This window comes from Mirounga leonina, unplaced genomic scaffold (assembly GCF_011800145.1).
Source record: "Mirounga leonina isolate KUSES-001 unplaced genomic scaffold, KU_Mleo_1.0 Mir_150, whole genome shotgun sequence".
Lineage (NCBI taxonomy): Eukaryota > Metazoa > Chordata > Mammalia > Carnivora > Phocidae > Mirounga > Mirounga leonina.
In genome coordinates this window covers 23,103,084-23,173,515 of record NW_023270374.1, presented here as the reverse complement: position 1 = coordinate 23,173,515, position 70,432 = coordinate 23,103,084, and the positions used below count along the sequence as shown (strand labels likewise).

The 70,432-nt window shown below is 47.4% G+C and overlaps 2 protein-coding genes and 1 pseudogene across 4 annotated transcripts; 1 reads left to right on the top strand and 2 right to left on the bottom strand.

The window, feature by feature from the left end:
• Window positions 1–11,915: 11,915 nt before the first annotated feature.
• Window positions 11,916–14,564, bottom strand: LOC118011036 (annotated as a pseudogene).
• A 2,041-nt stretch (window positions 14,565–16,605) lies between these two features.
• Window positions 16,606–30,562, bottom strand: PLAGL2 (PLAG1 like zinc finger 2). 2 transcript variants are annotated; one of them, XM_035006049.1, is made up of 3 exons: window positions 30,464–30,562; window positions 24,703–25,076; window positions 16,606–21,747 (listed from the first exon to the last, which is right to left on the bottom strand). In XM_035006049.1, the coding sequence occupies exons 2-3, from the start codon at window positions 24,960–24,962 to the stop codon at window positions 20,517–20,519; spliced, it is 1,491 nt and encodes a 496-aa protein (XP_034861940.1). In that variant the 5' UTR covers window positions 24,963–25,076; window positions 30,464–30,562; the 3' UTR covers window positions 16,606–20,516. The 2 variants fall into 2 exon arrangements, with proteins under 2 accessions (XP_034861940.1, XP_034861941.1); XM_035006050.1 differs by lacking the exon at window positions 24,703–25,076.
• A 112-nt stretch (window positions 30,563–30,674) lies between these two features.
• On the top strand, window positions 30,675–55,525 carry POFUT1 (protein O-fucosyltransferase 1). Of its 2 annotated transcripts, XM_035006042.1 has the most exons (7): window positions 30,675–30,894; window positions 32,551–32,672; window positions 37,318–37,500; window positions 38,824–38,936; window positions 48,563–48,755; window positions 50,525–50,767; window positions 53,619–55,525. In XM_035006042.1, exons 1-7 carry the CDS (start codon window positions 30,762–30,764, stop codon window positions 53,805–53,807), a joined length of 1,176 nt encoding a protein of 391 aa, XP_034861933.1. In that variant the 5' UTR covers window positions 30,675–30,761; the 3' UTR covers window positions 53,808–55,525. The 2 variants fall into 2 exon arrangements, with proteins under 2 accessions (XP_034861933.1, XP_034861934.1); XM_035006043.1 differs by lacking the exons at window positions 48,563–48,755; window positions 50,525–50,767; window positions 53,619–55,525 and adding an exon at window positions 39,229–40,316.
• The last annotated feature ends 14,907 nt before the right edge of the window (window positions 55,526–70,432 follow it).

Below are 70,432 nucleotides of genomic sequence, written 5' to 3'. Positions count from 1 at the left end.
AGCAGGGAGCCCGATGCGGGACTCGATCCCGGGACTCCAGGATCATGACCTGAGCCGAAGGCAGTTGCTTAACCAACTGAGCCACCCAGGCGCCCCTGCCTTTCTTTTTAATTGAGTTGCTTGGGTTGTGGGGTTTTTTTAAGTTTTGAGAGTTCTTTATATATTCTGCATACAAGTCCTTTATCAGTATATGCTTTGCAAAGATTTTCTCCCAGTCTGTGGCTTGGGTTTTCATTCTTTTAACAGTGTCTTTTGAAGAACAAAATTTTAATTTTGAATAAGTCAAATTTATCAATTTTTTCTTTTATGGATTTGGTTTTCGGTGTCATATCTAAGACATCTTTGTCTAACCCAAGGTCACAATCATTTTCTCCTATTTTTTTTTTAAAGATTTTATTTATTTGACAGAGAGAGACAGAGAGAGAGAGAGAACACAAGCAGGGGGGAGTGGGAGAGGAAGAAGCAGGCTTCCCATGGAGCAGGGAGCCTGACGCAGGGAGCCAATCCCAGGACCCTGGAATCATGACCTGAGCCGAAGGCAGACGCTTAATTGAGCCACCCAGGCGCCCCTTTCCTATTTTTTTTTTTTTTTTTTAGAACTTTCATAGTTCTAAGAATAGTTTTAGGTTTTATGTTTAGGTCTTGATCCATTATCAGGTAATTTTTGTATATGATGCAAAGTATGGGTCCAAGTTCAATTTTCCTACCATTTATTGAAAAGGTTATCTTTTCTCTTTTGTTTTTGTGCCTTTGACAAAAATCAGTTGCCCATATATTTGTGGATTTATTTCTGGAATTTCTATTCTGTTCCATTGATCTATTTTTTATGGCAATACCACACTTTTTGTTACTGTAGCTTTATAATTCTTAGGATCAGGTGTTTTTAGCCCTCCCAATTTTGTTCTTTCTCAGGGTTTCTAGGCCCTTTGATTCCCATATGAATTTTCAAATTATCTTGTTGATTTCTACAAAAACACCTGCTGGAATTTCAGTCAGGATTCTGTTAAATTTATAGATCAATTTGGGAAGAATTGATCCATGAGCAATATGTACCTCTCCATTTATTTACCTTCAATTTTCTCTCAGCTGTATTTTGTAGTCTTCAGTGTTTTGGTCTTTCACATCTTTTTGTTGGATTTTTCCTAAGTATTTCATATTTTTGATGCCATTATAAATGGTATTTTTTATTTCTGATTTTTCATTATACCGTTGAATACAATCAAGGTTTTATATATTGATCCTATAGCCTGAAAACCTTGCTAATAAATTCACTTACTAGTTCTAGTAGCTTTTTTTGTAGATTCCATCAGATTTTTACATAAATGATCATGTCTGAGTAAAGACAGTTTTACTTCTTCCTTTTCAATCTGAATGCCTTCTGTTTCTTTTTCTTGCTTTATTGCACTGGCTACAACTTCTAATACAGAGCTGAATGGTGAGAGTGGACATCTCTCTTTAAGTTGCTCTATTCTAGTTTCCTAAGGTAGTAGCTGAGGTCATTTATTTAAAGCCTTTTTTCCCCCCTCTAATACAGGTGTTCAGTGTTATAAATTTCTTCCTAAGTACTGCTTTAGTGACATCCCAGAAATTCTGATATGTTATGTTTTCATTGTCATTCAGCTCAAGAGACTTCTAAATTTCTGTTTGGTTTCTTTTTTTTTTTTTTTTTTCATTATTTAGAAGTGTATTATTTCGTTTATAAATATTATATTGGGGAATTTTTTTCAAGGATTTTTGTTACTGATTTCTAACTTAATTCTCTTGTGGGCAGAAACCATAATGGGCAGAGACTTTATATGACTTGAATCTTTTGAATTTATTGAGACTTGTTTTATGGCCCAAAATATGGTCTATCTGGTCTACATACACTTGAAAAGAATGAGTATTCTGCTGTTCTTGGTGGAGCGTCCTATAAATGTCAATCAGGGCAAGTTGATTGGTAGTGCTGTGGGCAAGTTGGTTGGTAGTGTTGTTCAAGTCTATGATATCCTTGTTGATTTTCTGCCTGCTTGTTTTATCAGTGATTGTGAGAGGGGTATTGCAATTTTTTACTACAATTTAGATTTGCATATTTCTCCTTGCAGTTCTGTTCTTGCTGTATGTATTTTGAAACTCTATTAGATGCATATTGTCCTCTGGATAAATTTATTCCTAATAGTAGTATTTGCTCTGAAATGGGACTCCAGGTCCCTGGGACTCCAGGATCATGACCTGAGCCAAAGGCAGACACATAACCGACTGAGCCACCCAGGGCCCCAATTTGTTTTGTTTCTTAAATTACACATACGAGTGAAATCATATGGTATTTGTCTTTCTCTGATTGCCCTATTTCGCTTAGCATTATACTCTGTAGATCTATCCATGTTATTGTAAATGGTAAGATTTCATTCTTTTTGATGGCTGAATAATAATAATTATATACATACCACATCTTTATCCATTCATCCATTGAAGGACTCTTAGGTTGCTTCCATAATTTGGCTATCGTAAGTAATGTTGTAATAAACATAGGTGTGCTTATATCCCTTTGAATTGGCATTTTTATATTCTTTAGGTAAATACCCAGTAGTGGGATTACTGGATCATAGGGTAGTTCTAGTCTTAATTTTTTGAAGAACCTCCATACGGTTTTCCACAGTGGCTGCACCAGTTTGTATTCCTATCAACAGTACACAAGGGTTCCTACTTCTCCACATCCTCACCAACACTTGTTGTTTCTTGTGTTTTTGATTTTAGCCATTCCATCAGGTATAAGGTGATATCTCACTGTGGTTTTGATTTGCATTTCCCTGGTGATGAGTGATGTTGAGCATCTTTTCATGTGTATGTTGGTCCATCCTTTTACTTTTAACCTATTTGCATTTTATATTTAAAGTGGTTTTCTGGGGGCACCTGGGTGGCTCAGTCGTTAAGCATCTGCCTTCAGCTCAAGTCATGATCCCAGGCTCCTGGGATCAAGCCCCACATTGGGCTCCCTGCTCGGCAGGGAGCCTGCTTCTTCCTCTTCCACTCCCCCTGCTGGTGTTCCCTCCCTCGCTGTGTCTCTCTCTCTCAAATAAATAAATAAAATCTTTTTAAAAAAATAATAAAAATAAAATAATAAAATAAAGGGTTTCTTTATAGGCAGCATATAGTTTTGGTCTTGCTTTTCTACCCAACCTTGTAATCTTTGCTTTTTAAATGGAATACTTAGATTATTTACATTTCATGTGATTGTTGATTTGGCTAGGTTTAAGTCTCTAATCTTGCCAGTTGTTTCCTATTTGTCCCATCTGTTGTTTCCTTTTTCTTCTTTTTCTGCCTTCCTTTGGACAGTCACGTACTGTGGTCCCCCCTTATTTGTGACTTCACTTTCCACAGTTTCAGCTACCTGCAATCAACCATGGTCTGGAAGCAGATGATCCTCCTTCTGACATATCATTAGAAGGTCAATGGTAGCCTAATGCTACACCACAATGCCTACGTTATTCACCTCACTTCATCTTGACATGTAGACATTTTATCATTTCACATTATCACAAGAAGAAAGGTGAGTACAGGACAATAAGGTATTTTGAGAGGAAGTGAGGTTGCAATCACATAAATTTATTACTGTATATTGTTATAATTGTTCTATTATTAGTTTTTATTATTAATCTCTTACTGTGTCTAATTTTAAGTTAAATTTTATCATGGGTATGTATGTGTAAGGAAAAAACATAGTATATATAGTGTTCAGTACTCTCTTGGGTTTCAGGTATCCAATGGGGGTCTTGGAATGTATCCCCCACAGATAAAGGGGGAATACTATTTGTTTGTTTTTTTAAGTAAGCTTTACGCCCATCATGGGGCTTGAACTCACGATCCCAAGATCAAGAGTCACATGTTCTACCAACTGAGCCAGCCAGGCAACCCTACTGTATTTTAATCTCCTTCATTGGCTTACTGGCTATACCCTCTTGTTTTGATATTTTAATGATTTCTTTAGGGCTTGTATATATATCTTTAACTTACCACAGTCTACCTTCAAGTAATATTAAACCACTTTACATATAGTATAAGAACTTTAAAATAGTATACTTACATTTCTCCCTTCCTAGCCTTCATGTTATGGTTATCATTCCTTTTTACTTTATAAATCCCACAGTATACTGTTGCTATTTTTATTTAAGCAGTTGTCTTTAAAGAATTTGAATAATAATAAATCTTAGGTAAGTACCCAGGTAGGTACCATTTCCAGTGGTCTTCATTCTGTTGTATAGGTCCAGATTTTCATCTGGTATCATTTTCCATCTGCCTGAAAGACATCCTTCAACAATTCTCATAGTGAAGATTTGCTGATGATTAATTATTTTAGCTTTTATATGTCTAAAACATCTCAATTTTACCTTTGTTATTGAAAGATATTTTTGCGGGGTATAGAATTCTAGGTTGACAAATTTTTTCCCCCTTTCCTAGTACTTTAAAGATGTTACTCCACTGTCTTTTATTGCTTGCCTTGCTTCCAACAACAGATCTGATGTCCTTATCTTTGTCCCCTCTGTATGTAACAAGTCTCTTTTCTCTGACTGCTTTTTCTATGTCACTGGTTTTGAGCTATTCAATTACGGATGCATTGGTGAGTCTTCATATTTCTTATGCTTAGGGTACATTGAGCTTCTTAGAACTGTGTGTTTATTTTCAGTAAGTTCAGAAAATTTTATACCATTATATCTTTGAATATTTTTTCTGTCCCCTTTGTCTCTCCTTCAGCAATTCTAATTGCCCATATGTTAGGCTGCTTGAAGTTGTCTCACCACTAATACCTGCCCATTGAGCCTCTTTTCTTTTCTTTTCTTTTTTAATTCTTTTTTCTGTGTTTCATTTTAGATAGTTTCTTTTGCTGTGCCTTTAAATTCACTAATCTTCTGTCATGTCTGCTCTGCCATTAATCCCGTCCAGTATGGTCTTCATCTCAGACATTGCCTTTTTAATCTTTAGAAACTTGATTTAAGTGGGTTTTTTTTTTTTTTATATCTTCCATATGTCTACTTAACTTTTTGTGTAAAATATGTGTAACATACAATAATTTACCATTTTAACCATTTTAAAGTGTACAATTCAGTGGCATTAAGTACATTCATAATATTGTGCAACCATCACCACTAGCCATCTCCAGAACTTCCTCATCTTCCCAAACTGAAACTCTGTACTCATTAAACACTGACTCTTCATTCTCTTCCCACTGCAGCCCCTGGTGACCACTATTCTACTTTCTATCTCTGAATTTGACTACTTTAGTGGAATCATACAATATCTGTCCCTTTGTGTCTGGCTTATTTTACTTAGCATGTCTTCAGGGTTCATATACATTGTAGCATGTATCAGAATTTCACTCCATTTTAAGGCTTAGTAATATTCCATTGTATGTATATACCACACTTTGTTTATCAATTTGTCCACCAGTGGACATTTGGGTTCTTCCATCTTTAGGCTATTGTGGATAATGGTGCTATGAACATTGGTATACAAATATCTGTTCAAATCCCCGCTTTCCAATTCTTTGGAGATATATACCTAGGAGTAGAATTGCTGGATGATGTGGTAATTCTATGTTAAATTTTTTGAGGAACCACCATACTGTTTTCTACAGTGGCCACACCATTTTACATTCTCATTATGAAAATTCCAATTTCTCCATATCCTCGCCAACACTTATTTTTCTGTTTTTTTATAATACCCATCCTTGTGGGTGTGAAGTGATGTCTCGTGTTTTTGATTTGTATTTATCTAATGATAAGTGATATTGCCCATCTTTTCATGTGCTTATTGGCCATTTGTATGTCTTTGGAGAAATGTCTATTCATGTCCTTTGCCCATTTTTTTAGTTTAGTTAAAGAAGTTCTTTAAATATTCTGGATATTAATCCCTTGTTAGATATGTGATTTTCAAAATATTTTCTCCCATACTCTGGGTTCTCTGTCCCTTCTGTTGATAATGTCCTTTGTTGCACAAAAGTTCAATTTTAATGAAGCCCATTTTATCTATTTGTTTTGTTGCCTGTGCTTCTGTTGTGACATCTGAGAAATCATTTCCAAATCCAATGTCATGAAGATTTTCCCCTATGTTTCCTTCTAAGAGCTTCATAGTTTTAGGTCTTACAGTTGAGTCTGTGAACTATTTTGAGTTTAATTTCTGTATGTGGTATAAGGTAGGGGTCCAACTTTATTCTTTTGCATGTAGATACCCACTTTTCCCAACACCATTTGTTGAAAATACTGTCCCTCCCCAGTTGAATGGTTGGCACCTTTGTCAAAAAATCCTTTGACCATAGGGGCCCCTGGGCAGCTCAGTTGGTTAAGCGTCCAACTCTTGATCTCAGCTCAGGTCTTGATCTCAGGGTCATTTGTGTGTGTGAGAATATATTTAACTTTTTTATTTTTTTTTAAAGATTTTATTTATTTATTTATTTATTTATTTTGAAAGGTTTTATTTATTTATTTGACAGAGAAAGACACAGCGATAGAGGGAACACAAGCAGGGGGAAGTGGGAGAGGGAGAAGCAGGCCTCCCGCTGAGCAGGGAGCCTGATGCGGGGCTCGATCCCAGGACCCTGGGATCAGGACCTGAGCCGAAGGCAGACGCTTAACCAACTGAGCCACCCAGGCGCCCCTATTTAACTTTTTTAATGTATGAAATACAGCTATAACTTAATGTCCTTAATCTGCTCATTTTGACATCTGTTTCTGTTGTGGATTGGTTTTGATTGCTTGTTTTCCTCCATATGGATCATGTTGCCTGCCACTTCATAGGCCTGCTAATCTTTTTTTTTTTTTAAGATTTTTATTTATTTATTTGACAGAGAGAGACACAGCGAGAGAGGGAACACCAGCAGGGGGAGTGGGAGAGGGAGAAGCAGGCTTCCCGTGGAGCAGGGAGCCCGATGTGGGGCTCGATCCCAGGACCCTGGAACCATGACCTGAGCCGAAGGCAGACGCTTAACGACTGAGCCACCCAGGAGCCCCGGCCTGCTAATCTTTGATTGGATGCCAGACATTGTGATTTTTACCTTGTTAGGTGCTGGATATTTTTGTAATCCTACAAATACTCTTGAGCTTTGTTCTGTGACAGTTAAGTTACTGGACATTGTGGGCAGATATCCATTTCACCCCTGATGCTTGTTCCAAGCAAGTCATGGCTTTGTGTTCCCCCTTGCCGATAACGCATTCAAGAGTGGACATGTTACCCAGTTCTGGCCAATTAGATAAAGGATCTAGAAAGTCTACAGTAGTTACTGTGAAAGGTTTTTTCCATTTTAAGGAAGCCATGGGAAGACACAATCAGCCTTCTTTGGAGTTGCCACTTCCTAAAGTGACTCTTGGAGCTAGTGCCACCATCTTGGCAACAAGCTGAGGATGGAACCAACAGGAAGGACGGCAGATCAGAGAAGGAGGTCTAAGTCCTTAAAGCTGCTGACTCAAACAGCCCCAAAGCCCATCTCACCTGTGGATGTTCACGTAAGGAAAAAAAGAGAGTTTAAGTCAATTAAAGTTAGAGTTTCTTTTAGATGCAACCAGAAGCATTGTTGCTGAGCCAGCCACCTGGCAGGCTGGAGGTGTAAATGGAGGTAGGGCACCTTGCAGGGAATTTCTCCCTCTGCTAAGGAATTCCCAGTTCTCCTTTAGACGAGAAACAGGCTGAGAACTGCAGAAAGCCATGCCCAAGGCCACACAGTGGGGAATCAAGAACACGCAGGCCTACCAGCCTTCCAGTTGGTGCCTGCTCCACCACAGCCCCATGGCCTTGAGATCCTGAGTCAGCATTGATGGCGGGGGCAATGGGGTGGGGGCCTCAAAGTTCACCGACCCAAGTCAGTGTTCAGTTCTGCTGAGCGAGGGCAAACAGATACCAGAGACTTCCTTGAATTTCTGTGCTGAAATCATGTCCTTGGAGGAAAAAAATCAAAGTCCCCCAAAGTGTAATCAGGGCAGTTACAGGTAACAACTAATTACTATAGTTTCGGGACAGATTTTTCTGATTGTAAAAATTGTCCAAAGTTCCTTCCCAGGCCAACAGAACAGGGCGGACTCCTGAGAGCAGAGGTGAGCAAAGCCCTGGGGTCAGAGGCTCGTGTTGCTCTCCACCCCAGAGCAGGAAACCCCTCCTCCCCTCTTAGAGCAGGTGTAAGGCAGGCAGCCATCTCTCTGGAGGAGGGACCAGGAATGGGCACAGACACTCCCTGGAAAAAGGCTACACTGGCCGCACAGGGTTCCTATTCCTAGAGATAATCTTCCCCTTGCCCACCCGGAAGACCCTCCTAAACCTTGAGTGTGTAAAGTACTCACTGATTCCACAAAGAGTTTCTGAACCCCCACATGTGCCAGGGGCTATCTAGGTGAGGAGTATTCAGCAGTGAATAAAACAAAGACCCCACAAGGGGAGAAAAAAAAGCAGGTATGTAAGTGAATAAATGAATATAATGTCAGGTGGTTGTGAGTGCTCTAACAAAATTCAAACCACAGAAAGGGAGGGAGAGCGACAGGGCAATTTATTTATTTTAGAAAGAGAAAGAGCGAACATGAGGGGAGGGGCAGAGGGAGAAGGAGAGAGAGAGAGAGACTCTCCAGCAGACTCCCCATTCTGAGTGCGGAGCCTGTCACAGGGCTCTATCTTATGTTCCTGAGGTCACGACCCTGAGCCGAAATCACGAGTCAGACACTTAACCGACGGAGTTACCCCAGGCATCCCAACAGGGCAGTTTTGAGAAGGGGTCATCAGGGAGGGCTTCCCGAAGAGATGAAATTGTAACAGATGAGCTGAGAAACCTTAAGGAATAGAAGAGCCAGCCTTGCATACTTGTATCTGGAAAAGAAGGTTCCAGGCACAGGGCAGAGCAAGCAAGTTTCTGAGCCAGGTTTGAAGACTAGCAGGAGGTGGTGTCGCAGAAAAGTGATCTGGAGGAAGTGAGCCAGAGGAGATGAAGTTAGAGAGGTGACAGGAGGTCAGATCATGAGGCTTCTGCAGGTCGTGAGGAGCACGTTGGTTTTTCCTCTTGCATGTGATTGGAGCCTTTGGAGGGTTTGGAGCAGAGGAAGGACATGGCCTGACTCGGGTCTAGAAAGCCACTCTGGCTGCTGCGTCCATGGAAGCCCCTGGCACGTAGTAGGTGCTGACTAAACGTCAGTGGTTAGTATCACTGCTTTCGGCCTCACCATTGGGCTCTTGAGGTCACTGAGGGCAGAGATCAGAATAGTCCTCTTGTGCCCCAGGGCCCATTATGGAGTGGTTGCTAAAAGATGTGGATAAACAAATGAGTGACTCAGGATGTGAATGAGGGAGCAAGCACAAGTGGGTTCTGAGGACAAGACTCCTGGCCCAGATGGGTGGCTGGGACACACGGCTGGCATGGCCCCTTGCTGAGATCAGTCACAGAGTGAAAGAAGCGTGCCACTGGCCATGCAGCAGAAAGATCAGGTAAATGCCCGTTTTGGTAAGCACCATTGTCTAGGGCCTAAGGATGTGCAGCATGCGACTGGGCCCAAATGTGGCCTCTAAGAGCCAAAGTGCACCTGCCAACCACCAGGTGCAGGGCAGGCAAATGACTTGGGGCACCAGTTTCCAGGATCACCAGAATGCGTAGAGGCTCACTCTGATACCCTTGGGAGCATCACAAACAGGTGTCCGACACAAAAGAGAAACCCAGAGGAGGTAGCCCAGCCAGGCAGTAGTATCCAAAGTTTGGGTTCAAGGCTGCCACTTGGGAGGTGGCAGAGATTGTTGCAGGCAAGGGCAATCTTGGAGGGCTTCCTGGAAGAGCTGCAGCCTAGGGTCAAACTGAAGATACTAGAGAGCTGGAGTTGCAGACACTCCCCTCCCCTTGCCTCCAGCTGCCCTGTGAGCTCTCCTCCTCTGAACCACCTCTGATACCCCTCCCCACTATCCATGGGCTAACGCCTTGGCTTTGCATTCAGAGTTTGAGTTTCCAGAAAATGGCCTTACCCTACCCATCCAGCGTTGTCTCTTCCAAGCAGCCGCACCCAGGGTACCCGCTGTGGTACCTGAACACATCGGGCATCTCCTATCCCCGTGCCTTTGGTCATGCCGTTGGCTCCCTCAGGAATTCCCTATCCAGCCCCACCTTACCTAAACTGCTGCCTTTGCCTCAAGGCCCAGCTCCCGTGTCCCAACATCAGGGGAGTCTCCATCCTCCGATCCCCCATCACACACATTTGGGGTAAGCTGTATGCCAAGCTGGACTTTATCCAGATGTGTCAGAGTATTGTCCCGGGCCCCGGCCGAGCAAAGAACAAGGCATTGTTCCTGCCCGAAGATTTTCAGCTGGGCAGTGACGGCCCAGCTCCTGTGTCCGTCAGGGGAGGCTCCTGTCTCTCTGTCTCTTTGGGGTGACGGTCCTGTACCAGTCAGGCTTCTTGTCCCGGAGTCGTTCTTAGTAGTGGCCCTTTCACTCCCAGATATGCTCCAGCTGCACAACACATCACATGGCAACCCGTCAGTGTCGCTGTTCTCCTGACCCATCAGAGGAGGAAGGAGAAGAGAAGAAAACAGGACCATTTCAGAGAGTTACAGTGATGTGGAGAAAATCACTAAGGGGCGGGAAGAAGGGATGGAAGGAGGTAGAGAATGACTTCAGACAGGCAAGGCCGGGACGGCCTCCGGAGAAGTGGCGTTTGACTGAGGCCTGAAAGAATGGAGGGAGCCAGAGAGGACAATATCTGTAGGAAGAAAATTCCGGAGAGAGAAAGACAAGTGCAGTAAACCCCTGAGGCCGGAATGTGCTCCGTAAGAAGCAGCAGAGAGGCGAGTGCAGGGGTGAGTGAAGAGGAGATCAATGGGAGATGTCGGCAGGAGCCAGACAGTGCTGGGCTTTGTCAGCCCTGTTAAGGAATTAGGACTTTTTTTTTTTTCTGCCAATGGAGGATTCTGGAGGGGGGAGTAACATGATCTGAGTTATTTTTTCCCCAGACTGAAAGGTTTTTATTTTTTAACCATGCAGATAGAAGACAAAAGTGCCATGAATCCTGTTCTGATTGGACAAAGCCATCCCATGAACATTTCTCTGTTTAGAGGCAGAGACACCAGTTACAGCAATGCCCATTACATCATGGTGACCAGGGCACACAGTCATCAGGACCTTACAGATTTCTTTCTGGACAGAAACATGTTAACAGTTCCCAGTTTTAAGTCCTACAGAACCACCTTATTCATACTACTTCTGAGTACTGGGCTGTATTAACAGGCCACAACAACGTGATCACCACCACGAATAGCCACCTAAGTCTCCAAACTGCATGGCATGGAGAAATTACATGGACATTCTTGTAAATGTTCTCAACTAAAAGCAATAAGCAGTCCTAGACAGCTCAATGTCTCCACTGGGCAGAAACGGGGAAGGAGATGCATAGGGTCTTACTTAAAAGCAGTGAAATGAAAAATAGCATTCACTTTCCATATTCACAGGTCACACCTGGACCAAGAGAACCTCTCAAGTTTCAGTGGTCGGTTAATAATTCTCATTTAAAAAACATTTTGGTGAATCAGAAAAGTTTAGAAGAACCAGGAGACTCTGCTCCCTGCACCCCATGGTCTCTCAGCCACCCGAACCTTCCCAGCTGCCTCTGCTTCCATTGCATTCCCCTGCGGAGAGCATCTGCCATCGTGTTTTGTGTCAAGGCCTCCCCAGGTCCTGGGAAGCAAAAGACAAGGCCTTCTACCGGAGGGAGGACTTCGGGAGGCAGCTAAACTCTTCCACCTACACAATCCCACAGTGGGGGTTGGACCTGGTGGAAGGAGAAGAAAGGAGTTGGTCTAAAAGAACACAGCACAGAACAAAACAAAGAACTAGCCCCGCCGGCGGGGGGGGGCGGTGCTTGCTAAAGGGGCGGGGCACGGGAAAGAGGCTGCGAAGACCCAGCGGCGCAGTCTACGGCACGACCCTCCTTCTCTAGAGCCGGTCAAAGAGGGGCAAATTCAATAAGAAAGACGGCCTCCTTAGCTGTTTTAAAACTTTGCTTCTTCAATTATTTGTTTCTGAGCTGTCATTCTAAAGAAAATGAAAAGAAAGATGTGCGATCTGGGCAGGCCCCATGACTAGAAACACCCCTCCTGTACCTGCAGCCTGGCAGCCTAAAAACAGGCAGAGACTGGGGGTGGCGGTGGGGGGCTGGATTCCGTGTGAGCGCAGTGACTGGGGCTCAGGAAGGTAGGCTCCTGGGAGGGCCCCCCATCATGGCCCCTGCCTGAAGCACATGCCCAGTTATGCCAGCGTGCCAGAGTTCCTAAGAAGTTGGGGGCTTTCTTGTGCCTTGGCAGGTGGTTGTTGAGGTCCTTACAGACCTGGGAGCAGGCAACAATGTTGGTGGCAGCCCCCGCAGAACTCAGACACTGGCACCGTACCACAGATCTTGAGAAGCAGATAGCAGGCTGTGCAGTAGTACCAACACGGGTAAGAAGAGCAGTGTGATTATAAAGAATGCCTGGGGGCACCTTGTGGCTCAGTTGGTTAAGCGACTGCCTTCGGTTCGGGTCATGATCCTGGAGTCCCGGGATCGAGTCCCGCATCGGGCTCCCTGCTCAGCGTGGAGCCTGCTTCTCCCTCTGACTCTCCTCCCTCTCATGCTGTCTCTCATTCTCTCTCTCTCAAATAAATAAATAAAATCTTTAAAAAAAAAAATGCCTTGCCCACTGCTTCCGGCCCTTGACCTCAGCCATGCCCAGTAGTTGTCTACTGGCTGTGTAACCATTCTACCAGCTGCCCAGGAGCCAGGAGCCTGGGGAAGCTGGGCCTGTGGTCCTGCAGTCCTGAGGCCCTGAGGATGGAGTGTCCAAGGCCAACTGACAGTCAGCACCAAACGCACCTACTTCTTCTTGGGTGATGAGACTCAGTTTGCCACAACCAATATTCCGCACTCATAAATATGGAGCCCAACATGTTGTGGCCTTGAAGTTGTAGGCCTCAAAGAGGCACTGGTCCTTCTAGCAATGACTTGCTGGTCCCCATGTCAAAAATGGGTGGGAAGGGGGTGTCTGGCTGGCTCAGTCGGTAGAGTTTGAGACTCTCGATCTCAGAATCATGAGTTCAAGCCCCACGATAGGCATAGAGCTTACTTAAAAAAAAAAAAAGGGTGGGAAGGAAGGCCAGGATCAGAGGTAGGCCCGGACCACGAAACTGATGGCAGTACCCATCCATAGCACTGGGTGCTTGGTAGACACTGTGGCATGTGATGCATGAAGGCCACATGGAAACCGAAGAGCTTGGCCATGGAGGCCACAATCTTGGATCAGAGTCCACTGAATGTTCAGAGGGGCCAGGATGCATGAAAGTGCAAGCAGACAGAGGGTTATGTCATTGGCCTAAGCACAGGTAGAAGGGAGTCTTATGTAGGGGCCAGGTCCTAGCGAGGGACTTAGCCAAACTGGAACTTGTAGAGCCTAGGAGGGGCCTCTGTGGGCCACCTTGCCAGGCCTCTCCTGGCTCTGTGGGGCCTATCCTCCAGCAGGTGGTACTGCAGGGGTTTGGGCCACAGGTCCTCCTTAATATCTGGGCAACCTTGTCAGCCTCTGGGAGGCTGTGCTGCCGAGAACCAGGTGAAGAAGCTGCAGACAGTGTCCCGGTGTACCAGAACGGGGCGTTCCTGGCCCGGGTCCCTCGGATTCGAGTTCCAACTGACACCACCGGTCCTAAGGATCTGCACTCATACTCCTTCATGAGCACCTTGTTCCGGAAGTAGGGGTTGTTCCAAAAGCGGAACTTGAACTTGCATTGGGCCCTGGCGTTCCTGAGCTCCCTCACCTCCAAGTGTATCAGGTGGCAGAGCATGTCTTCATCACGAGTTATGATCATGGCTAACAGCTGCGGGTGGTTCAGAAAGGCGGTGACCCAGAAGCCAGGAATATTCTGGACCACGAAACTCCTAGGGGCCAGGTGCAGACGGCGGATGCGCCCAAACCTGCGCTGCAGCCGCAGGTAGGCCCTGTCTGCCTGGGCACTCCCAGCCTCCAGCTCCCACTAGATGGCCTCCAGCGGGTCCACCGCTGGCCCATCCAGGTTTAGGGGCCCCGGGCCCTGCTGCGCCGCCGCTCCCACCTCCAGCTCTTCCTCCTCCCACACACCCCCCAGCTCCCTCCCTCCAACTCCTCCCCGAGCTGCGGCTTCTCCACCCCTCCGCCTCTTCCATGAAGATGGCGCCCTGCCCAGTCGTCACTTCCTCGGCCTTCGCGCCACCTCCCGCCCGCGCCCCCCGCCCCCTGGCGCCCCCCGCCCCCTGGCGCCGCAGGTCTCTGGGGCCCCGGCCCGGGCCAGGCCGCTGCCCGGCGCCCCGGAACTGGCGGGGCGGTCTCGGGGTGGGGGGGGCGCCCGCGTGCCGCGCCTTCGCGGACCCCAGCGGCGAGGTCTGGTGGCGGGCGCGTGGCGGCTCCAGGCACACCCCCCCCCCGCCGCCCCCTCGGCCGCCATCACCTGCGGGAGCCTCTGGCCTGGAGGGGCTCAGGGTGCATGGGCGACACTGCGGGTCCCGCCAGAGGGGCGGCGCGGCGCGAGGTGGAGAGGCGCGGTCTCCTAGGGGCGCGCTTCGCCCCTTGCGCCCCATTTCGGCGTGTGATTCGCAGGGGTGCCCAGGCTGCGGGGGACAAGGGGCCTGCCAGCCTGGCGGAGTGGCAAGGGGCTGCCTGGTGGGAATGCGACCGCGAGCGCCAGACAGAACTGGCCCCAGATTAGGAGGGCGCTGGAGGTGGAAGTGGGGTGAAGTGCAGGGGTGTACCAAGCAAGGAGCAGCTCAGAGCGGGCACGAAGGATCAGGCGTAACTCCGGTCACGGACAGATAGAACTTTCCAAGAACTTTCCAACACAGCCACCACACCAAGCGATTACTCTTCCCCCCCCCATCTGCAGTGGGCAGTGGGGGCCGCCGGGCGCCCGCACTCGACTGTGGTTTGGGGCGGGGGGGGGGGGGGGGCTGTCGGAAACTAGTAGCTTTGCACAGGATAAACTACTCCAGCATATGCAGAACAGGCTAACCAGACTCAAACTGGGAGCTGCAGATGATCGTAGTTGATTGGCACATGGAGGTGCTGGAAGTATTTATACAGAGAAAGGAAGAAACAAACTTGGGAGTGTAAGGATCTTGGACAAGGGAATGTCTCAAATGCTGTGAACCTGGAGCAAACTGCCACGGGTATGTAGGAACTGTATCCTCCTGGGCTTGTAGACAGAAAGGTGGACACTTCCTCCTTGTCCTAGGCCCAGGCTGCCTTTGCTCTATACCAGACATTTCACCAATGTGAACTCCAGTCTGAATTACAGGGAATGTGCTTGGATAGGATGAGCCTGGATGAACCAGCCATGCAGCCCTGCAAATGCATCTGTGCTCCTGTGGTCTTGGCTCCCAAACTTGTGGCCTATGGAGGTCAGCACACCTAATACCCCCTCTGCCTGGAAGTCCCGGCCACCTCCTCCAGAGAGCCTTCAGCTTACTCCTGCCCAATGAACAAGATCGCTCTGAGCTCTTGGACCCACTGTGAGGTGGGTTCCCTTGGGGCCCCGGCCAGGGATCTGAACGCACTGGGGTCAACACTGAACATTTATGAAGTAGATGGAAGGCCAAAGAGATGGAAGGGCCAGCACACTGCCTTTGTACACAAAACACCTGTTATACACACATTAACACTTGTTACTATCCCACGGACTCCTGGACTGGACTCAGGAGTGACTTACCCTGCGTGGCTATGGACACTGGCTCTAGACCACAGAAAAGCAAACTCAGTCTTAGCCCTGGGCGGGAGGATCTCAGGAAGAGCTACAGGGCCCAGGATGGTGATGACTACCTTTGTTAGAGACTGGCCAAGTGGCAAAGTCAGAAGCTAGGTCAGTCTCCCAACAGTTTGTTTGAACCCAGTGGGTAGGCCCAAGTGTGAGCAAGGTGAGGTCCTAGCTGTCACTTCCCAGCTGTGTCCCCTGGGCAATGGATGGCATGGCTTTTCTTGGACAACCAGCATTCGTTCCCCACCCTAACTGTAGCCCGTTTCCTTTGAGAAACCACTCCTTCTGTTTCACTCAGCCTTGTCATCGCTGGCTGGTTTGGGGGAGGGCACAGAGCCCTATCAAGGCCAGTGAGACAGGAGATGCCTCGTGGGGCTTTGTGAATACAAGAACTCTCTCCTTTCTCTTCCTGGTCAGCACTGTGTGAGGATGACAGGGATGGAATCATGGCAGCAATCTACTTCTACACAAAGGGACGAGCCACTTTTTGGGCCTGAGGATAAGTCACAGCTACAGAAGATAGGGCCAAGACACACAGGAATGCTAAGGCCAACCATGTCTGAGTGGCTGAACCAATTCTAAAAACTGTGCTACATCTGGCATTTTTAGTTGTGTGAAATTTCATTAAGCCAATTTGATCTTTCTGACCCTTGCATCCAAGTTTAAGTGATAGTATGATGCCGCTTACCTCAAAGACATCCCATTAAGATCTTTAATTTTAAAGTACAAAGTTTGTAGGTGCTAATGTGAAGGGTTGTTACTGTCTACCCTACACTCACCATCCCCTTGGAGGCTAGAGATGTCTGGAGTTTCTGGTTCCCCAGGCTCTCTCCAACCCTTTCCCAATCAGACAGGTTCACAACTTCCAAACACATCATTCAGAAGTTTTTAATAAACAACTTCATTATAAAAACTTTTTTTGAAAATGTAATTCTGTAAAACATTGAAAAATCTACTTTAACAAAGATACGCCCTGTGCATTTTCTAATGGCACTTATACTTTACAATTAAAAACCTTGTTTTATATAAAGCCAAAAATACTCCAAGAGGTTATTCACTGTGTTTACAAAGTGCTAGAAGGCTTTTGTCTTGTATTTTTCTCTCTTTAAATAATCTGGCATTATGAAAGAGTGGCCCCAAAGCCTTGATCACTGGGAGGGAGGGAGGCGAATGAGAAGTGGGGTTTCAGGAGTTCTGGTGCCAAGTAGTCAGAGGTGGAGGGGGCACCTACGGAAGTGAGCGTGCATCTGAAGAAACTGGGCTGGGATACTTCTTCCAAACCCCTCCACAGAGGCACTACATCATCATGGTGAATCCTTCTCCTGTTAGAACCAGAACACCCCTTCCCTTGCTGCAGACCCTACTCCAGTGGTGAAGGTCATAGCCAATTCCTTCCACAGCAGGTTCAGAGCTCCAGGAGAGGCCAGGGTGGGGTCCCAGAGGAATCTGGACTTTTCTGGCCAACACCTGCCTAAGGCAAAGTTTCTTATTACATAAATATCCTTGTTAAAAAGCAAAATATTGATCCTGTACAATATAAACTGTTAAAAAAAAAAATCGTGCTTAAAAACAGCTCCTAGATAAGAGGGGAGGTAGAGGGAATGGGGAAAACAACTACCAAAAAGAAGGTGGGGCAGGGATTCAGACTACTAGGGGAAGTTTAGGGCAGTGGAAGAATCTCAACTTAGGACAATATCTACGAGCAAAAAAGTAATCACACCTGCTTCCCGGATTTCCATTAAATGCCATTTGTAAAAGGTTGGGGGGTAAACTCATTGGTGCTCCTTTTCCCACCTCTTCCCTCTTTAAGATGTGCACAGATCCTTGGAGCTGACACAGCTGGGTAGATCATCCCCTGGCCCCCAGGACTGCACTCAGCCTTGACCAGCTATATGCAGGATGGGAGGTGCCTGCCCCGTTGTTCAGGGCGGCTCATCACTGAAGCTGGAGGAGGTGGTTGGGAAAGGGGGCATCACCCCTTTTTCCTGGTCCCTGTTTGGTCTCTGCCACATGCCATGGCTCCTGTCCTGGGCAGACACCCCTCAGGCTCTCATGGCCTCAGTAAAGGTACTGAAGTGGGTTTGGTACTGAGTGCAGGATAAAGCTATTCTTATCCTTCAAACAACCAGGCCAATAAGGCTTTTTTTTTTTTTTCCTTTAAATTTGGGGAAGGGAAGATTAAGAAACGGCTGGGTGGCTATGGTCCAAGAAAAGGTGAAGGCAGATGTTCCTATGTACCAGCAAAGTTCACAGTGATAGAGAAATTCCTTGTGTGGTGAGGGCACTGAAGGAAGAGGAAAGGAGGGTGGCAGGATGGAGGGGGAGGGAGGGGCAAGGCCCCAGTTACAAGGCTTTAAATAGTTGCTCTGCCTGTTCTAGGAGTTTCCCAACATCACTAATGGGGGAGAGAATTCAAGGAAGGGACAGGAAAGGACAGGCAGGAAAGAGTGGACTCCTCTAAGCCCGAGATTTTCTATTCCGTGGCCAGAGGCCAACCTGCCCCTATAAATGAGGGGTGCAGGGAAGGTGGCAGAGAGCAGGTGAAGGGCTGCTGGGTCTAGTGATGAAGACCAGAGACGATAAGAAGAATGGCAGCACCGAGTCCTGCTTGGACCCTCACGCACCATTTCCTGTAATACGAGTCCCAGTAACATGCACAGCATGCAGGAGGTGGCTGCGTACCATGGGGGGACGCTTTTAAAAATAAACCTTAATTAGTCCCTGGGACTCACCGAAACTAGTTTTCAGAAGCAAATCACCTAGTCTGATTCTAACCTTGCCAGACATTTTTATATCTAGTTTTGTGTTTTTTTTTTTAAAGGTATCCCAAGCTACCCTGCCTAAATCAAAACATGCTTATTCACTCCACATTGCTTCCAATCAAGGGCCAGGGAGATACATTTTAAGGCTTTCACCTCAAAGAGTACTGGCCTGGGCTGAAGCAGAAGCCTGGGTTTTGGACCTGCTCAGTTCCTGATGATAAAGCAAAGTGATTTCTAGAAGGAAGGGGGAACAGGAGGACTGGGACGAGGCTGAGGCAGTTCCTTGGTAGTTTGTCCTGAAACCCTAGTGGAGAAGCCAGCACGAGGCCCTGCGGAGAGGTGCCCACACACGACTGACCACATCTGTAGGAGTTAACAGTAAAGAGGTAGAAGTGTGTTTCTGAATCAGAGTGGAGGTGTCTCATGAGGGTCCCACACTGGTGGTCCCTGAGCTGCCTCCCTCCCATGAGTGGGAAGAGCGAAGCCCATGCAGAACTGAGAAATGAAGCAGGGATGGGGTTCGGCTGGGCAAGGGCTGTGTGGTCTGTGGCAGGGAGCCCCACAAGCCAGAAGAGAACCAATCATTTGTTGCAAGAAACCCTATTAAGTATTGGGGGCAAACTGCGGGGTGGGGGGAGCACAAGCATAAGGTGGAATTCCTTTGATGGAGAGCAGAGAGGCCTAGGCACAGTGGCCCTGAGTCCATGGTAACTGTAAAGAGGTGGAGAGAGAGGGGACACTGTGGAGAAGAGAAAAGGTTAGTATGGGAGCCAATGACGTACCCACAGGTTAGGACTCAACTGTCTGCCCAGCCCTAACTTCCTGAAAACTCTTCTTCCAACAATTCTACAACTTCCTGGAAAAGGGACAAGTAGGAGAGAGATGAATCAGGGTTTCACACCCTCCCCTTTGCTATCCACACCAGCTTAGAACCCGAGTGCCTCCTACTGAGACTAATGATAACAGTTCATGATGTCTGGGGTAGGGGTTGGGGAGTGGGGGCGATGGAAGCGGGCATGCCTTTCATGTCTTCCCCTCTCCAGTTCAAGAGCGGGGGGGTCATGATGTACTTGGAGAAGAACAGAATTGCAGACCTGGGAGAAAACGGCTCCAGTCTTCTTGCCTGTCTCGCGGACACTGCCGAGGAAGGCAGGAACAGACACAGTCATGGAAGATGGCAGAGACTGAAGCAGTCCAAAGTCAGTTTATTTCCCCACAGGGGAAAAATGTGACCTCAAGTGAAGAGAAGTCAGCAAGACCCGACTCCGCCTTGTAAACAGGGCTCCAGTTAACACCAGGTACCAAATGGTTCCGGCTGGTGCCAACTGGAATGGACTGGTGGGAATGGATTCACGGCGTGTAAACAATGTTCACTGCAATCACTCTAAGGCTAACAGCTTGGCAAGGGAGGTGAATGGGGTGTCTGAGACGACTGTGTAAACGGTACCGCTGCTGGACAACACTGACTGGAAATGGAGGTGTCGGTATAGGAGGGACGGGGGTGGTGGGAAGAAGAGGCCCTCTCTCCTGCCCACTGGCTGGAAGCAGGCGATGGAGCCAAATGACCCTCTCTCTGCAGCAGGGCCTGACCAACTGCTGTGGGGTCTGCAGGTTGGGACCAGGAGGCAGGCTTCTTGGGCTATTTCTCTCAAGGTCATCCAAAGTGAAACCCCTCTGTCTCTCCAAGAGACCGCCTCCTTCTCCAAAGAGAAGGAGGTTCTGACGCTTTGGAGGGGGAGAGGTTAGCTAAGTGTGGCTCCCGATTCAGATCAAAAAAGTAAAAGTAAAAATACCTGAAGTTCTATGGTATGAGATCTTTTCATGAGGCTGGGGCTCAGGACTTCTCCTGGAACTGATCCTGGAGCCTGAACCCCCAAACCAAGTGCTCCATACAGATACTGGAATTTTTTCTTTTTGAACCCAGCTCTGAAAGCTCAGCTGCCTTCATGGGGGATGCAGATAGGGTGGGTACAGAGGCTCCCTGACAGAGCCTAAGACTGGACTGAGGGCCTCCTTGGGGGCTACTGGAATGCCTGGTGGAAACGAGGCAGGGTGGTGGTGCTCAGGCCAGAGGTGAAGACAGGAGGCAAGGAGTGCAGAGGTCCAAAGTTCAGTGGTCCCCCAGCTCCTGGGGAATCTTGAGGCTGAGCTTGCAAAGTGGTGAGCAAGGGCTGCGCCTCGGCCTGGGAGTAGCCCATGACCAGGCCTCCTGTGGCCCCAGGCGGGTTACACGGGGGGAGGTTGAGTGGAAGAAAGCCCAGTAAGTGGGAGAAGTCCACATTAGCAGCGCAGAGGGCCTCGGAGAGGTTGGCGGGGCTCTTGGTGAGCAGTGCTTCATCTAGGAGGGCCGCAGCTGCCGCCGGCTGAGGTGAGGCGGGCTGGGGTTCAGCGGACGAGAGAGACAGGCTTCCAGGAAGCTCCGCCAGAAAACTATCCACCTCCACTTTGGGCAATTTGTCAGGCAAGTATGAGGTAGATCCAAGCTGGTATTTTGGAGGAAGCTGAGCTGGGGAAGAGATAGGGGAGGATTCCAGAGGGTAGCTCATACCCATGGGCAGCGTGTTGTGCACCAGGGAGTGTGGCATGCCCGTGCTGGGCATGGTAGGGATGTGGGCGCCATACATGCCCATGGGCAACATGCCAGGGAAGGCCTTGGCCCCCATCACGTCCCGAGAGGCCATGCACAGCACAGGGCTCAGCTCTTCCTTCACACTGACGGTGGAGCTGCAGCTGAGTAGGCCTAACATGTCCACTGGCTCTGTCTTGATTTTGAGCAGCTCCTGCGAGTGGCTCTTCTTGACATGACGCGTCAGGTGGTCCTTGCGGCCAAACCGCTGGGCACAGTACTGGCATAGGAAGTCCTTCCGGCCTGTGTGCACCACGAGGTGCCGCCGCACATCCTTGCGAGTGTAGAACCGCCGGTCGCAGTGGTCACAGGGGTGCTTCTTCTCCTTGGCACCACCTGCTACTCGGCGTGAGTGGGCCTTCAGGTGCTCTAGCAGGGCCTGGGTACTCTCAAAGGTCTGCAGGCACACCTTACAGCTGAGGTCACCGCTGCTGGCGGCATGCATAGCCAGGTGGCGCCGGTAGCCTAGCTTCGTATTGTAATTCTTACCGCACTCAGAACAGTGAAGGGCCTCTTTGTTGGGGTCATGGGTCTGCAGGTGGTTCCGCAGATGGTCCTTGCGGTGAAACATCTTATCACAGTACATACACTGGTGGGGTTTCTGGGCTGAGTGGGTGGCCATGTGCCTGGGGGTAGGGATGGAGGATAGAGGAGAAAGAAAGAAGGGAGATCACAAGGGCTGGCCAGACAACAAAGCTGTCCACTGACGGAACTAGATACAAAAATTATGGTCAAGCCACGTGATGGAATGCAATGGGATACTGTGCCAGTCAGTGTCTAAACTCTATAGATATCCTCGCCCACCTGCAAAATCACATACATACTCCTAGTCTTTGTAGCACTGTTTGTAGTAGTAAAAAGTCAGGAACAATCTAAATGTCCATCAGTAGGGGGGGCGCCTGGGTGGCGTCTGCCTTTGGCTCAGGTCATGATCCCAGGGTCCTGGGATCGAGCCCCGCATCGGGCTCCCTGCTCCACGGGAAGCCTGCTTCTCCCTCTCCCACTCCCCCTGCTTGTATTCCCTCTCTCACTGTGTCTCTGTCAAACAAATAAATAAAATCTTAAAAAACAATTTTTTTTTTAAATGTCCATCAATAGGGAACTGATGAAATAAATTATGGTTACTTCATGAAGACTCAACTTTTAAAAAAAAAAACAAGGCAGCTTTATATGTACCCTCAGGGAACAAGCTCTTAGGATATATGAAGTGGTAAAAAGCAATGGGACAGAACAGTGCAGGCAGAATGGTACTATGCATAGGAAAAAGAGGGAAAATGATGTATGTTTGCTTGTATGCACTCAAAAAATATCTCTGGAAGGATATACAAGAAACTAACAACACTGGTTGCCCATGGGGAGAAGAGATAGGAAGCTTATGGGTGTGATGGAGAATTTCCATCGTATACCTTTTGGTACCTTGTGAATTTTGTTTTATGTGCATGTATTTCCTTTTCAAAAAATTGTATTTAAGGGGCACCTGGGTGGTCAGTCATTAAGCGTCTGCCTTCCGGCTCAGGTCATGGTCTCAGGGTCCTGGGATCGAGCCCCACATCGGGCTCCCTGCTCCGAGGGAAGCCTCTTCTCCCTCTCCCACTCCCCCTGCTTGTGTTCCCTCTCTCGCTGTGTTTCTCTCTGTCAAATAAGTAAAATCTTAAGAAAAAAAATTTTTTTTAAATGACACAATAAAGGGAGGAAATATATCTAAACTTCCCGATCTAGAACAATCCCAAAATGTAAGGGGTTAAGTCAAAAAAGGAAGTTCAGTATAGTGTGTGTAATACAATCCCTTGTGAAAATAAAAAGGGAAGGGAGTACATGTTTCAATGTCTTAGCAAGGATACACAAGAAACTGGCCCCACTGGACACCTCTGGGGAGGAAAATGGTAGCTTTCAGCATGAGGACAATTCATTTTTCACTGAGTGCCCATTTGTACCATTTAAAGTGTTTGCCATATAAGCCAGCAACACTTAAAAAAGCGTTCCCATGGTTTACCTGCTCCCTTCTGGAGGGACAGCAGCTCAGAGTCCAGGAGTTACAATCCAGAGCTCCACAGGACATTCAGAATCAACTCAGTAAGACTTCAGGAACCCATATTTACCAGGCCCTGCATGAGCTGTCATTAAGCTTGTTCTCCACAAGAGGCAAAAGCACAGGACAGCTCCACCCACCAGTTAGTAAGTGGCAGAGGCTGAATTTGAACACAGTCCTTCCCGAAACCTGATTTCCCTTAGGTATGCTACCACTGCCTTCACTATAGCACCCAGTGATCCTTCCAACCTGGAAGGTATCAAACATAGCCATTACACTCATGCTACGTGAGTGCCCACGCCTGAGGGTTACTGCGAGCCTCCTGGGACATAACAGACAGGATAACAAATGATAGGGAGGTGTGATGAGTGAGCCCCAGCCCATTTCCTTCATTTTACAAGTGAGGAACCTGAGGCCCTAAGCAGTTTGGTACCTCGCCTAAGCTCACACAGTGACTACAGCTGGAGTCAGGGCTCGTGCCCCCCAGAACAGGATCCTTCCTGCAGCCTCCCATGGACACCCAGATCGTACTAAGAAAGTCTAAGAGGATGACCCAACTGGAGTCCACCTAAGACACAGGAGCACACAGAATCAAAGCATTCCTGAGAACTACAGAACTGTCATGAGGACAATCCTGGTCACCCACTACCCTGTTACCTGTTTTAGTTCCTATCAACTGTTTTCCAGACAAAGAACTAAGGCGTTCTGTGGTCATCTTGTTCATGAATTTACTTGTTTGCTGTCTGTCCCCACTGTTAAGATAGTGAACTCAAGGAGGGCCAGCAGCCCCATCCGTCTGGCTCACTACTGCGTCCCTGGCACTGAACACTGTGCCTAGTATGTAGCAGGAGCTCAATAAATCATAGCTGGCTAGATGAATGGATGAAGGGGTGTGCATCGGGTAGTCTATCTCATTTGTAAAGGGCATGTTCCTGTTCCTCTGATGGAAAGGCAAGGATAAAATCTGAGCAGTGCCCCCCCCACCCCCACCTTCCAAGCTGCTCTGCCGTATCTACGTTATACCAGGACTTTCACATTCCATTTCACTTTATGTAGGGCTCCTGGGCTTACAAGTTGCAGAACAGCCGCTGACCCAGAGGACACCAGGGATTCTACAGAGACAGAAGTAATCATGTGAGTAGCAGGCTGGTTCAGAAGAAGAGGCACTGCCACTCTGAGCCTCTACTTTAAAAATTTACAGATTGGACCAGAGGGTCTCCTTTTCCTTCTAAAGTTCTAAGACTAATTCATAATTTCTGGCTAAGAGTCTCACCATTACCTGACAAAGGTGGGGAAGGTAGTAATGACAAAATTGTTCAATCTGGTTTGTTTATGACTGTCTGATACTTCCCCATCAGAGTCTAGTGTCTGCATACAAATACCAGTATTAGCTTTTACTGAGTAAGTTCAAATGGTTGGCATCCAGGGTACACTTATGGGCCAATTAACCTCTACTCTTCTATCACAGATAAAGCCTCATACTCAGTGAAGTCCCTCTGGCTTTGACCTCTGGGACCCCCAGGGCAGGAAGAGGTATGGGAGTGTCACCTACCTATATAGCTTGTACTTGGAGGCAAAAGCCTTGCCACAGTGCAGCTGAGGGCAGCTATACGGTCTCTGCTCTGGATGGGGGAGGCTGTGAGGCCTCAGCTTCTCCCCATTTGAGAAGGGCGTCCCCGAGATTTCACATTGGCACTTCACTTGACTCTCCGCCTCCCGGCCCCGAGGCCTGGGAACTAGTTTCCAGCCCACTTCCTCCTCCTGCTTTGCATCTTGAATCCAGGGGGGGACGCTGGTGAAAAATGTGGTCATGGCAAGACTAATGGCGAAGGGCCATGTTATTCAGAAAGCCTCCCCATCAGCTCCACACGGGCTCTCTGCTCTGTCACGGCCTCCAACGCAGCCTTCAGAAAACAATCTCTTCACCTGAAACATCAGAACACCTGGTGTTAGGGAGCCCAATGCCATGAAAACATGGGCTCTGGAGGCAGACAGATCCCGTTCCAATCCCAGCCCTTCCACTTAAAAGCCATGTGAATTTCAGCCACTGACTTACTTCCCTGAGCTATCTCCTTATTTACAAAATGGGCTTAATAATCTCCTAAATCATAAGAATAGTTTGAGGATTGAATGAGATGAACAGAGAGTATTCAGCAGAAGGTGGGCACCTAGTAAGCGCTTAATGGTAACTATTATTGTAAGTACTACCTAGGCTAATAGTAAGCAAGATAATCTGAGGAAGTAAAACCCCTAAACTCCAACTATTCTCTTCCAACTCCACTTTTATATTCTTTCCACTAAATTTAGAGCTAGCAGCTTCTCCTCCTCTTTATCCTACCTCCCCCTCACCCACTACTTTCCACAATTCTCCTCCTCATGGAGGTGCTAAAGAGCAATAAAATGCCCAAAAGGCAACAGGGAAGGAAGAAGACTTTGCTTAGGAATTTACACCCTGGAAAGTCAGCCCTGGAGCCAGATGTGTTTCTCAGCAGAGCATCAATAAGAGGTTCTGCCTAAGGAGGCAACAGCAGATTCAGCATTTCCCCTAAACCAGTACTGGTCCCATCCTACCCGCCACCACCTCTCTGTGTGTCCCAGGCCATGCTTCTTTAGCAAAGCCTGTCCAACACCCCAGGTGCTGAGTGCCACCCCCCCTCCCCCAGCAGACCCTCATAGCACATATGCATTTCTCCATTATGAGCGGGTAGCATACTTGCATTAGAACTCCTCACCAAACTATTTGAAGGGTCGTATCACAGTTCTTTCATTTCCACACGTTTAGCATCTAGAAAAGGACTCTCAACTTTCTTTTAGATGGGTAAATTAGTCATTGAATGCAAGTTAATGCAAGGCTAACTTATGCTCAGAAAGTTCTAATTTAAACTGGCGTCACAGCCCTTCCAAAGTGGGGAGCCAATATCTTGAAGTCTGATCCTTTCTCTTGTTGAGGCAGGGGGAGGGTGTGAGAAGGGGGAAAACTGCAGCAAAGACGACAGAGCTTTTTTCCTGACATCAACTCAAAGGGAGAGGATGGGAGTTATTGTACGGACTCTCAAAAGGGGGACCACAGACCCCTATCACTCACAAACTCCTCACAGATTACCAACTGCAAAGCAACTTGCTACAACAGGGGGATTCCTTTTGAAGAGGTCATGCCAAAATCTGGTCATGAGGCTTTTCCATGTGAAGGGAGCAAAGGGGGTATCTGGGGATTGTCCACGAGAATCTGGGGATGGCTCCAACCGCACAAACAGCTGTGGGCCACAGAATGCTTGCTCAGCTCGTTAGCACCTGCTGCTTACAGTGACCATTCATCCAACAGACTGGCCGTGAACGAGATGATGGGATCAGCGGGTTCATGCCCCAGAGAGCTTTGCTCATCATTAACATGAGCTAAGTCCTGTTCAGGAACCATTCCTCTTGTTGAAGAAACATTGCAGTGTAATATGATAAACATTTCCCCATCACGAGTGGAGATCTGCCTAGAAAGATCGGCACAAAGGTGGCTGCATTTTGCATGAGTCATGTGCTGGGAAGGGGTAGGCACCACTAAAAACTAGTCCCACTTGAGCCTTCAAGTCATCGTGGGGTATTTGCCTGCTTCACTATAAATCTCAAAGGCCTCTGACGTCTGCCTTTCATGGTTTAAGTCCTTCCTTCTTCTCAAGGGTGGGATTACCTGTTTATAATGCCAGTGATTACTACGCACCTTGGAATTGGGTAGAGAGCAAGCACGAGTTTAAACATCTAGTTTGGAGGGAATTTCCCCTACCCTCAAAGTTAAATTCTGTTCCCCCCTGCTACCCAAAATCATGCACCTCAGCCCCTGGAAAGTTGGGAATGGCAGCCAGAAGAAGGCAAGTCGCATCACTTTGGCCGATGTGAGAGGGGAGCCTAGCCCTGGAAATTCCACAAAAACTCAGAAAGAGAACAGTACGTCCCCCACCTCCCACACGTCCACCTCTTCTGTTCTCCTGAACAAGCACAAACAAGACAGAGCAGTTTAGTACGCTGCTTCTGAAAGCGTGAGTAATGGGCTTCTAGGAAAGAGGCCAGTGGTGGCTAAGGAGAGCTCACGAGGTTGTACTGACAGAACCAAAGGATGGAGGCAGCCATGTGCTTGCCTTGATCTGCGTTTAATGGGGCTACAACTTTAAAAGGAAACAGCCAGCACCCTGATCCTATTCTCCCCTTTTAAAAAGGCACAGTGGAAGTCCTTACCTATACTCACCAACAGCCTGCTGGATAACCAAAGCTGCCAGTGTTACCTTAGGAACCCTTTTGGGAATCTACTCTCTCTCCCTCTGTCCTTTGTCTGCAAACTCCTCTCCTCCAGGAAAATTCCTGGGCCTCTCTCCTTCAGACTTCTTCCTCGGCAAAACTGAAAGAATTCTGCTTCTCTTTCAAAGCTGCTCTTCTGGTCTCACACTCTAACCTTAACAACTGTAGAGTAGCTCACGGAACCTGTTCCCATAAAACAAACACAATCAATCCCTCCCAGTTACTGGTATAACTCGGTATATTTTCATCCAAAGATTCCTTCTGGCGCCTGATCTGAAGAGGGAGGCAGCATGGAAAGAACCTTGGACTTGCTATCAGGAGAGCTGCCACTTACTGGCTGTGAAACCATGGGCAGGTTACTTTGTTTCTCTGAACCTCCTTTTCTCAATTTCTAAACTAAAGATTTATTCTCCTTACCGATAATAGTCTCATGGAGGATGAAGTATCTGATATAAAGTGTGTGAGTACATGCAGTGCCGTCTCCGAGGTCTACACTGTGTCTGCCTCTTTTCCGCACAGGGCCTGAGTAGTACTTCTTTTTTTTCCCCCTTTAATGTTACTTCTCAGGCCTCTGAGTGAGTTTCCTTCCCTTCACAACATCTCCCCAGAATGCAGCCTTCCCCTTTTCCCTCACAGTCAACCCACAGCACATCCCCTCTAACCAGTAGCCCCTGCACTCCCCTCCTCCACCACCACATCCTGGGCCACCGTTCTCTCACCTCAGGAATCTCTTCTATTACTAAGGCTCTGTACCCCAAACACAAATGCTTTCTAAAAACTCTCGAAGGCCCTCTCTGGAAGCTGAAAGGAGACAAACTGCTCCCTAGTCTGTCCTGCTGTGTGCCATGATGCCTGCTGCCCTCTGACGAAACCATAGTTTGTATGGTGTTACATCATCTCTATAGAAACTGCGTTCTTTCTCCATTATTAGCCTGTTTCCTCATCTGTAAAGCTAAAAATACTTACCTCACAGACTTGTTGTGAGGATTATTTTAGTCAGGTATGCAAAGGGCACAGCACAGGGCTTGGCTTGCTCTAAGTACCCAACAAAAGGCAGCTATTATCTTTGTCTTTGTATTCAGTTGCACGTTTCTATCCCACCTTCTGCTGTGGCAGGAAATTCTCCCAACCCTCCCAAAACTGTGGAGAAGGAGCCCCCGCCAGCACCCCCGCCCCTCCCCGGCCGCCGCAGCAAGGAAAGGGTTAATCTCTAAGTGTTCTTAACTGGAGAGACCCATAGAGGATTAACAGCTCTTCAGGGACTACCCTAAAATAGCTTTTATCCCTCCAGCCCAAGAGCTACTTGGGGATCTGAAGAACTCAATTCAACACCTGCCGAGGAGGAAACACACCCGGGAACACACCCTGGAACGTTCCTTAGGGTGGACAGAATCTTCCCTTAAGCAGAACCCAAAATAGTAACTGGGAAATTATAAATAGACTGAGAGAAAAAAGAAAAACAAAAAACACAAAAAAACCCAGGTCTTGACCTGAGCACCAGAAACAAATCCAAATGACACACTGACTGGCTGGAAAACAGTGAGAAGGAAAGGGGGGAATGAGAAGAGCCGCCCCCCTCCCTCCCTCCCTCACACACACTCCAGAGTGGTGGGAGAATTAAATTACAGGGAGGCCAGAGAGTTTCAATGACTTGCATCATTCCAAGAGACATCAAACAGGATTAACAGGGGTTGGATTTACTCTCGGGCTGCTAGTTCTTCTGTCACTGTAGATGGGCCCTCTTTGCAGTCCCTTTGATTCACTCTTTCCTCCCATTCCCGCTGCCTCTCACTCCTGAGGAGGCCTTGAGCAAATGGCTGCAACTCACTACAGCCCCATTTTCATTACGAGGAAACCTGGCTAGACACTCCCAAGGATTCCCCCCAACAATGGAGTGGCCTCATTGTGGGGAGCAGGGTTAGAAATCCAAGGCCAGACTATCACAGTCCCAAACAGGTGGAAAAGCATACAAGCCAGGAGACAGGCTACTCTTGCTGGTGAAAGCACCAACAACCACCCCCCACACACTAGTTGTCCCCTTATCTTCCACCTTACAGGTCCCTTTCCTCCACCAAGCTGGAGCGGGAGCCTGGGACTGGATTTACAGGGAATAACCAGGCTCCTCGGGCAGCTTCTAGACCACACCACTGTGTGGTGGGAGAGGTTCAATTCCCTGGAGCTGGAAGAGACAGGAGAGATGGGAGTGGACGCCTGCCAGAGAAGGGACAGAAATTCAGGGAGAAGTCTGGAGGAGGTCTCAGGGATGGGAAGGAAGGGAAAGTATGATAAAAAATCATTAGCAAGTTAGCTGAGTCTCTAAGGGATCTCCCCCTTCCCTCCCCCCCAAAAAAGAAAGAGATGGTGGATTATAAGGGCTGGAGGATTCCAGGGGTTGAAGATAGTCAGAAGTGAATTCTCTGAATTTCAATGGTCTCAAAAGGGTAACCAGATGGATGATATCTAAGGTTTGGGAGTATAGTCACTGAGGAGGAAATTATAGGTAGAGCTTACTGGGGTTCCCCAGAACCAGATATTTGACGGAAGCCTCAAAATGGATTACGTGATTCTGGAAAATGAAACAGTAAAAAACGGAGTATTTGGAGCAGGAAAGGGGGTTATGTGGGTCCGGGTAGGCGTGTCTGAGGGGAGGGAGCAGGTGCAGCTTATCTGCGTCCCCCAGACCCGGGTCCCTGGTAAGGTCAGCAGCGCGTTATCTGGGTCTCCAGGGAACCTAGGGGTCAAGAGTAGGGGACCCTCAGGGCTGAGTCTCCGGGTCTCGGTAGGGAGGGGACCAGTGGGGTTTCTTCCGGTCCCCCGACCCAGGTATCGGGTCCGCGGAGAGATTTCGTCACCCTGGGGCCTATCGGGGCCCGACCTGGCGTGGAGGGGGCCCCCGGTTGGGGGTGTGGGCGACCTAGCCGTGGGGCCCGAGATGAGAGGCGCCGCCGCTCCGGGTGCCGGGCGCGCGGGCGCAGCGAGACGGCCTCCCGCCCCGCTCCCCGCCGTCCCCCGGGGCCCTCGCCGGCACTCACCGCGCTCGGGGCCCCGCGCTGCGGGCCGGGCCGCGCTCGGGCTCCGCCAGGCCCGTTCAGGCCCCGGTAGTGGCGGCGGTCGGGCCATTGTGCGGTGCATTGTGGGAGCCGCGCGAGCGGGCGCTCGGGCCGTGGAGGGGGCGGTGCCGCGGGCTCTCTATGGTCCCGCCCGCCCGCCGGCTAGAGCGGCCGGGGCGGCGCGCGGGCAGCGCGCGGGGACCGCCGGGAGCGGGGCGGACGCCCGCGTCCCTCTTCTCCCCGCCTCCGCACCGCGGCGCGCTCGGGCTCCGGAGCCGTCATGGGCGCCGCCGCGTGGGCATCGTCCCCCTTGCCGCTGCGTGTGTCTCTCTTGCTGCTGATTCTGCCGCTCCCGGGGCTGCCCGCGGGCTCCTGGGACCCGGCGGGTTACCTGCTCTACTGCCCATGCATGGGTAAGGCCTCCCGAGCCTTCTGCTCGAATGGGGAAACTGAGGCCCAGAGAGGAGAAGGCCCTCTTCTGAGGCGCCCAGAGATACCTTGACATGTCCAGGAGAGAACCCCAGCGCGGGGCATGGCCTGCTCCTCGCCTCTCTGCCTCAGTTGCAACGGCCCCGAGGGGCCTCTGTGTCCAACCTTCCATTTGGCAGATGAGGATACTGAGACCAGGAGAGGTTATGTGTCTTGTGCAAGGTCTAAGCCAGCCCAGAGTTCAGTAAATGGAGTTAGCGGGGCAGGACTTGGTGTCACTGACTCAACGTTGGCTCTGGACGATTCTTTCATCGTTCAACAAATACTTAATAGGACCCCTACTCTGTGCCCGGGACTGTTTTCTGTTCTGGGGATACAGCAGTGGTAAGACAGAAAATGCCATGCCTTTGTAGAACTTTCATTTTAGCTAGGAAAGACAGACAATAAAAGATACACACAATAGACAAAAGATACGGACAATAAAAGATAAAAAATGAGTAATTATACATAGTATCTTAGAAGAGGATGAACACTATGGGAAAATAAAATAGAGAAGAGTAATGGAGAATCTAAAAGCTGCAATTTAAATGGGATGGTGGATTGTCATTGTAAAAGTCATTCCTTCTTAAAACCCTCCAGACTCCAGACCCTGATGATTTGGCCCTCCGCCCATCATTACTACCACTCCCTTCTCCCCAGATCCTCCAGCTGTAGCCACTCTTATTCCCTCTCTGTTCCTCACACATTTTCAGGTTCTGAAACCTGTGCTATTCCCTCTGACTGGAAAAGCTTCCTCTTCACTTCTGCCAAGTCAACTCCTTCCCATTCTTAGGTCTCAGCTTAAATGTCACCAGAAAGGGCTTTGATGACCTCAACACAAATAATCTCCACCTAACTGTTCTCTATCACCAAACTTTTTCCATTTCTTCCTTGAAATTATCAGAATTTACCACTATATACTCGTTTACCACTATATACTTGTCTCTCTCGCTGGCCTGTGAGTGCCTCGAAGGCAGAGACCTTATCTTTCTTGCTGAATCCTGTATTCCAGCACCAAACAGAGAGCCTGGCACATTGTGGCCTCTCAGTATTTGTGGAATGAATGAATGGATGTCATGCGGGGGCTAACGAAAAGAATCAGACAGGGTCCTTGCTCCTGAGGTATTCACAGGCTGAAGAAACAGCCAGTACAAAGGCCAGAAAGTGGGAAAGGACATTTGAGGAAAAGCGAAGAACCATAAATAGTTCCAATCCAAAGTGGGAGGCAGAGGAGGGGATTGAGTATAGCAGGGAGTTGATGAAAGGATTCCAGTGAATGAGGTGTTGGAGTTGCCCCTTCATGCACAGATGAATGGAGATAGAGGTGGAAGGGCACCCTTGGATGAAAGAAAACAGGAGCAAAGGCATGGGGTCAGGATGGGAGGTGGCAAGGAACCTAGAGCGACTGAGGCAGAAAGGTAGGACTTGAGGGCCTTGAGTGTTAGACCCACGAGTCCAGACTTGATCCTATGCTGCCAGCTCCCCTGGCTCTCCTTGGTGTCCTGGCCCTCCCCACCCCTGGCCCTGCATCCTTTCCAAATCCTGCATGCCCCATGCCCTCGGTGTCCCAGGCCTCACCTCAACCACCATATACCATCCAGGGCGCTTCGGGAACCAGGCTGATCACTTCTTGGGCTCCCTGGCTTTTGCAAAGCTGTTGAACCGCACCTTGGCTGTACCCCCTTGGATTGAGTACCAGCATCACAGGCCTCCCTTCACCAATGTGAGTACCTCCCCTTATCCATCGTACCCCAGTCCTGCTTACCCCCTCTTGACACCAAGTCCTTCTCTGGGCTTTACCTCCTGCTCCTCTGAGCCTTCCCCAGTCCCCACCCCAAACTGTCTTCCCTGGCTAACTGACTAACACTTATCCAGTGCCTTCTGTCTGCCAGGCACTGTTCTGAGCACTGCATTAGGACTAGCTCTTTTCTCCCTTATCACATTCCTATGAGAAAATGGGCTTCTAGAGGTTAGGTAACCTCCTCAAGGTCACACAGCTTGTGAATAGTAGAGCTGGTACTCAAGCCCATGTCTGATCTGAATTTAAAGCTCCATTTCCACCCCTGGTTGGTCCCACCTTCTGCTCATCCCATTAGTCAAAGGGTGATGGATGCTATTGTCAGTTTGAAGGAGAAACTGAGGCACAGGTTAGTTAATATTGTGTTCAAGGCCACAAACCCAGGCAGTCTGGCTCCAGAGCTGTCTCACCCCATCATGGTGATACTCAACATCCTCTAATTCCTTGCTTTTTCTTTGTGTCTTCCACTGATCCTATGTCTGTCGTTGTTCACACTGTATCCCCAGGGGCCTGGCAGTAGGAACTGAATTAATCTAATGAATTGACTCTAAAAGTTTTTAATAAACTTTAAAAAATTATATTTGTATGTACAAAATGCATATCATTCTTACAGCCTTTTCTCTGCATAGGTTTTTATTATTATTATTATTTTGCATGTCTATATTAAGAGAGGTTTTTATCAGTTAGAGGTTAAAAGCCAGAGGACCTGGGGCGCCTGGGTGGCGCATTTGGTTAAGCGTCTGCCTTCAGCTCAGGTCATGATCCCAGGGTCCTGGGATCAAGTCCCGCGTTGGGCTCCCTGCTCCGCGGGGGCCTGCTTCTCCCTCTCCCTCTGCCTGCCTGCCACTCCCCCTGCTTGTGCACTCTCTCTCTCGTTCTGTGTCAAATAAATAAATAAAATCTTAAAAAAAAAAAAAAAAGCCAACGGACCTGAGATCGTAGTTTGGCTTTACTACTTAACTAACCGTGTAGCCTGGACAGAGTACTTGATTTCTTTGTGCCTCAGTTTTCTCATCTTTAAAAGAGGCCGGTAGAGGGGCGCCTGGGTGGCTCAGTCGTTAAGCGTCTGCCTTCAGCTCAGGTCATGATCCCGGGGTCCTGGGATCGAGCCCCACATCGGGCTCCCTGATCAGCAGGGAGTCTGGTTCTCCCTCTCCCACTCCCCCTGCTTGCTTGCTTGTGTTCCCTCTCTCGCTGGGTCTCTCTCTCTCTCTCTGTCAAATAAATAAATCTTTAAAAATAAATAAATAAATAAAAGAGGCCGGTAGTAACAGTGATTACCTCCCATAATGACTTAGTGATTATAGCATGCCTTGAATATTGTATGCCTCTCTCTTAGAATCAATAGTTCATCAGTGAAAAGTGCTTAGGACATAGGAAGTCCTCAGTAACTGGGAGCCACTGATGTGCTGATTTTTTGCACTCACTGTTATAGTTTAGACATTGTCTGTCTCCCTCTGCCTTGTTTTCTTTCTCTCGCCTTGACTTCTCAGCCAAGAATCTTTCTGAGTCTCTACTTTCTATGGGTTACTCAACCCATCCCATTAGGCTCCCTTTCCCCACTGGGACTGTTCTCACAGAGGCCACCAGGGACCTCAGAATTGCCAAATCTAGGGGTCATTTCTTAGTCTTCCAGCTATCCTCCTGGGTGGCACCTGGAACTGTGAGCCTCTCATCCCTATTCTCCTGTCTTCTAAGACATAGTCTGTTCCTGCTTTAGCCTGACTTCTCAGCATTTTTCTCTTTGTGCTGTATGGGGGGCTTCTCTCTCTCCACTCACTGTTTAAATGTTGGTGTGCCTTGGGGTGCCTGGGTGGCTCAGTCAGTTAAGCGTTCAGCTCTTGATTTCGGCTCAGATCATGATCTCATGGTTGTGAGATTGAGCCCCGAGTTGGGCTCTGTGCTAGGCGTGGAGCCTGCTTAAGATTCTCTCTCTCGGAGCGCCTGGGTGGCTCTGCCTTTGGCTCAGGTCCTGATCCCAGGGTCCTGGGATTGAGCCCTGTGTCGGACTTCCTGCTCAGCGGGGAGCTTGCTTCTCCCTCTCCCTCTGCCTGTTCCTCCCCCTGCTTGTGCACACTCGTTCTCTCTCTCTCTCAAAAAAAAAAAAGATTCTCTCTCTCTCTCTCCCTCTGCCCCTCCCACTACCCCCACCCTCTCCCATGCATGCATGCTCTCTCTCTCAAAAAAATAAAATAAAATAAAAATAAAAAATAAATGTTGGTGTGTCTCCTCTTTCCATTATTAGCTATGTGACCTCAGATGAGTTATCAAGAGTCTGTCTGCCTGGGTTTCTTCATAAGTAAACTGGAGATGGTTGTATTTCTACCTCTTAGAATTAGATGAGCAAGTCCATGAAATGTGATGAGTACAGCACCTGGCACCAAGTCAGCACTCAATAAACATTAGTTGCTATTATTACCATCATTTGCTTTGCTATAAATTTCTGTTGAGTCTTGTGGCTTTCACTATTCTCCACGTACCTCCCAATCTTATCTGTGGCCCAGACTCTCCTCTGATCATAAGCCTGTGTTTCTAATTCCTAAGCCCTTGAGTCTGCTTGGATGTCCCAAAGATACCTCAAATTCAGAGACAGAGCTGAACTTGGCATCTTCCCCTCTCAAACCTGTGTCACTTCCTATATGCCCAGCCTTAGTTTATGTTACCTCCATTCACCTGCATACCAAGCCAGGGACCTAGAAGTCATCCTAAATGCCTCCTTTTACCCTCTACTCCACCTTCCTTTACCTCTCCTAAGCTGTCCATGCCCTCCATCTTCACTTGGACTTAATGCTCAAAAATACATGTTGAGTGAGTACTTGAACAAATAAAAGGACCGTTGTAGTAACCTCCTTATTCCTCTTCCTACCCTAATCTTACCATCCATATGTTCTCTCCTCTGCCACCAGAGTGATCTTTCTAAAAGGCAAATCTCTTATTACTTCTGTTCGAAATCCTTCAGCAAGGGGCACCTGAGTGGCACAGTCAGTTAAGCATCCGACTCTTGGTTTCAGCTCAGGTTGTGATCTCAGGTTATGAGATTGAGCCCCGTGTAAGGCTCTGTGCTCAACTTGGAGTCTGCTTGAGATTCTTCCTCTGCCCCTCCCGCTCATGTTCTCTCTCTCTCTCTAAAAAGTAGATAAATAAATCTGGGACAACTTTGGGTGGCTCAGTTGTTAAGCATCTGCCTTCGGCTCAGGTCATGATCTCAGGATCCTGGGATCGAGTCCCGCATTGCTTCTTCCTCTCCCACTCCCCCTGCTTGTGTTTCCTCTCTCGCTGTCTCTCTGTCAAATAAATAAATAAATAAATACAGTCTTTAAAAAGTAAATAAATCTTCAAAAAAATAAAATCCTTCAGCAAGACCTTGTTGCTAATAGTTAAATATCCCAAATTGTTTATTGAAATGGCAATGGCTCATGAAGGAAATCAGTTTGGGAAATTATATTCTCAATTCCCCATCCTCCAAAACTGGAGATTCAAAATACATATTAGCATACTGAGAAGTCCTATAGTAAAGAAATCAGCTTAACACAGCATTTCCCAGGTCTATTTAACTCTGGAGCCTTTTGATTGCAGATTATCCCCATGAACTAGTGGAACATGCTTGGGAACCCTGACCTATAGGATAAAGTCTAAATTTTTATTCCATGGTGTTCTAAGGAACTTTTTTAAAATCTAGAAAACTACAGAGATTAATATAATCACCGTCCATGTACCCACCTCTAGAAGTGATCATTATTTAACATTTTCTCTTTGCTTCATCTTTCTTTTTTAAATAAAAGAAATATAATATTACAGATGAAGTTGTTGAAAGATAAAGTCTCCCGTGGCTCCCGAGGCTAGTCTCACTCCCTCCTCCCAGCCCCAGAGGCAGCCACTGTCGTGGACGTAATGTCTTCAGTGTGACTCCTTCTGAGGTCTTTCTTGTACTTCTGCTGTGGCACTGAGCATACCTGTACCCATCTCCCATGCAAAGTGGAAAAGCTTCTCTAGGGAAAATACAGGGAGGTGGAAGGAACATTTTAAATTCTAGTAGATGCTGCAAGATTACATTCTAAAGTAGTTGTTCCAGAATGTACATTTCGACTACCAGCCATATACAGCAGCCCCTATTTCCCCACTTCCCTTCCAACAATTAAAGTTAAGCTTTTAAATTTTTGCTGGTCTAATAAGTGAGAAGTGGCCTTGTAACTGTGACTTGCTTTTTTCTAGTTACTTGTGAGTTTGTACATCTTTTGAGTGTATTGGCTATGTGGGTTTTCTTTGGTGTGAGTTGTTCACTTCTGTCCTTTGCTCACATTTTCCCTTACATCATTTGTCTTTTTTCATCTAGATCAGCAAGCATTTCTGAACACAAAAGATGTTACTGTTTCTTCGTTAGTTTGCAGATAAATTCTCCCCAGTCTTTTTCTCTTCTAGCTTTGGTGTCCTTTTCTGAAAGTTTTTAATTGGCTTATAGTCTGAGCTGTCTGGGTCTTGGAGTGTATGGTTTTAATGAATGTCTTATTAGAAGAGCCACTAGGATACTGAGGAGGGATCTCTGCCTCTCCTTCTGCACCTTTTCCTGTAGCTCCATGTGTCCTACCAGAAGTACTTCAAGCTGGAGCCCCTCCAGGCCTACCATCGAGTTATCAGCCTGGAGAACTTCATGGAAAAGCTGGCACCCACTCACTGGCCCCCCGAGAGGCGGGTGGCATACTGCTTTGAGGTGGCAGCCCAGCGAAGCCCTGATAAGAAGACATGCCCCATGAAGGTGGGTCTGGGGGACCCTTTCTGCCTGTTCCATGTCCTCTAGGCCCCTGAGACACTGTGACAACAATATGTGGGGAAAGGCACTAGAAGGGTTAGTGTAGAAAGATGGAGATTTAAGTCCCATTTCTGACGTCTGTCAGCAGTGTCACTTTGGGCGGAGGACCTTGATTCCTCTGAGCCTTTATCCCTGCTCTGTCTCACTCAGTAATGTCACAGGGCCAGGTGCAGGAGTGCTTATAAACTGTAAAGTGCCACATGAGTAATAATAACTAATACTTTTTTTTTTTTCAGACCGAGAGAGAGAGTAGGGGGAGAGGCACAGGGAAAGGGAAGGGAGAGGGAATCTTAAGCAGGCTCCACTAGCCTGATGACTGGGGGCTCGATCTCACAACCCTGAGATCATGACCTGAGCCGAAACTGAGTCAGACGCTTAGCCAACTGAGCCACCCAGGTGCCCCAAATAATATCTAATACTTCTATGGCACTTACTACAAGCCAGGTACCACAAGAGCTTTACACATATTAACCCACTTAATCTTCCAACTGCTCCGGGAGGGAAGTACTATTAATATCCCCGTTTTATAGAGAGGACACTGAGTGCAATACAGAGTTTTGATATTTTGCCCAAGGTCACATAGCAAATAAGCTGGGATTCAACTCCAGGTAATTTGGCTCCATTATCCACCCTCTTATCTTGTATACATTCCTGCCTTTCAGCAGGTAAATAAGAAACAGTCATATTTCATCAGGAGAAATTTGTAATTTTCTGGTACTTTGGGAATAAGACAATCCCCAGTATGTCTTTCAGTGCTTATGCTAAAGTCTAGGGAGGGTAGTTGAAAGAGCCATGAAATTTGAGAAAGGAGGCTTGGCTTATAGCCACGACACTGCCCTTACTTGCTGTGTGACCTTGGACAAGGGTCTTACGCTGTCTGGGCCCTGGTTTCCATCTTGAAAATAAGGGCATTGTGTTAGCTGGTCTGAAAGTCTCTGAAAGCTCTAGTCCAAGATCTAAAGCCCAAATTCAAGATCCACTTCCTTCCTCTACCCCCACTAGAGCTGCAGGGTCAGTGGGATGTGGCATGTCAGTGGGTAAGACTCCTTTAGACACTGTGGTGAACGTCTGCTGGAAACCAGACTGGAGGCTGAGTTGCTCTCCTTAGTCCCCAGCTCAGGATTTACAAAGTGACATTCCTATTGGCCATTCTATGAGGGGTTTCAACCTAAGTCTAGTCTACCAGGGTTCCCCCACCCACAGTTCCTTGGCCCCATACCGAGAGGGCTTTCCCTCCTCAGTAAGTCTTTGATCTCTCTCTTTCTGCAGGAAGGAAATCCCTTTGGGCCATTTTGGGATCAGTTTCATGTGAGTTTCAACAAGTCTGAACTTTTTTCAGGCATTTCCTTCAGCGCCTCCTACAAAGACCAGTGGATCCAGAGGTACTTGGAGGGGGCAGTGTTGCTGGGTTTAGGGGAGGGGCATGGGGCCCCTGAGAATGCAGCAAGCACTTTCCTGACCCTCTCCCCGCCGTACCACACCCTGATGTTTGAGACCAAAGGTGTGGCCCTTCTGTCTGTTGAACTTGGGATCCTGTGTGATGTGTTCCCATCTCAACGCCTGACACGGTGGGACGTTGACCTGCCACAAGGTTGAGCAAGAGTTTATCGGCTGATAAAGGATGTCATAAAAAGAGTATTGTGCAGTCACATGGGTCTTGATTTCCTCCTCTAGGCGTGAGAATCACTCCCCTGTTACCTTCCTCTTCACAAGGTGAGAATTGGAAGCAGCTTCTAGAGAAAAGCAACTTCAGGTGCAGACTGAGAAATGATGTCATCCTGATAATAATTGGATGTGCTTTATTAATTGCATTCCAGTAGGCCCTATTAAAAAAAATAGGTTAGCAGGGCACAGGCACAGACTGTGAAATATTTATAGGCGTCTGTCACGTAGGAGACATAGTGCTCAAAGGCCAGAGGTGATCTATAAAAATGAGGAAGACCCAGCCTCAGCCTTCAGGGAGCCGCATACCAGTTATAATGATGCTAACAAACAGAGAGCACTTGCCTTGATGCTATAGCATGGCAAGAAGGAACGTGAGCTTAAAAGTAAGACTTGGGTTCAGGGCTGTGAGGAACATGTGAAGTCATACATGGTCATAGCCCTCGGCATTCTGTAGACCAAGGATGCACTGATGTAGAGAAAGGAGTCCGCGCTCAGGATCAGACAGACCTGGGCTCGGACTCAGCCCTGCCTCTTTCTCAGGAGCCCCTGAGCAGCCTCTCCAGCTCTCCAGCCTGAATATCCTCGTGGTTGAACGGAAGGAGCCCTGTGGCATCTGCCTCCGAGGGCATAGAGCGCGTGGTTCATCGTAGGGGGCCAGCCAGTATTAGCAATTAATATTATTATTCACATGCTTTATTTCATATAAAGAGAAACTTTGGGAAACTCTATGAAGTGGGTTTAATGATTGATTTTCATTTGGCAGATAAGGAAACAGCTCAGTGAAGTAAGATAGCTTGCCCAGGGTAACCCAGCTGTTGAGAGGGCAGCTGCAGGCCGAATGTAACTCTTTAATACATAATAAAGCTGCTATTTATTTAGTGCCTACTGCGTGCCAAACACCGTTCTAAGTTTTCATTTCACTACCTAAGTCTTCTAAGGTGATAACTCATTGGATCCTTCCACAAGTCTGTGCGACAGGAGTTACTGTCTTCTGTGCTTTACACATAGGGAAGTTGAAGCAAAGAGGAGTGAAGTCTCTTGCCCAAGGTCATACAGCTTAAAGTGGCAAAGCTGGGATTTGAACCCAGGCAGTCTGATTCCAGAGCACCCATTTTTTTTTTTTTTTAAGATTTTATTTATTTATTTAACACAGAGAGACACAGCGAGAGAGGGAACACAAGCAGGGGGAGTGGGAGAAGGAGAAGCAGGCCTCCCGCTGAGCGGGGAGCCCGATGCGGGGCTCGATCCCAGGACCCTGGGATCATGACCTGAGCCAAAGGCAGATGCTTAACAGCTGAGCCACCCAGGCGCTCCCAGAGCACCCATTCTTAATCACCGTGGAGAATAGCTGTGCCTGTAACAGCTGCCAATTCCCATTTGGGATTTCTGAGCTAATTCAGGAGCTACTGAGGATACTCAGTCATGGCAGGTTCTACTCCTCCCTCGTGGTTGATCTCAGATAGGGTATTTCCATTTGATCACCTCCTTGTTTCCAGAAGATATAATGCCACGAAGGACATAAACAGGTGATGTGTGGTTTTAGGGCCAAGACCTTATCTCAGTCAGCTCGGGCTGCTATAACAAAATAGCACAGCCTGGAGGCTAAAACAACACGCTATTTCTCATGGTTCTGGAGGCTGGGAAGTCCAAGATCAGGGTGCTAGCATGGTTGGGTTCCAGTGATCTTTGCTTGCTACCTTTTTGCTGTGTCCTCACATGTTAGAGAGCAGGCTCACTTATAAGGCACTAATCTCATCATGGGGGCTCTATTCTTATGACCTCAACTAAACTTTATTGGCTCCCAAATGCCCTGCCTCCTAATATCATCACATTGGGGGTTGGGACCTCAACTATGAATCGGAGAGGGCGGGGGGGGCTGGCGCACAAACATTCAGGCCATGAGAGACCTGAAGGGAAGGAGCCATCCATGGAAAAAGCTGGAGGGAAAGGTAGTTCTTCATGGTGGGGACATGGAGCACAGAGGCTCTGAGGCAGGAACAGGCTTGGTGTGGTGGAGGGGCAGACAGCCAGTGTGGCTTCTTGGAGTGAGTGAGGAGGAGAATGGGGACTGTTCCATCGTTTGTTACTGAATAATAAACCAGTTTTGGAATGGTTCCCCAGCAGTGGGTAATTATTTCTCAGAGTTCTGTGGGTTGACAGGGGTCAGCGAGGCAGTTCTGGTTTTTGGTTTTCCATCTTTCTAGAATCCCAACTGTACAAAGTTTCAATCCATGTTAAACATCTAACTTCTTGCTATAAATATCCTTTAGAACCCACCACAGATTGGGTGGGAGATTTTTAAATTTTTAATAAAGAAGAGAATTACATTTGCTCATAATCCACCACTCCCTTCAAAAAACACTCTTAGCAGCTTGATGTATATACTTCCATCCTCCGGTACTTTTATACACACCTATATACCTACACAGGTTAGCTTAAAATGAAACTACTGTGTGTAGTTTGTGATCAAGTATTACTCAACTGCCTTTTCTGAGGAGGGATTGATATCATTATTTACCAGGTTAGTAAATATTGCTAGCAGGATCAGTTCTAAACAAACACAAGATTTCAAAAAATGGTTACGGGGATGTATATGTGTATTTGTGCCAGTGGAGAGAGAGAGAGAGTGTGTGTGTGTGTGTGTGTGTGTTATTTAGTTATTTTGTAACCACGTTTTTAAGTATACATTCAGTAGCATTAAGTACTTTGCCCTGTTGTATGCAGCCACCACCATCATCCATCTCCAGAACGTTTTCATCACCCCAGACAGAACCTCTGTACCCATCAAACAACTTCTCCCCATTCTTCCATGCCCCCCGCCCTATCCCTCTATTCAACTTTTCTGTCTCTGAATTTGCCTATTCTAGGTCTCTTATAAGTAGAATGATATGATATTAGTCTTTTTGTTTCTAGCTTATTTCACTTAGCATAATGTCTTCAGGTCTCATCTGCGTTGTGGTATACATCAAAATTTTAGTCCTTTTTTTTTTTTTAAGATTTTATTTAATTGATGGAGAGAAAGAGAGAGACACGGCGAGAGAGGGAACACAAGCGGGGGGAGTGGGAGAGGGAGAAGCAGGCTTCCCACTGAGCAGGGAGCCCGATGTGGGGCTCGATCCCAGGACCCTGGGATCATGACCTGAGCCGAAGGCAGTTGCTTAACCAACTGAGCCACCCAGGCGCCCCAAAATTTTAGTCCTTTTAAGGCTGAATAGTTCATTATGTGCACGGATCACATTTTATCTGTTCATCTGTTGATGGACGCTTGGGTTAGCCAGTCACTTCTTGCTTTTGGTCTCATGTGGTTGAAGTCAGCTGTCAGCTGGGGCTGGAGTCTGGAAGCCCGGCTGGGCTGCATGTCCAAGAGGGCTCGCTCGTGGCTAGCCAGTAATGCAGGCTGTCATCGGGGAGCTCAGCTGGGGCAGTTGGCTGGTGTGAGTACACAAGGCCTCTCCATGTGGCTTGGACTTCTGATGGCATATCAGCCAAGTTCTGAGAGGATATAACCAGGGAGTGAATAGGGGAATAGAAGCTGCTGGCTCCTAAAGCCTGGGTCTGGTGACTGGGACAGTGTCACTTCTGCTTCATGCCGTTGGGAGGGGACACAGAGTCCACCTAACGAGAGGAGATTTGAAGAATTAATCTGCCATACAGGCAAGGAGCTTGGAGAAGAAGTGGGCAGGGGTCAGATTGCACAGGGCTTTATAGGCCCTGGCAAAGCAGGCTGATAAGCAGCCTGAGTGCTTTGTAGGAGTGAGCTGAAGAGTGTATATATTCTAAACATTTTCTAAAATAATGGACACTTGCTTGCTATAGAAAGTTGTCCTTTGGGGGCAGGGATAGGGGTGTAGGGAGAATGGCATTGGAAAGGGTCAGGCTTTTCCCCGGCTCACTGTGTGACGAGGTAGATTGCTTCCCTTCTCTGGCCACCATTCCATCTGTAAAATGAAGGGGGTGAGAAGGTCTGTGGTTTCTGTACTGTTCCTCAGAGTTCTTGAGAAGGGCCTCTAGTGCCATGAGGCTGGCAATGCAGGGCCAACCTGGAGGGACTCAGGTCCCTCCCACCACCACCTTTAACCAGTAATCCTCTTGTATATCAACTAAAAGCTTGGATGGCCACAGGTCTAGGTATACCAGGCTTAATTTAAGCCACATGTTACAGAAAACCCCAAATAACAGCAGATTAAGAAGATAGAAATGTATTGCTTTCTTAAGTAAGAGGAGTACTGAGGTATGCAACCCACCACTCGATGGCAGCTCTATTGTGTTGTCAGGACTCAGGCTGCCAACTCCGCCCAGCTGACCCAGTCCCGGCTTTTATCCTCAGTGTCCCCTCACAGGGCTGATGAAGCTTTAGCCATTACAACCTTGCCTCAGGCAGCTGGAAGGAAAAAAGGGCAGAAGGGGGGCACAGCCTCACCTTTTTAAGGAACCTTTCTAGAAGTCCCATATAGCCCTCTTGCATCTCGTTGGCTAGTTCTTAGACAAATGGCCATATCTTAGCTGCAAGAAGTACAGAGAAATCTCTTTACTTGGGGCTGCCATGTGTCCAGCTAATTCGAGGAGAAGGGGTAAGAGGTATTTCTTCCCCACTAGGTGATTTCTGAGAATCCTTCTAGCTCTGCTGCTTCTGAGTCTGTGAATACCCTGGCAGAGGTTTAATTCAACAGATATTTATTGCACATCAAATGTTGAAAGACCATGGACCATTATGCTGAACCATTCTTGTGGCGTGAAGGTAACAGGTATTTGGAACTCCTAGGAAAACCTGACTATCACCATCACCATCATTGTCCTATTGCATGAAACCCACTGCAACTTTTTAGAAATTCAACTTTATGTTTTAGAGACTTGGCCACGTTGACCGTGTTAGCTTCTCTCGAAGTTTTCCATTTTGCACGAATAAGCACAGCAGGGCTGCAGTGGGCACGCCCCTTTCTTCACACCCAACCCAAACACCTCGGTCTACAAACACCTCCCAACCCTCCAAGACCAGCTGCCATTCCCAAGCCTCAGCTCCTACGGGAGGGCTCCCTGTCCCACTTCTCCTTTGCTGCTGTCTGCACACTGACGTGCTCGACAGCCGTCTTCCCTGCTGCAGCATCAGCCCACAAGGGTAGGGGCCTGGGCTATTCCGCTCCCCACAGTTCCCACACACACTGGCCCAGGGCTTGTGTCACAGAAGCTGACATCCTGGCTCTACATGACACTTGTTTCATTATAATAATCTTATATGTACATGTATGTGAATCACGGATCGAGCCTTATTATGTGACAGGCAACGTTCTACTTGCCTTACGTGTATGAACTCATTTGGTTCTCACAAGAGCCCTGTGAGGTAAGCACTATTGTTATTCTCCTTTTACAGATGAGGAAATCGAGGCATAGAAAGCTTAAGTAACACGCCCATGGTCATGCAACCAGGAAATGGTGGAGCTGGGATTTGAATCCAAGGCAGTCTGCTCCAAAACCTGGTTTCTTAACTATGCACCTCACTCCCAGCTCCCCCAATGCCATCAGTGAGACCCTCAAAAGCGGAGTCTGCGCCCTCTGTTTCTGATCTGTAGTCCCTAGCACAGGCCTCAACGCACAATGGGTACATCAATATTTTTAGAATGAATGATTGAAGGAATGAGGATCCAGGGGTCTTACCAGAAAAACCAGGCCAGGTTGTCAGGGGTTAGAGGAAGAAGAAGTGCATATGAGCTGAACACCTACTACCATCCGGCCCTCAGCCAAACTCCTTTCTGAAGTCACCTCCAAAGATTTCAAAAGTAGAAAGAGTTTGTGATCTCCCAGGCAGTGGAACAGTAGGAGAAATCAGGAACTGTGTGCTCTCTGACCTCTTGGAGAGCATCTGCAGCTGACCCTTGGTGAATTCTAGATTTGGAATGTCCATCCCCTCTCCCTAGATCTGGATCAGCACATGGCTGCCCCACTGGGACATCAGCTCTGACCTGATGAGCATCAAGAGGCCCAGACTGATGTGCTCATTTACTCCCAATGAGAGAGGAGAGTGTTGTTTGGAAAGAAAGGGAGTGCTAAGGGTGTTGTTTGGAAATAAAGCTTGACCAGCTCCATCTGCCCCTGAGCGCCCTAGGTCCGGCCCTTAGCCTGGTCACTGTCCAGCTGAAAAAGGCATATTCTCTTGCTGCTGGGTGCAGTGAACCTCTGGGGTTCTTCCCCACCACCCCTCCACTACTGAGATTCCTCCACCCAGCTGGAGTTTCTCTATACACAGCATCCACTGATGTGCCCGGAGTACATATGTGGGACAGTAGATGAGCACCATACTGAGTGCGAAGGATGAAGGGACATGAAGGAGGCAGGGCCTTGCTCTCAACGTCCCTGTCAGGAAGGACTACCTTTCTCTCCCACTCTTTGCAGGGATGGCTCCTCATCCTTCGGGTCTCAGTCTGGTCCCAGCCCTGCCAATTACATGTCACCTGTTTACGGCCTCTGAGGAAGGCTGCAGCCTGAGAGCACAGTAACAATAAGGGCTGATGGTAGAGCAGGGGAGACGGCTGTCGAGCACGTCAGTGTGCAGACGGCAGCAAAGGAGAAGTGGGACAGGGAGCCCTCCCGTAGGAGCTGAGGCTTGGGAGTGGCAGCTGGTCTTGGAGGGTTGGGAGGTGTTTGTAGACCGAGGTGTTTGGGTTGGGTGTGAAGAAAGGGGCGTGCCCACTGCAGCCCTGCTGTGCTTATTCGTGCAAAATGGAAAACTTCGAGAGAAGCTAACACGGTCAACGTGGCCAAGTCTCTAAAACATAAAGTTGAATTTCTAAAAAGTTGCAGTGGGTTTCATGCAATAGGACAATGATGGTGATGGTGATAGTCAGGATTTCTTAAGAGCTTTCTATGTGCCGAGTACTGTTCTAAATGCTTTGCTTATATTAATCCATTTAATCTTCTCAAGAGCCCTACGAGTCAGGAGCTATTATTAGCTCTATTATACAAATAAGGGAACTGCTGCACAGAATGGGTAAGTCACCTGCCCAAGTTAGTAGGTGGCATAGTCAACATTAGCACAAGGCCATCTGGCTCGACAGCCTGGACCTTTACCATTACATTGTGTGAAAAGCACACAGAATAATACCTTTATGCACAAATAGTAAAAGTGTAGTCATGCATAAAGCCACTGTATCTTCTGGGAAGAGGAAGTAAAGGAGGGAAAGATGATGGGATAGACCAGTGTCTCTTTTTTAAAAAATCTGAGGGGCAACTGGGTGGCTCAGTCGTTAAGCGTCTGCCTTCAGCTCCGGTCATGATCCCAGGGTGCTGGGATCGAGCCCCGCATCAGGCTCCCTGCCCAGTGGGAAGCCTGCTTCTCCCTCTCCCACTCCCCCTGCTTGTGTTCCCTCTCTCGCTGTCTCTCTCTCTCTGTGTCAAATAAATAAATAAAATCTTAAAAAAGAATAAAAAAATAACAAATCTGAAACACAGTGAAGTATTAATATCTGCTAATTTGGGTCATGTGTATGTGGGTTGTAAAGTTATTTTCTGTATTTTCCTGTTATGCTTTGAAATATTTAATAACTTTTCATTGAAATTTTTATTGAGGTAATTGTAGATTCACATGTTGTAAGAAATAATACAAAGACAAGGAAGGAAGAAAGGAAGGAAAGAAAAGAAAAAAAAGAGAATACAGAGAGGTCCCAGATACCCTTTACCCAGTTCACTCATTGCTGGCATTTTGCAAAACTATAGTGCAGTATCACAACCAGGATGTTGACATTGATACAATCCACCCATCGTATTCAGATTGTCCTAGTTTTACTTGTACTCACTTCTGTATGTGCACGTGTGTGTGTGTATTTAGGTCTGTTCGATTTTACACACATGTAGGTTGTAACCACCACCACAGTCAAAATACCCGAACAGTTCTAACTTCACAAGGATCCTCTGTGACCAGTATATGACTACACCCATGTCCTTAACCATGCATGTGTGCGCGTGCACGCACACACACACACACACACACACGGGCACACACACCCTAGCCCCTGACAACCACTAATCTCTTCTCCATTTCTGTTCTCTGCTCCGTTATGTCATTTCAAAAATGTTACATAAATGCAATCACAGTATGCAAGATTGAGGGCTTGGCTTCTCTCGTTCTGCATGGCTCCCTTGAGATCCATCCCACGTTGTTGCCTGTCTCGGTAGTTTGTTCCTTGCTATTGCTGTCGGATTCCGTGGTGGGATGCACCATGGTTTGGTTAGCTAGTCACTTGGACAGTAGAGCTGTTTCCAGTTTGGGGCTGTTATGAACAAAGCTGCTCTAAACATTCGTATACTGGTTCATGTGTGAATATAGGTTTTCATTTCTTTGGGATAAATGCCCAAGAGTATAATTGCTGGGGCATATGGTAACTGCATTCTAGTTTTACAAGAAACTGCCAAACTGCCAGAGTGGCCATGCCAATTTCAGAATTTTAAGAAAAGGCTTTTGGCTGACAGAGGGAAGGCAGTCCAGGTCAAGGCAAGAAGCATACAGAGATCTGGAGCTTGAAAGTGCATTCGAGTTGATGGAACTATCAGGATGTTTCGTGTTGCTAGGACAGACTCTGGATTTAGCTGAAGAGGGAGCATGGGTTCTCTCCTCACTCATCCAGTCAACAAATATTCACTGAGCTCTTACATGCGCCAGACACCGTCCTAGTCACATGGAAGCATGCCTTCAGAAGTCTGTGTCTAGTAGAAAAGACAGGATGAAGTAATTACAAGGTGCATTGTGTACAAGGAGGAAGGAGAGCCTTCAGGACGGTACGACGAGGGCATCTGTAGATGGCAGGTGCTTTTCACAAGGGCGGGGATCATGCTTGTCTTGTTCTCCCCTGGGCCCCAGCACATAGTAGGCAGTCAACAAATATATGTTAAATGTTGCACGAATGGCCTCACCCAGTGTACACATTGCCTGTGAGCCTGACCTGTCCACGGCCCTCTGGAAGCCGCTGCATGTCCCAGTCCCGCCATGTGGGTAAAAGGGCAGAGGCGCAGTCCAGACACCCCACCCCAGAGTGAATTACCACACCACAGACTGGAAGCCAGCATGACATACAAAAGGTTGGAATGCTCTACTGTAAATTTTTAATTGTTAAGCAAGCAAAGAGGGTTGTAAATTCTGTGCGGCGGGACAGTATTGTATATTGTGCCTGTTGTCGCTGCCACGGTTCCTTATCAGCCTATTGGGGTTTCTCAGCCTCTCGTGCTTCTTGCATGTTAGCGGGGCCCCTTTGCAGGGTCTCTGGGGCATGGCGCAACACCATCCTTTGTCCTGTGGGGGAGGCGGCCAGGCTGTGTGTCCTCTGTCTAACTTCCCCTCATTCGGTCTCATGCCTAGATTTTCTCCAAAGGAACATCCAGTGCTTGCCCTGCCAGGGGCTCCGGCCCAGTTCCCCGTCCTGGAGGAACACAGGCCACTCCAGAAGTACATGGTATGGTCAGACGAGATGGTGAGGACGGGAGAGGCCCACATCCGCACCCACCTCATCCGGCCCTACGTGGGCATTCACCTGCGCATTGGCTCTGACTGGGTAATTTCTCCCTTCCTCTCAGGGCTGGCTTGGACATGTCCCTGATTAGGGCCCATGCCTGTGGATGTTGAACCCTGAACCCACTGCACCGAGTCCCAGCCAGGGCAGAGAGGTCTCACTCAGCCAAGTCCACGGGGCTGTGTTCCACGATCCTGCCTTAGACACATGAGAAATGTAGCTGCAAAGTGCTTGCTTGCCAGCGCTCATTTTAATAATAGCCATTTTTGTCCTTATTTTGCAGATGGTTAAATAAACATCAAGCTAGACTCCAAGTCAGGCAGCAAGCCAGAGAGACACCCAGAGCCCAGGAGTCTTGTGGTCCAGCTAATTGTTTAGCCAGTAGACTCTTTGTTGAAAAACAGGCTCTGGAGACTGGGTGGGGCTCTCAAAGCTGAAGATGTCATCCTCCAAATTTGGAGGCTGCTTAAATGTGCAGAAACCTCATCAGATTATCTTCTGTGTAAAAATAACAGGAGAAATGTAGACATCTCCTTAATTTACATAAGAGGATATATGTATGTATGTATGTTAGAAATGCTCATTGTTGAAGACTTGAAAAATACTGCAAAGGATAGAAATTAGATCAAAATTCACTCAGAGCCAATTGAGGAGGTACAGTTGACCCTTGAACAACATGGGTTTGAACCACATGGGCTCCCTAACATGCTGATGAGGTTTTACAGGGAGGTGTTGTACGTGGGTTTTCTTTTCCTTATGACTTTCTTAGTAACTTTTTCTTGTTTCTAGCTTCCTTTATTGTAAGAATATAGTATGTGATACATATAACATATACAAAATATGTGTTTATCAACTGTTTATTTTATCAGTAAGGCTTTTGGTCTACAGTAGGCTATTAGTAGCTAAGTTTGGGGGAAGTCAAAAATTATATACGGGGTGGGGATGGCGGCCCCTACGCCCTGTGTCGTTCAAGGGTCAATTATAGTCACACATTGACTCCCTTCCTGCCCTCCTTCCATAAAGAAAAGGAACCAGGCTCAGAATATCTTGTGAGTGGTTTTAGCCAAACCTTTAAGAAACAGTTTCCATCTATACATGCTTAGAACATAAAAAGACATAACATGCTATTTTTCACAAAGCTAGCATAACACTAAACCAAACTCGGATAAGGTCAATTCAGAAGAGTAGAGCTCATTCTCACAAACATAAATGTACAGATCCTAAGAAGAATATCAGCAAGTAAACTCCAATAACATATTAAAGAGCATACGACACAAGTAAACCTTATCCCAGGAATGCAATGAAATTCACTATATTAGCACCCAAAGAGGAAAAATCATATAATCATCTCAATAGAGGCCAAGAAAGCATTTGATAAAAGCCGACACTCAGTCATGATTAAAAACAAAAACCTCTTAACCAACTGGGAATTGAAAGGACCCACCTTAACTTGATAAAGGCTATCTCTCCGAAACCCACAGCAAACATGTACTTCATGGGAGCTACCAGAAGTGTTCCCACTGAAGTCAGAAATCAGATAAGGCTGCCCGTTATCACCACCATGGTTCAGAATTCTGCTGGAGGTCCCAGATAACCCAGTAAGACTAAGAAAAACATATTTTGTAAAAAGCCAGTATCCACTCTACAGAAACAGCCGCTGTTACTGTCTTGATGCATTTCCCTCTTCCCTCAATACTTTTTTTTAAAAACATAGTTGAGCTTCTATATAGCCTTTTTCCACTTAGTGGCTCTTGCTTCTGGGGCCCCGGGCCAGCTGCTGTCTTTAACCCTGTCCCCCCACGACCCTGCAGAAGAATGCCTGTGCCATGCTGAAGGACGGGACTGCGGGCTCCCACTTCATGGCCTCCCCGCAGTGTGTGGGCTACAGCCGCAGCACGGCCACCCCTCTCACCCTGACTATGTGCCTCCCTGACCTGAAGGAAATCAGACGGGCTGTGAAGCTCTGGGTGGACGCGCTGAATGCCCAGTCAGTCTACATCGCCACGGATTCCGAGAGTTACGTGCCCGAGATCCAAGAGCTCTTCAAAGGGAAGGTGTGTATGGTCTCAGTGGGGGTGTAGGGGGAAGGGAATCCAAGAAAGCTCCAGGGTGGTCCCACCGCTCCTTCTACACGCTTCATGTCCTCCCGACACTTAGATGTCCACTTCTTTTTTTTTTTTAAGATTTTATTTATTTATTTGACAGAGCGAGAGAGCACAAGCAGGGGGAACAGTAGAGGGAGAGGGAGAAGCAGGCTCCCGGCCAAGCAGGGAGCCCGATGCGGGGCTTGATCCCAGGACCCTGAGATGATGACCTGAGCCGAAGGCAGACGCTTAACCATCTGAGCCACCCAGGCGCCCCTAGATGCCCACTTCTGCTCCAGTTTCTATCCTTCCTTCAAACCCCAGCCCAAACACCTTGGCACATTCTCTCCAGATTTCCCTGCACTCTTGTAGCTTCCTACTGAAGCCATCACTGCATTTTATCACATCTGCTCTGGAGGCACTGTCTAGTCTGCATGAGGCCAGAGACACGGCCCATTTCCCAAGAGTTGTGGCTCCTTAAAGGCAGAGTCCAAGGCTGACTCACTGTTCTGTTCCTCAGCATCTGGGGGCCTTGCCATCACCAATGTCCAGGACAGTGCCTAACACAGTAGATGCTCAGTAACTGTCGAATAAGGACGTAAAGAGTGGGCCCTCGGGAGAAATCCAGTGTAGCAGAGAGATTAAGGGCTTGGACTCTGGGGCCAGAGAATGTGAGCACTACTCCCTGTGCTATCTTGTGCAAGGTACTTTAGCTCTCTGTAAAGTGGGACTGAGAGCGGTCCTATCTCATTGGGCGGTAGTGCAGATCAGATATGAAGAAACAAACAGTTCCAGGACAAAACAAGTCCTCAATAATGTTAGCAGTCACCAGTAGTAGGAGTAGGTGATTGATGAATAAAGGGAAGGCTCTTTTGTGCTTAGTAAGTGCTTAAGGAAGTGGTGAATAGTAAATATTCAGTGTGTGAATAAAGAGTGGATGTGTTTGGTACTCTATCAGTGGAGAGTAGGTAATAAGTATGTATCGATAAAATGACTGAATTAATGGTAAGCATTCAGCAAGATTTCGTGGATGAATGAAAGCCCTAAATGCTTGCAGAGACCTTAAAAGGTTGGCTTTCTAGCAGTGAGAACCCTTGGCTTTATGTGAGGGGCCCCGTTCTCCCTTTTACCCCAGACACGGGCTGGAAGCCCTGACGTGTAGAGAAGGTGCTGAAGCCGAGCATCCTGGCCTCCCTCCCACCCACCCACGCTAAAGAAGACCATCAGAGCCGGGAGCCCTTGGGACTCCTCTAACCCAACCCCTGTATTTTATAGCTGAGGAAACCAAGAAGGGATAGAATTTACCCAAGAGGTCTCAGAGCTAATTATAGTGGGCCTGACACAGAGCGGGTAAGTTTCAGAGCGTGGGTGGAATTGCTCGGGGATTTTGGCCATGATTAAACTAGTATTATTTCTTTGCTACCATCCACAGAGCAAGATGATGATTTTTGTTACATCAGAAATCTCTGTGTGACAGCAAAGCACTTTCAGCCCCAGCTCTGCCCACACCCGCACCTCTGTACTAAGTTGAAGCATTTGGAGAGTCCCAGGGAGTTTTTTTGTGAGTTTTTAGAGTTGATATATTTGTTACACCTTGAGCCTCTTGCCATTTTCTATTTCCTGTTCCTGTGCCACTGTTCTTGCCCTTCCCCACTCCTCAGCCCCTTTCTCATGGGCTCAGAGCCCACCCTTGCACCTCATTTAAGCTGGGGCCCTGCTGAGCTGGGGATACTGATAAATAAGATGTGGTCTTGCCCTTTAAAGCTCCCAGTCTAGACTCAGGAAAAGAGACTTTGCACAGAACTCTAATACATGCTGCACGAGAGGTCCAGGAGCTCGAGTAGGGGCAGGGGCTCACTCATTCGCTTGTCCAGTCAATAGATGTTTATTGAGGCAGGCCCCAGCCAGCAGTGACCAGAAGGCTGCCACAGCCCTGACCCCATCAGGTTCAGGAGACAGATATTAATCAGAGTAGAAACTACAAACTGAGGTGTGTGCTGCAAAGTAAAGGAATGTGGTTTGGGAGAATGTAGAGCAGAGGACTCTGGCCTAGATTGGGGTCCACAGAGGTGAGACTGGAGCTGCAGAGTGAGGGTTAAGTAAGAACTAACCAGACAGGGTGCCTGGGTGGCTCAGTTGGTTGGGCGACTGCCTTCGGCTCAGGTCATGATCCTGGAGTCCCGGGATCGAGTCCCGCATCGGGCTCCCTGCTCGGCAGGGAGTCTGCTTCTCCCTCTGACCCTCCTCCCTCTCGTGTTCTCTGTCTCTCCTTCTCTCTCTCTCAAATAAATAAATAAAATCTTTTTTAAAAAAAAGAACTAACCAGACAAAAAGATGAGCACCCCGAACAGAGGGAGTGCATGCAAAGGTCCTGAGGCAGGAGGGAGCCTGGTGGGTAGTGGCTGGAGCTCAAGGGGAGATGGGGAGAGGTGGAGAGGTGACTTGAACAGGGCTTTGTAGGCCCCATTCAAGATTTGTCATCTTTTTCTGAAGAGCAGTAGGGCATCATTTAAGAGTGTTCAGCTTAGGGTGCCTGGATGGCTCAGTTGGTTAAGTGTCTGCCTTTGGCTCAGGTCATGATCCCAGGGTCCTGAGATCGAGCCCTGCTCAGCGGGGAGCCTGCTTCCCCCTCTCCCTCTGCCTCTCCGCAGCCGCTGGGCAATACTGCTGCCAGAATGCCTGACCCCATGTCCTAATCCTGTCTGCCCCACCTTCTGTGTCTGTCACTTCCGCATGAGGGAAGAGAGCTGAGGGTATGGCTGCAGGCCTTGGCCGAACTGGTCACCACCCTGGTGAAAACATTCTTCCCTTCCTCATGCAGGTGAAGGTGGTGAGCCTGAAGCCTGAAGTGGCCCAGATCGACCTGTACATCCTTGGCCAAGCTGACCACTTCATTGGCAACTGTGTCTCCTCCTTCACTGCCTTCGTGAAGCGGGAACGGGACCTCCAGGGGAGGCTGTCCTCTTTCTTCGGCATGGACAAGCCCCCTCAGCTGCGGGATGAGTTCTGATCCTGGCTGGAGCACATCACCAGTCTGAGCTGGTCCCACTTGCCAGGCCTGGCAACCAGCAGTGCTCCCAGCATGGATTCCCAAGAGTGCAAGCTCCTCTGTTCCCCCGCTAGAGACAGAAAAGCACCAGGGACTTCTGGAGGAGAAGGACTCCATCTCCCAGGGCACAGGGCTTTCAGGGTCCTGGAGCCGGAGCATCTCTGCTCCCTGTGTGCCTCCTGCTGTTTCTCCTGGGAATTTCGCACACTGGCAAAGCAGTCCAACCTCTGTCTTTTGGTCTGCCCTGCTCTGAGCAGCCTGGGGGGCTAATCTCTTCAGCGATTTTTTATAGAGAGAGAAACAGAGATTCTTATAGTTTTGATATGAGATCATGATTACCCGAGAACTCTCCCTCATTTTTAAAAATCAGTGAAGTTCATTAACGTAAATACCTAAAGTGACCTTGAATGAGGATGAGGCCAGGGGTAGAGTGGTTGTATTGACCCTTTTTCCAGATGACCCAAAGTAGCCCTTAGAGCAGGCCAGAGCCATCCCCACTGCCTGGCCAGAGCCATTGTCAGCCCGTCTTCCGAGGCCATTTCCAGGGTTTGGGGCATGAGCACTCATCTTTACTATAAACACTGTGCAAATGGAAGTTATTGATCAGGATGCTGTGCAGTACTCTGCAGACAGTGAGTGCTGCCCACAAAGCACATTCCAAGCAAGGAGCAAGTGCCATCAAGCCAGACCATCATGGTATTGCTGTCAGAGTCTCCTAGTGGTTGGTGGCCTGCCACAAACCTGGCTGCATCGAGATCTTGGAGCACCAGGGCCCAGGGCTGGATGGCCTGGCTGGATGGCCTGGTGGCATCCTTCTGAAGGCTGCCCTCTCCCCTTTCACCTGTCTCCCTAGGGGCCTGGTTGTAGAATTTTGCCGTTAAGTTGCTATCCAAGGCCTATCCCTCGAGCCTCCCTCCTGGGGCTGGAGCCCTCAGGCCATATTCTCACCAGGGCATGTTTGCTAAGCTTCTGACCCAGAAGCCATCAGATTCCCAATCTGCCCCTTCCCATCCAGTGGAATCTCTGCCAGCCCCATGAGGCTTAAGGTATTAAATCGTGAGTTTCTCTGTCTCTCAGATGCTAGAGTTGTGATAATCCATGACTCCTAAGAGTCTGTGATGTTTTGGCCTTTGGTTCTAAAATTCATGTCTAACACCTGCTGTTCTCTTCCCTACCGTGTGACTTCCCTTGGCCTTTAATCCTGGGAAGGTAGAGGAAACTGATGAGAGCCAGGCCCAGAGCTCCATGCAGGGCCTCCCCCTCGGATTACCTTTGGGAAGAAACACTGTCTCTGTCGAGGCGGACTGGGCCAGAGGTGGCAGAACGACAAGGATCTCAAACACTAAAGGTGGCATTTGTTGCTCAGAGCTGTCGCCCGACTTGAAGCAGAGAAACTAGATAAAGGGCTTTTGTGTTTTCCCTTTTGGGAAAACTAAAATATTCTAAATCCTGGGTGGACTCTGAGAGATGGCTCGTCTGTCTGGACTTGTTCACAAGCTTCATTCAGAGGTACGGGAGCCTGAGCACCCCTGCCTCCGTGGGGTCATTGGGAAGGTGTGGCTCATTGGCTGATTTTGTTGGCTGAATTCATTTGCTGATCACAGGCTCACACTAGGCACATGCTTTAGAGTCTGGGGCTCTAACGGGCCGTCCAGACCACTTTGATTAGCATTGGCAGTGATAACAGCTGTGTTTCTGGACAAGAGGGTGCCGGGTTGTAGTCAGATTCAGTTGTGTTCCTTAGGCAAGCACTTTGCTCCTCTTTGACCCAGTTGCCACTCTTAAATGGACCCAGTAGGGCACCATTTAAGAGTGTTCAGCTTAGGGTGCCTGGATGGCTCAGTTGGTTATAGGTGTTCACCTATAAAAATGATGATAAAACCGACAGGGTTGTTGAAAGGCTCCCATTAGATAAAACAGGCATAAGAGCACTTTGTAAACTGAAAAGAGCCAAAGGCACGTATATATATGGCTGTTGATTAATTTGATGGCCTCTTGTCGCACACCTACTCTCTGCCAGGCACTGTGCTTATTAAGTGCTTTATGGGACTTGAGACCTAACTCCTGCCCTGGGGAGTAGGAGCTGTTAATATCCTTCTCCTTCTGCACAGGGAAAAACTAACGCTCAGAAAATTCTCATCATTTTGTCAAGGCCACATAGTTGGTGGTGTTAAGCCAGCATCTGCCCTCCCAAAGCCATTACCGTTAGCCACACGCCCTACTGCCACCACTTCACAGGATACACTTTACACGGGGTGTGGGTGTAGGCCTCGGGTGGGAGACCCGTCATCCACTTTAGTTCCCACTGGGCTCCTGCTGTGTATGGGTCTGTCACTGCCAGGAGGTTTGGGGGAAGGAGAGATCACCCAGGAAGGAAAGCCCACATGAAACTTAACAGTTCTTTTGAGTGTTTAGTCCACCATTCTTTCATTCAAATCACCTGCTGTGTGCCAGGCACTGTGCTAGGTATGAGGATTTAGCAGAGAATCAGACAGAAAGCCTTTGTTCTCAAGGGATTTGCATTGTATTAAGTATAAGACACAAGGAACAAACGCATCAGGGAGGGTACTGACTAATTGCTATGAAGAAAAATAAAGGGTATGGGGGAGTTGAGAGAGGGAGCAGTGCTGTTTTGGATGAGGAGTTCAGGTAAGACCTCTCTGAAGAGTCACCAGTAGGAAGGAGGGGGCCATTCATTCAGATACCTGGAGGCAGCACATTCCAGGCAGAGGAAACAGCAGATGCAAAGGTCCTGAAGCTGGAGTGAGTGAGTGAAGCATGGCAAGGAAGCCAGCTTGGTTGGAGGAGCCAGAGCAAGGCAGGGAACAGAGCAGTCAAGGTTCTATATCCTGGAGGGTAGTGATGGTAAAGTCAAGACTTCTTTTTGGAGAAATGGGAAGCCTTTGCAGGATTCTGAACGGAGGAGGGTCATGATCTGTTTATAGTTTGAAGGACCCCCCTAGCTGCCACATGGAAAAAAGATGGGAGGGGTAGAAGCAGGGAGACCAGTGCGGGGCTGATGCAGGGATGCAGGCCAGATGGTGGGGCTCAGGCAAAGGTCGTAGCATTGAAGGTAGTGGGAAGTGGGCAGATTCTGGATATATAAAATTATTTTTAAAGTTCAAACTTTTTTATTTTTTTAAGATTTTATTTTTAAGTAATCTCTATACCCAACGTGGGGTTCAAACTACAACCCCGAGATCAAGAGTCAGATGTTCTGACCCAGCCAGCCAGGCACCCCATTAAATTTCAATCTTTTTTAAGGACAGGAGTCTTTGTATAGTTTTAATCATACAACATATACAATTTAATGTCTTGTTTTTCACTTAATAGTATATCACATTTTCCATGTTGGTACATGGCCTGAATAAATGATTTTAATGACAAAATTGCATTGAGGAGTGTCCCACAGTTTATTGTCCTATTAGGAGAACTTAGTATGTTCCCAATTATTCACTATTATTATTTGAATAATATTTTTATTTGCACTTTTTTTTCTGTATCTAACATGTTCATTAGGATAAATTCCCAGAAATGGATTTTAGATCAAAGACTTAAAGATAACAATTTTTATTATGGAAAAACTCAAATCTGCATAAAATTTGTGAGTAATAAAGTGAACTCCCAATTTCAACAATCCTCAGCATTTTACCAGTCTTGTTTCATTTACCATTCCATCCCCAAGTCCATGTACTAGAGTCTTTTAAAGAAAATCTGAATATGTTTTGAAAGAAGAGCCAATAGAATTTGCTGACCCACTGAATGGAGGCTCTAGGAAGGAAACCGGGAAGTCCAGGATGCTCTAAGGTTTAGGGCCCAAGCAATGGGAAGTTGTCCCTGATTTGCAGACTGACTTTGAAGGTGGGGCCACCTCCCTCCAAGCTCCAGATACTAATGGTGTCCAAAGAGTGTCAGAGGTGGTCTCCAGATGTTCCTTGGAGAGCTGGTTGACAAGGCAGAGTCCAGGGACCCACCCTCCTGAAGAATCAGAACATTTTGTGGGTAGTGCCCAGGTATCTGCATCTTTTTTTTTTTTTTTTTAAGATTTTATTTGAGAGAGAGAGCAAGCAGGGGGAGTAGCAGAGGGAGAGAGACAAGCAGACTCTGTGCCGAGCCCAGAGCCTGATGTGGGCTCGATCTCACAACCCTGAGATCATGACCTGAGCGGAAATCAAGAGTCAGACACTTAACAAGTTGAGCCCCCCAGGCACCCCAGGTATCTGCATTTTAAGAAGCACCTACAAGTGATTTTGATGCCCAGTGGCCCAAGACCTGCTTATCTTGTAGGAGTAGGACCAGCAGTAGGACTCCTCAGACCAGCAGCATCAACATCACCTGGGGCAGCTTGTTAGAAAGGCAGACTCCCAGGCCCTACCCCAGGCCTGCTGAGTCAGAAACCCTGGGATGAGGCCCAGGAATTTTTTTTTTTTTAAGATTTATTTATTTATTTATTTGAGAGAGACAGAATGAGAGACAGAGAGCAAGAGAGGGAAGAGGGCAGAGGGAGAAGCAGACCCCCTGCTGAGCAGGGAGCCCGATGTGGGACTCGATCCCAGGACTCCAGGATCATGATCTAGGCCCAGGAATATTTTAACAATCTCTCCAGGACCTAAAGTTTGTGCAACACTATGCACTGTGATCAGCCAGCAAGCACTCAGGGAGGGCCTTCTCTCCAGGTCCCTCCCTGGCAAGTCTTGAAGGTTCCTCCAACCATAGTCAGTGGGGTAGCTTTAGGTACCTGGTAGTGTTCAGTTTGGTTTGTAACATTTTTTTTTTCTCTTACTGTGCGTTGGGGGAAATGTAGAACTAGACAGAATTTGATTTAATGGATTTCACTGTTTTAGGATGGGACCAATTTTATATAAGTAAAACAATGGGAATTACATTTTTAAAAAATGAAGTAACTACCAGTAGAGGTGGGTTATATATTAGGCAGAAATGGAGAAGCTGGTATTCAAAGGAACCAAGGCTGGGAAACGCTATCCTGATACATCATAGATCCTTCAGAAACACGCATCGGAGGGGAGAGGTGAGGGGAAAGAAAAAAAAAAAGGAGAGAAGAGATAGAGGGAGGAAGGAAGAAGTGAGCTCTCATTTCTGTGTTCCGATCACTTCAAAAAAGCTTAGTGAATAATAAGATTTCCCTGGCCCGAAATCAAGGTCCTTTTTCCTCCTCCGTTTTCTCTCTTTCATTAGTGGAGTTGACAGAAAAAAAAAACAACAAAAAACCATAGCCGGAAGGCAAATCCTGCACTCTGGATCATGTTGTCAGAATTAATTCATATTACTTGAAACCTGGTTTATTTCAGGGTTGAGACGTTTACCCTGAAATAACATTATTTAAGGACAAGCAGATTTGGTTTGTTTTTACATCCAATCCTTTATTGATTATCAGCTCAGGACACCAAGCCCAACCAGGTAAACAGCAAGAGGGACATGGAGAGGGACAAAAGGCATTCCCCAGAAACTGCCTCCTTCCCCAAGTACAGTGATTCAGCAGAAGTGGGGAACAGTGCCCACCCAGGGTGGCAGAGGGGGAGACTGGGAGGATGCCCCATCCCTCTCTGAAAATCTGCCTCTCTAACATTTAAAAAAAAATTGGCAACACGCCAAATCATTTCACATGTACTGTCTTGTGAGGGGGTATATTTCCCTTTCTAACAATGCGTGTGATGTTTTAGGGCACTAGCAAAAAAGAGAGAATTATCTTTTTGTTTTCTCAGTCCTGCTAACAATGCCAAAGAGAAAGTCTCAGTTCAATGCCAACATGTCATTAATTTCTCTACCATTTGCTAATAATCTGTCCTGGTAACAGAGAGCAGACCTCAGAGTCAGACATCAGCTTGAATTTAGTGACACTGTTTTGCTTTCATTATATTTCTGTTGGAGATGCTTGGTATTTGCGTTTTTTTCATTTACAGATGTGGTTTACAGTTTCCTTCTAAGAAATTTAGTTTACAAAGAGCAAGTTGATTTTAGTTTATTTAGTTTATTAAGTAAAGGATGTGGTGTGGATTATGAAGTTGAAATCTGGGAGAGCAGATCTCTCTGCTAGGCCCTGAAGACCCCCAGAACAAGACCCAGGAGGCAGTCAGAGGGGGGAGCTAGTCTTGAAATTAACTCTACTGTGCATTCATACGCCACTTCCCCTTCACATCTCCACACTATTGTCTAGGCTTTCTCTCTGCTTATATCATACTCATTAGTGTTTCTAGATCTTACTCTAAGAAATTTTCCTCTCCTGAGCTGCCATAGCACCTTGAAATTGTGGTAATAACCAGTATGTATTGTTTACCACTTGCCAGGCTGTGTTTAAGCACTTTATATAAGCTAAACCATCTAGCTCACCTAATAATCCTGTGAAGTTGGTCCTCCTATTATCTCCATTTTACAGATAAGGGCACCGAGGCACAGAGAGGTAAAGCAACTAGCTAAAGGTCATGCAGTTTGTGAGTGGCAGAGCTGGGACTTGAACGCTGGAAGTAGGAGATAAGAGCCAATGTACTTAACCCCCGAGCTGCGCTGCCTCTTGGGTCACTTATCTGAGGACATTTGCTTCTTGGTTTCCCCAGCTAGACCGGAGCTTCCCCAAGAGCAGGGACCATGCCAGATGTATCTCCCTATACCAGCACCTGACCTGGTACGCGGCTTTGAAGAGTGCCCACTGAATATGGGTTGAATGACTGAAACGCAGAGAAAGTGGTCTGGGAAGCTGCGATGACTTCTGACCCCGTGCAAGATTCACGGAGAAGGTTGGCGTTGAGTTGAATGATGGCTGTGTTATCAACAGGTGCATTCGCGGAAGAGGAAAAAATTCTGGATGGAGGACACCATGTGAGCAAAGATACAAAGAGGAGACCACAGTTTGTCTAGTTTAGTTGGATTGGGGGAAGAGTTTGGAAGATTCTTGCTGTTGGAACATGGCGGGGGGCAGTGTTCAAAGACAAGAGTGAAGAGCTTGTACTCCTGGGAGCGTCAGGGACCCGGCGATGGAAGGGAAGTGGCACTGGCAGAGCTGGGCGTTGGGGCGGTTGATGCGACTCTGGGTTTAGAACAACTGAGAGGAAAGACTTAAAGTGAAAACCAGAAAGAGAGCTAAATCTGTGGGGAGCAGTGAGCAGTGCCGTGCGGGGATCCAGGGAGGTGGAGACCGGAGATGAGGCTGCACATGGGTGTGTGAAGGGCCTAAAATACCAAACTAAGAAGTGTAGCTTTTCTCTTGGGGAGCCAGAGGAGGTTCTGAAACCTAGAGTGTTTGATCTGATTTTTTTTTTTTTAAGATTTTATTTATTTATTTGACACAGAGAGAGAGAGAAAGAGAGAGATCACAAGCAGGGGGAGTGGCAGAGGGAGAAGCAGGCTTCCTGCTGAGCAGGGAGCCCGACAGGGGGCTCCATCCCAGGACCCTGGGATCGTGACCCGAGCCGAATGCAGATGCTTAACTGACTGAGCCACCCAGGCGCCCCTGATCGGATTTTAATCAGGTCTTGTCTCTGGGTCAAGGGCAGATGGTGATGGTGGAAGGAGGGGCTCTTCAGGGCTCCTCTGAGCCCTCTATGAGGGAAGGGTCCCCGCGGTGCCCCTTGAGGACAGTGCCAAAGGCAGAGCTCTGACTGTGTAAGTTATTCAAACATTTTATTGAAAATAAACTCACGCTCAAGGTAAAACATTGAAAAAAGTACAAAAGAATATACCTGTAGAGTGAAGAATGAGTGCCTGCTCTAGCCCAGAACGCTCCCAGAGGCAAACGCTGTATGTCTCCCAGAAATTTTTCATACTCTCTCTAGAAATACATCCATGTGTATATCCTCTAAAAAAAAAAAAAAAAGAACCCACAAAATCATACTGTCTGGCTTTTGCTTTTTTCGCATAACACAATTAGAGTTTTTTCAATAGCAGACATGCAGATCTTTTTCATTCTTTTTACCCTCCTCCGAATATTCCACAACATGAATGGACTATAATGCATTTAGCCTATTGTGAGGTATTTAAGTGTGATGTTTTGGCCACTATAAACAAAGCGGCAGTGCGCAGGCGCCATCCCCCACACGGGCAAATACATCAGTGGGATATGTTTCCAGCAGTGGAATTCGTTGGTGAGATGCCTCAGCTTGTCTTCACAGGATTGTTTGGGTGTCCTCACAATACTGGCTGGCTTCCCCGAGAGTGAGTGATTCAGGAGACCAAGACAGAAGCTGCACAGGCTTTTATGACCTGGCCTCTTCAATCATACCCATCACTTCTGCCGCTTTTATTGGTCACACAGACCAGCCCTCTCCAACACAACGGCAGACGTATGAGGAGGTGAGGATCATTGTGGGCCATCTTGGAGCCTGACTACCACAGGTTTGTTTGTTTGTTTTAAAGATTTTATTTATTTATTTGAGAGAAAGAGAATGAGAGAGAGCAAGCACATGAGAGGGGGGAGGGTCAGAGGGAGAAGCAGACTCCCCGCCGAGCAGGGAGCCCGATGCGGGACTTGATCCCGGGACTCCAGGATCATGACCTGAGCCGAAGGCAGTCGCTTAACCAACTGAGCCACCCAGGCGCCCTGTTTGTTTGTTTTTAAGATTTTATTTATTATGAGAGAGAGAGAGAGAGAGAGAGAGAGCATGAGCAGGGGGAGGGGCAGAGGGAGAGGGAGAAGCAGACTCTCCACGGAGCAGGGAGCCCAGTGTAGGGCTCGATCCCAGGACCCTGAGATCATGACCTGAACTGAAGGTAAGCACTTAACCAAATGAGCCACCCAGGTGCCCCTACCACAAGTTTTTTTGTTTATTTCAATTAACATAGAGTAAAATTCACTCTTTTTTTTTTTTTCGGTATGTAGGTCTACGAATGTTAACACATGTACATTTGCGTAACCACCACCACAAACAGGAAACAGAACAGTTCCATCACCTCTCAAAAAACCCTTGTGTTTCCCATTGTAGTGACACACTCTCCCCACCTTTAACCTGTGTTAACCACTGATCTATCACTATAGTTTTGTCTTTTGGAGAATGTCACATAAATGGAATCATGATGCCATTGAGACTCATCTGAGTTGTGCACTGGACTCCTTCTCCCGTCCTTTCTGTTACTCTGACGATAGCTCTATCGGACCTTGAGCTATTGTGCTACAGGTCCCATAGACCCTGTTTATTTTTGTTTTTCAACCTTTGTTCCCTCTGTTGTTTAGATTGGGTAATTTCTACTGACCCAGCTTGGAGTTCATAGATTCTTTCTTTCCTGTGACATCTCTGTTCTGCTGTTTAGCCCATCCACTGAGCTTTTCAGTTTGGGTTATTGTATTTTTCAATTTCAAATACATATTTGGTATATATACAGGTACCAAATGAAAATTTTAATATATATCTTCTATTTACTAAAAAGCTGAAGAAAGCTCAGTCTTCATCCTTATTTCTTAGAGTTTTGTTTTTGTTTTTGTTTTTTAAGTAGGCTCCAGGCCCAACATAGGGCTTGTACTCATGACCCCGAGATCAAGAGTCGCATGCTGTACCGACTGAGCCAGCTAGGCCCCCCTAAAATTTACCATTTTCATCAATTTTAAATATACAGTTCAGTGGCAGTAAGTGCATTCACACTGTTGTGCAACCATCACCACCATCCACCTCCAGCCCTTTTTTCTTCTTCCCAAACTGAAACTCCATCCCCGTCAAGCACTAACTCCCCGTGCTCTCCTTGGAGGATTTTTGCAGCAGTTACTTTAAGGGCTTTTTCAGATCATTCCAACATCTTAGAATTGGCATCTTTTCCTTGTCTTTCCTCAAGCTAGCTGAAATTTTCCTGCTTCTTTATCTTGCAAGTAATTTGCCCTGGACCTTTTTAATATTATGTTAATATTAATTTTAATTAATATTTAATATTAAATACTCTGGGCCACGTTTAAATCCTGTAGAAAATATTGATATTTTTGTCTTCGCAGGTAATTGGCAAAGTGGGTTCAAGCTGCAAGCTCTGCCTACCTTCTCTGGGTTGTGGTTCCAGGGTCAGTCCTGTTTTCAAATCCTGTGTGATGCCATGTGCATCTGCCCCTTGTGAGTGTCACTCATTGGCCCGAACTCAGGCATTGGCCTTCGTGATTCAGCTTCTCAAAGTCTGTGGTAAGCTGTTTAGGATAGATCTACTCATGCGCACCTAAGGGGTGAGTCCAGAAACCCGTACATAACTTTGTGGGGTCACTTTCCCAAGCTCCTCTCTCCTTGCCAGCTGCCTGCAACTTTGTGGTTCCCTGAGGCTTTATTTAGCAGACTCTGATGTGCATTTCCCACAGCTGCACCCACATCTGGGGCCAAAGCAATATGGACTCATCCCACCATCTTGGGACCATAGCTTCTTCAGTTAGAGTGGAAGGTTCTCCTTCCTCATAGTTTCAGGTTCCTGAGAGCACTCACCACTACCTCCACCACCTGGGAGGCCTGGGGGCTAGGATAAAAGAGACTGGGGGGATAAATGGGGATCTCTTCACTCTCTCTGAAGGTTAGGAGACCTCATTCTTCATTCCTGTTTCTGGAGCCAGAACTAGAGGGTATCTCCTGATATTCCCTCCACTTGTGCCAATGCCCTGTCCTAGGTTCAGGCTACACTGACACAGCCCAGGGAATACCAGAGGAAAAAACAAGTGTAAACCCACTGCCAGATTGGTGGTACTTCCCCCTGGTCTGCCTGCTACTGTTGACTTTTCGAGGCCTGACCTAACTGCTCCATGCCTTCTAACCAGAACTTGGAGCTACCTTCAGCAGCAGAGGTAGGGTGGAGACTGTTCACCCATCTTCCTGGAACTGGAAGCAGGATCCTGGGTTTCATCACATCAATCCCTCAGGCTGTCAAGCACACAATGGACCGACAGGGCTAGGTTGGAAGCAAGGAGACCTGTGCGATTGAATGGGGAAGAGTCATAGAGATGACCCCTCGTTTGAGTCTTAAAGATCGGTGGTTGTTTTCAGAAGGGTGGGTGGGAGGTAGAACATGCAAGGCAGAAGGATCAGCGTGAGCGCTGTCTTAGAGGGGTTTCAGAGCAGATCGCAAGTCTGGGGTGAAGGCTGCAGGACTGAGGCAGGGTGAAGGGGGAGCGTTATGGGAGAGAAGTCTGGAGAATAGGCTGGGACTACAAGTTGGGAGGTGAATGGTTGGTTTCTGATTTCTATGGGTTGAAGAAAAAGGCCAGGTAATGTTTTCCACTAGTGTGCACAGAAAGGCAGCCCCCACCCCCAGACCTGAGACAGGATGTGGGGATGCATGTGGGTGTCTGAGGCCTTGGCAGGGAAAAATGGCATCTAGGCCGAAAAGGCCAATGGCCCAGTTCCTGTGGAGAAAGAAGGGCACAGTTTTACAGCTGCTGAAAGGGAATGCCATACTGCTGCAGCCTTTCTTGGGTCAGATGATCTGTGAGAGGGGCCAAGGGCGTGTCTGCTTCCATATCCAAGATAATAAATCTAATATTTCCTAAGGGCTTACTCCAAGCTAAGTAGGGGTGGGGGGAGAGGATGGTGGGTCAGGTGAGAGTTTAGAGGTCAGAGTGACAAAGAACTTTTGCTATATCCTTTTTTATATTTTTTAAAAACTTGAACCACATATAGTTGTATATTGTTACAAATAAATTACTCAGTAAATGACTAAATTCAGTAGCTTAAAACAATGAACATTTATTACTTCATGCAGTTTCTGAGAGTCAAGAATCTGGAATCAACTTTGCTGGGTGGTTCTGGCTCAGGCCCCACAGACCCACCTCATTCATTTTTATTGCCTGTCTGGCTCCCGGAAGTACTTGAGTTTATGACTCCTGGGTTCACACCTTCTAGTGGCCAGGTTTGCCTTGGGATATCATGAGCTCCCCATCACCATATTCCAAAGGCACAGAGAGGCCTGTGAGCTTTACAACTTTCATGAGGTTGAGCCAAGATATCAGCCAGGGTTGCACTCATCTGAAGGCTTGACCGGGGCTGGAGGGCCTACTTCCAAGACAGCTCATCCGCGTGGCTGTTGGCAAGGGGCTTCAGTTATTCCCCATGTGGGCCTCTCCGCAGGGCTGCTCATGATAGGACAGTTGTTTTCCCCAGAATAAAAGATCTAAAAGAGAGAGAACAAGAGACTGAGCCAAAGCTGCAGTGCTTTTGAGAACCTAATCTTAGAAGTGGCACACCAACATTTCTGCCATATTCTATTGGTCGTACAAGCCATTGCAGTTCAGTATGGGAGGGGACTATACAAAGATTTGCATATAGTGGGGTGGGGGAGGTCATTGAGGGTGACCTTGGAAGCTGGCTTCCATGTGAATGGATGTGAATGGATCACTACCAATTCAGGTTCTTTTGTAAATTTAAAGAGATCACTGAGACTTTGTTATTGAAAGAAAAGCAAGTTACCTTTTTATATAATCATACTTAAAGAACAAAGAAACACAAAACCTATATATTTCTATTATACATACATATGTAAATGGATAGAAAAAGGTCTGGAAGGATACACTTACAACTGCTAACAGCATTACCTCTGGGGAGTGACATGAAAGAAAGGTCATGAAATGGACTTACCACTTTTACACATATATTTTTCTTTATGGTTTGGATCATTGGGTTACTATTCCAATTTTCTGTAACTGGGAGCAAACCACCCCAAACTTAGTGATACAAAACAACAATTCTTGTATTCTGCTCACGGATCCTATGAGATGGAAAAACAGCAGAACTGGTTTGTTTCTGCTCCAAAGCTGGGAGACTATGACAGTGTGAGGTGACTTCATTTGGGGCACCTGGGCTCAGATAGGGCTACTGTTCAGAATACCTACAGATGCCCTCTCAGTGTGGCTTGAGATTCCTCACAGAATTGAAACTGTGCTACAAGAGAAAGTGTCCTTGAAGGAAGCATCTGGAGAGAAGATATTCCGAGAGAACCAGGCAAAGCTGTGTGTCTTTTTTTTTTTTTAAAGATTTTATTTATTTGACAGAGAGAGACACAGCGAGAGAGGGAACACAAGCAGGGGGAGTGGGAGAGGGAGAAGCAGACTCCCCGCTGAGCAGGGAGCCCGATGCAGGGCTCGATCCCAGGACCCTGGGATCACGACCTGAGCCGAAGGCAGACGCTTAACGACTGAGCCACCCAGGCGCCCCAGCTGTGTGTCTTTTATGACCCAATTTCAGAAGTCACATAGTGCAACTTCTGCCATACTCTATTGGTTAAATCATCCCCGAGCCCACTCAGAATTGAGGAAAGAGGACATGGATTCCCTCTCTCAATAGGAGGAGTGTCAACAAATATGCAGTGGGAAAACAAAAACAAAAACAAAAAAAACCCTGCCACAGTTAGTTTGTTATTTTTTTAAGGTTTTTTTTTTTTAATTTTTTAAAGATTTTATTTATTTATTTGAGAGAGAGAGAGAGAGAGAGCACAAGCAGGGGGAGTGGCAGAGGGAGAAGCAGGCTCCCCAATGAGCAGGGAGCCTGACGTAGGGCTTGATCCCAGGACCCTGAGATCATGACCCGAGCCGAAGGCAGACGTTCAGTGACTGAGCCACTCAGGCAACCCCACAGTTAGTTTTATAATTTTACAGATTTGTTTATTTATTTCAGAGAGAGAGAGAGTACACACATGCAAGTAAGGAGAGGGGCAGAGGGAGAGGGAGAGAATCCCAAGCAGACTCCCCACTGAGTGCAGAGCCCAACATGGGCTTGATTCTACAACCCTGAGATTATGTCCTGAGCTGAAATCAAGAGTTGGACACTTGGGGCGCCTGAGTGGCTCAGTTGTTAAGCGTCTGCCTTCAGCTCAGGTCATGATCTCAGGGGGAATGAGCCCTAACGGGCTCCCTGCTCAGCAGGAAGACTGCTTCTCCCTCTCACACTCCCCCTGTTTGTGTTCCCTCTCTCGCTGTCTCTCTCTGCGTCCAATAAAAAAATAAATCTTAAAAACAAAAGAGTTGGACACTCTTGTCTCCAACTGAGCCACCCAGGTGCCCCACCCCTCCGTTTTATAATTTAAAAATCTATTTCAGGTAAAAAGTGGCAAATAAAACTTTGAGGCTGCCTTTCCTGAGGCTCCCTTTCCTGGGAGGACCTAAGCACAAACCCATAACTATAGCATCCAGACTCTTAGGTCTTTCTGTTCTTTATGACCTTGAGCTCGAGAATTTCAGAGAAACTGAGATAACTTGGCGGTTAACAACTCCTACAACTTACAAGCTATACAAGTTACACAACTTACAATTCTTTTTTGTTGTTGTTTCTTTTCTGTTCCTGGAACCAAGCCCTTTATGTAAATATTTATTCTAGATTTATCTGTTCCCCATGCCTTGTTCCAAAAAGGGTTTGAGGGAGCTTATAAGAATTCATACAGCATAATCATATGATCAAAATATATAAATAAATCAGAAACCAAGGTGAAGGGAAAGTTGAAACAGTAAGTTGAGACCAGGGGGTAAGTTAGTTCTTAACACTATATGCTGCAAAGTCTTAAGTAAATATTTGGCACTGCAGGGCCACAAGGGACTATATGTTATTTGACCCAATTCCCCAAGTGGATCTTAAAATCCCTTTTCAGCACCCCTACCGAGTAGCCAGCTAGTCTCAGTTTGCACACCTCTGGTGATGGGGAGCTCATGATATCCCAAGGCAAACCTGGCCACTAGAAGGTGTGAACCCAGGAGTCATAAACTCAAGTACTTCCAGGAGCCAGACAGGCAATAAAAATGAATGAGGTGGGTCTGTGGGGGCTGGGGAACATATGACCGAGTGGAACACACACATTGGTTGTATCTGGGGCAACTCTCACTCCCTCCAGCTAATGATCGCCACGTGGAAACCCAGGTCCAGTGTGGTCAAGTCCTTGGGTATTTCAAGAGAAGCTGGATATCCCAATGTATATGGGAAATCTGGTTTTTAAATATTGGCAATTAATTATAAAACGTTGAGTAGGCCAAATAAAACACAACTGCAGGCAGATGCTGCCTATGATCCACCACTTTGTGAGTCCAGAAAAGGCCAAAGTTGTGGGCTTTCAAGTTGGGTTAGAACAGACTTTGTGGCTCTGCCCCTTATTCATTTGGTAATCACTCTAGCCTCAGTTGTCATCTGTAAAATGGGGATAATAATAGGTCCTGCCTCTTAAAGAGATAGATATGTGACAAGATAGACTGTAAGGTACTTACCACAGTGTCTGGCAGATAGGAAGTGCCCAATAAATGCAGTGCTGTAGAAAGGAAAGAAAGAAAGAGAAAGAAAGGAAGGAAGGAAGGAAGGAAGGAAGGAAGGAAGGAAGGAAGGAAGAAAGAAAAAAAAGGAAGGAAGGAAGGAAGGAAGGAAGAAAGAAAGAAAGAAAGAAAGAAAGAAAGAAAGAAAAAGAAAGAGGAAAGAGAAAGAAAGAAAGAAAGAAAAGAAAGAAAGAAGAAAGAAAGAAAGGAAGGAAGGAAGGAAGGAAGGAAGGAAGGAAGGAAGAGGGAGGGAGGGAGAGAGGGAGGAAGGAAGGAAGAAAGAAAAGAAAGAAAGGGAAAGGGAAGGAAAGGAAGAAAAGAGAGAGAGGGAAGGAAGAAAGGAGGGAGGAAGGAGCAAAGAAAAAATACTGATAAATAAATAGGCAATGCTAAATAAATGCAATAAATAAACACACTATGAGGGCCTCTGTGGGTTCCCGTCCACTGATCCCATCCACTGATCCCATCCACTGATCCCGCTGCCTGTGAAGGTGATTTTTAATAAGGGTTTTTGAGGTACATTCCAAAGTTTAGGGGACTTTGTTTTCATTTTAATTTAATTGTTTAAATTTAATTTAATGTAATTGTAATTTAATTATTTTAATTGTTTAATTGTTCACATTTTCCTCTTAGTTGCTAGAACATGCAGCATATTCCTATGTCCAGGTGGTGGTGATGAATGGATAGGGACAGAAATGTGCCATGCCTGTGTGTGTGTGTGTGTGTGTGTGTGTGTGTGTGTGTGAGGGCATCCGGGGAGAGGGCATTCCACGTGGGGAGAACCCCTAGAACAAAGGCACAGAGAGGCCTGTGAGCTCATGGAGCCAGGCCAGAGAAAAAAGAGAAACACGGCCAACAGCAAGATGGGTCCACATCGGCAGGAGAAGCCTCAGGCCTGTTCCTCCAGGAGGTGAGGAGCCATCCGACAGGTGTGGGCCAGGCAGGTCAGCAGGGGTTGGTCAGGGATAACAGAATTATCATGGTTTGCCAGTCACTGAATGTGCTTCCACAGGCCTTACCCCAAATCAGAGTAGAGTTTGCGTCTCCCGTCCACAAGTCTGGGAGCCTCTGGGGAAGGGGGGGAGTAGAATGTTTTTTTAAAATCTTGCTGCTCTAGAGACACACCCATTCTCTGCAGAGGACTTGAGAGAGTGAAGGGCCTGCATTGGGCTACTTGGCTGTGTGCAGAGAGGAAAGTGTGGGCTCCGGGCTCAGGTGGTAGCTATGTCCCCTTGGCCAGTTTGTCCATCTGTAGGGTGGGGATGTAATAGTACCTTCATACTAGGGAATTGTAAGGATTGACGTTCTTGACTCATTGTAAGTGCTCCACAAATGTCCCTTCTGGGACTTTCAGCTCTCCCAGTGGCCTTCCCCTTTGTCTCCTTACCATAGGCCACCA

Coding starts and splice junctions, on each gene's coding strand:
- PLAGL2 (XM_035006049.1), bottom strand. CDS start 24,962: ATGACCACATTTTTCACCAGCGTCCCCCCCTGGATTCAAGATGCAAAG. Junction 21,748..24,702: donor TCCAAGTACAAGCTATATAG/GTAGGTGACACT, acceptor CCCTACCCCCAG/GCACATGGCCACCCACTCAG.
- POFUT1 (XM_035006042.1), top strand. CDS start 30,762: ATGGGCGCCGCCGCGTGGGCATCGTCCCCCTTGCCGCTGCGTGTGTCT. Junction 32,673..37,317: donor ACAGGCCTCCCTTCACCAAT/GTGAGTACCTCC, acceptor CTTTTCCTGTAG/CTCCATGTGTCCTACCAGAA. Junction 37,501..38,823: donor AGAAGACATGCCCCATGAAG/GTGGGTCTGGGG, acceptor CTCTTTCTGCAG/GAAGGAAATCCCTTTGGGCC.